This window comes from Mixophyes fleayi, chromosome 3 (genome assembly GCF_038048845.1).
Source record: "Mixophyes fleayi isolate aMixFle1 chromosome 3, aMixFle1.hap1, whole genome shotgun sequence".
NCBI classification, from domain to species: domain Eukaryota; kingdom Metazoa; phylum Chordata; class Amphibia; order Anura; family Limnodynastidae; genus Mixophyes; species Mixophyes fleayi.
Genome location: NC_134404.1, coordinates 170,439,893 through 170,511,981, shown reverse-complemented (window position 1 = coordinate 170,511,981; position 72,089 = coordinate 170,439,893). Strand labels below are relative to the sequence as shown.

General features: G+C 41.8%; 3 protein-coding genes and 1 long non-coding RNA gene across 7 annotated transcripts in view; 2 read left to right on the top strand and 2 right to left on the bottom strand.

Moving 5' to 3' along the window:
• PM20D2 (peptidase M20 domain containing 2) overlaps window positions 1-5,648 on the bottom strand; it is a 66,007-nt gene extending 60,359 nt beyond the window's left edge. Inside the window, exon 1 of the mRNA XM_075202766.1 lies at window positions 4,935-5,648. Coding sequence (XP_075058867.1) covers window positions 4,935-5,369 — 435 coding nt within the window. The 5' untranslated portion in view covers window positions 5,370-5,648. The remainder of the gene's footprint in view (window positions 1-4,934) is intronic.
• Window positions 5,649-32,330: 26,682 nt separating this feature from the next.
• SRSF12 (serine and arginine rich splicing factor 12) lies at window positions 32,331-41,791 on the top strand. 4 transcript variants are annotated; one of them, XM_075202763.1, is made up of 6 exons: window positions 32,331-32,562; window positions 33,102-33,140; window positions 36,284-36,388; window positions 38,874-38,977; window positions 39,497-39,620; window positions 40,740-41,791. In XM_075202763.1, the coding sequence occupies exons 1-6, from the start codon at window positions 32,498-32,500 to the stop codon at window positions 41,050-41,052; spliced, it is 750 nt and encodes a 249-aa protein (XP_075058864.1). In that variant the 5' UTR covers window positions 32,331-32,497; the 3' UTR covers window positions 41,053-41,791. The 4 variants fall into 4 exon arrangements, with proteins under 4 accessions (XP_075058864.1, XP_075058866.1, XP_075058865.1 ...); XM_075202761.1 differs by having other exon boundaries at window positions 32,333-32,562; window positions 39,497-39,638; XM_075202765.1 differs by lacking the exon at window positions 33,102-33,140.
• Window positions 41,792-50,471: 8,680 nt separating this feature from the next.
• Window positions 50,472-56,192, bottom strand: PNRC1 (proline rich nuclear receptor coactivator 1). The gene is made up of 2 exons (XM_075202760.1): window positions 55,756-56,192; window positions 50,472-51,672 (listed from the first exon to the last, which is right to left on the bottom strand). The coding sequence occupies exons 1-2, from the start codon at window positions 55,990-55,992 to the stop codon at window positions 51,217-51,219; spliced, it is 693 nt and encodes a 230-aa protein (XP_075058861.1). The 5' UTR covers window positions 55,993-56,192; the 3' UTR covers window positions 50,472-51,216.
• A 936-nt stretch (window positions 56,193-57,128) lies between these two features.
• On the top strand, window positions 57,129-61,306 carry LOC142142817 (uncharacterized). Its single transcript, XR_012689342.1, has 2 exons — window positions 57,129-58,368; window positions 60,957-61,306. It is a non-coding gene; the product is annotated as an uncharacterized LOC142142817 (long non-coding RNA).
• The last annotated feature ends 10,783 nt before the right edge of the window (window positions 61,307-72,089 follow it).

The window sequence follows — 72,089 nt, the reverse complement described above, 5'->3', positions numbered from 1 at the left end:
CGGTCCTCCAGGACAGTTACCAGTGTAGCGATTGGTCAGAGCGGTCCTGACCGTGCCAGAAGCCAAATAGAGACAGGCGGTACCAATGGGTGATCCACAGAGAAGTCAGACAGACCAGGGTCAAACCGGGAGGACAAAAAGCGGAATCCAGAAGAATAGTCAAACTAGCAAGGTCACAACAGGAACAGAACTCAATCCAGAAGGGATGTCAGGGAAGCCATGTCAGAACGAAATACAGAAGCAGAAATACAAATAGCTGGAGAACAGATGACCTGATACTCTGGCACCATTAGGGTGTCAGAGTCAGCGCCCGAACAGGGAAGCATCCCGTTGCCTAGCAATGGGACGAGCAGAGCGCATACGCCCGGCGGCGTTGAGATGGCCGGGGACGCTGTGTGCCTGTTGCCTAGCAACAGGACGCCCCGGCCGGATCCGTCCCCACTTCGTGGAGAAACCCCTGTAATAAAAAGAGAAATAGCAGGTGGATAATTGGACAAACCGTCTACGTCCATCCATCTGGAATTCTAACATGTAACACAATACTGGATGCTATGCGATCATAGATAATAGCAACTAACAATAGAATGCAATGAAAACAAACAGACAAAAATGTAAAAATATCATGCGTATAAGAGTATACAGCGCTTCTGAAATCTCATAGGCAAACCACAACATGGGAAGATGCAAAACTATCTATCCAAAATACTCCTCCCCAGAACAGAGAGCCAAAAAATACAAATCAAGGATCTTTTAAAAACCATTTTAGTTCAAACTCTAAGTTCAAACTTCCTGGAGACAGGGTATTAAGGTCATAGATCCTTTTTATTTCTCATTTAGCCAGAATGGTGAAGGAATCTGTACATCTCCAATTTTTCTCCACTTTATCAATACCTAAGAATTTTTTTTTAGACCGCTGATAGAGCTATTATGACAATCCTTAAAATGAGAAAAAACAGAATGATTTTCAAATCCCTTTTTAATATTACGGGACAATCTTATTTTCGGGGATCGAAATGTACGTCCAACATAATAGTCCAAACTTGCATTCAAGTAGGTATATCACATTGGAAGTATTACAACTTAAAAATGTTTTAAACACATAACGGCGGCCATTGACTACAAAATGGGTGATTTTACTTTTTTGGCCAGAGAAGGTGGCCCTACAGCCGATACAAAGACCACATCTAAAAAAAATCTTGGAAACAATGCCTGTACTATTGAATCCTTCAGTGCACTCCTCACCAACTTATCATGTAAATTGGGAGCATGTTTATAAATAAATTTGGGTCTATCAGGTTTTTATACTTGTGGCCTTTGTGTCGGCTGTATACTCTTATACGCATGATATTTATTATTTTTTTGTCTGCTTGTTTTCATCGTATTCTATTGTTAGTTGCTATTATCTATGATCGCATAGCATCCAGTGCTCTGTAACATGTTAGAATTCCAGATGGATGGACATAGACGGTTTGTCCGATTATCCACCTGCTCTTTCTCTTTTTATTATAGGTGTTTAAAATTCTTGATGTTTATGTTTAATATTAAGTGTGAAATGTTTTTAATGCCATTCTTATGTATGTGTATTGTATTTTTTATGTTTTTTATTTTTATTACTTAAGTGAATTAATATGCCATTCAGGAAGTTAATTCCAATTTGACCACGTTTGTTTTAAATACCATTCAGCATATTCCCCTACATCGCCTTGAAAAAGACTATCTCAGACAAAACGCTAGACAAAAAGGATATTGTGATATTAACGTTTACATCTGTTTTCCAAGCTTCATAAAGGATTTGTATTATTCCATCGTAACTATATTACACTATATATTTCTTATCCTATTTTATTATATGTGATTATTAACATTTTTGGATCCTGCTGAACTCGGAATTCGTGGCTAATGAGATCCATCATCACGCTATTGGAAAGAAGCATCGGCTGCTATTCAGAAGTTCAGTGGAGACGAGCATCTAGCACTCCTGATCAATTGCTTGGAGTTTCTGATGTGATTTTCATTCCACTTTCTTGTAGGAAGGATATTGTGATATTTCTGTAGTTATTTGCACTTCTATGTGCCTCTTTTTTTATGTGTTTTTTATTTAGTATTTTATAACTGTGTTACACTATATCAGGGGCGGACCTAGATTTAATTTTTAGGGGGGCGATTTTGCAATTTTGGATAATCACGCCCCTCCTTCATTCTGATTGGCTGGCCCCTGAAAACCCCGCCCCCCACCCGTGATTGGTCCGCCCCCTCCATCCCTTATGATCGGCATCTTGGACCCAAATTTAAAGGACTTCTACTGCTAGGTGGGGCGATTGCCCCGATCGCCCCCCCCCCCATGGATCCGCCTCTGCACTATATATTTTTTCCTTTTATTTCATACAGCATTCCATGTTTTTGGGTCTCATGGAACCTTGAGTTCTGGTCGTCAAGATCCGGTGGTGATCATTACGTTAATAAGGAGGATTGGCTGTGGTTATTTTGTAGCCCACCGGAGATTAACCTCGGGCACAATTGACTGTTCGGTCTGGATTATCAGACGCCATCTATAATTTTACCTCTATGTGAGGATTTCCATATGTGGACGGTAAACATTTAACAGGTTGTTTTGAAGGACATTTAAGGATCATATTTTATATTTAATTATTTGTGTATTTTTGGATGACTTTGTTTCACATATTTTGATTAGAGTTTCTCTTTTTCTCTATAGGAAGCGCCTATATTCCATTCCCATTTTTGTTTAGCTTCTCTTCTTCTTTGAGGTTAGTGTGTACCCCATGGGTGGGGATAGGGCAGAATCCTTTAGAAGCGCCTGGCTGTTCTGTTATTTTTATATATTTTTAAATATTTGATCCTTGTTGGATTGATTATATAAAAAAAAGTACAAAAAGTATACAGGAGAACTGTAATGTTTTATTTTGTCACATCTGCTGAAATCACAGTATCATAGCAATATTATATTTTATTAGAAAATTGAGTTAGCTAGGAGGGCAAGTACATTTCTTTATTTTTATTTTATTTTTTTAAATATATTTCCCTTCAACTTTTGTTCACTGTTCCTTGTTATGGCCCATATGGTTTTTTTAAAATTATAAATTCTTCTTCATTTGTTTCTCTTCCTTTTTACTGTGTTCTATTTTCTGACAATAGGGCATATAGTCATCTCTGGGCTCCTATGTGCCATATTTCCTGAGGTGTGCTTTTTTTTGCTACTGGAAATCTGTAAGTTAGAATGCTGGATTTACTACAATTAAATATCCTTGTTTGTTTGAATTAGTATGGTTAAAGTAAATGTACATATATCTTTATCTTCTAATGATTTCGGCACACTAAAATGTACCAGGGGTTGATATACAAAGACATTATTTTCCTTGTTTTCTGCTTCTGAAAAAGGGAGCCCTTGTGTTTCTCTAACAGGAGGAATATAGAGGGTGAGGATTTACTATTTCCTGCCTATGTAGGTTGCTGCTAGAGTGCTGGTTGCTGTCTGACGTGCTTGGAAATATTTGTTTTTACGATCACACACTTCTCTGATCTGAAACAGATGCTGCTGTTTAAAATGTATCCACTGCTGAAACTTATACCTAGGTAGGGGCAAACGCAGGATTTTTACGTCCCCCCCCCCCAAAAAAAAAAATATAGAGAGAGAGCAGCTACGCATGCGGCCACACATGCGCAGCAGCGCCATTTCGGCGATGCTGAATTGTACAGCAGCCGCGGCGCTATCAAAGAAGCATCCGCGGCAGTGCTGCATTGTAGTACAATACAGCACCTCCACGGACGCTTCTTCAACAGTGCCACGGCTGCTGTACAGTACAGTGCTGCTGTGTAGGGGCAATGTTTAGCGCCCGTTCGTTCGCTGAGGGGAACCAGAAACCCCCCCTGCGTGCACCCCTACTAGGGGTATATTTACTAAACTGTGGTTTTGAAAAAGTGGAGATGTTTTATCTATTGGAAGCCCCTATATTCCATTCCCATTTTTGTTTATTTTAAGGATCGAATATTGTTACATTACATATAATATAAACACTGTTACAATATATTTCTTTATAACAAACAAAAGAAAAAACTAAAGGGGGGGGGGCAAGGGAGGTGAAGGAAACTAGGGTGGAGAGGAAGGGGAGCATGTGCTCTTGAGGGAGGTAAAACAATGTGACATGTTAAAACTACTGTCTGAGAGACTACACAATATTTTTTTATTCTAAGAATAAGGAGATCGTGAATGACATTATAATGGCATCTCACAATAGCAATAGGTAAATAAATGATAGACAAAGTGATGAACATTAGTTGTCAAGACAATATTACAAAGAATGTTAATTGTATTTTCAATTTGTTACAAAATGTAATAGCTATAATTTTGCCTAAATGAATTGTTGAATCTCTTCTCATACCCTACACTTCTTAATACCATACTTCTGAATTGTGCTTCTTCTATAAATATATATAACTAAATTGCTCATTTGGTGGCTGCAAAAAGTATTTATTTGGCTCAACTATTTATAGTAAACAAACACAATGTATGCCAGTGCTTCTACTGTCTATCGCTATGTGTACGTGTCATGGCTAAATTGAGCACAAGTATGGGGACATGTATAAAATATTAGGACCATGGTTACCAGCCGTCAGTAAATTTACTAACATTTAATAAAATAATGACTCACATTTTTGCATCTGTGAGAAAATACTCAGAAAACATGACAACTGAGTTGCAAATTTCATTTATCATTCACTACCCCAATTATTATAAGTCTGAATAAGTTTATGGGTCCGCTATTTTCAGTCTTTGCATCTATATTCCTCTATTAATTTTTTTACACATCCTATGTAAATCTATGTGTAAATAAAATAAATGCTTGTGATCAGTACATTTTATACACCTGTAAGTAAAAAATATTTTTAAGTTGGCAAATCTGACTATAAGCCCTCACCTTGACCTGCCTTGGTGGCAACACATTCTCCAGAGCTTTCCTCAGCCCCAGCGCCGCGGCTGCCCCGACCTCAGCAATCAGGTTGTGCCCACAGCCGTGTCCCAGCCCGGGCAGCGCATCATACTCACACAGAAAGCCCACATGTAGGAGCGGGATGCCGGGCTGCCCAGTGTGCCATTCTGCTCGAAAAGCGGTGTCCAGGTGGTAATGGGGCTGCACCTCCCATGACCTGCTGGAGAAGAAGCTGGTAAGCAGATCATGAGCCTTATGCTCCTCATAGGCCAGCTCTGGCTGGCTCCATATGCCATGGCTCAGACTGTGCAGCTGCTTGGACTCCTGGTCAATAACGTCGTTTGCCCGCTGTTTGCATTGCTCCAACAACTGCATGTTGGCACTGCCACTGTCCACTACGCACAGCTCTCTGTCCGGCCCCATAGCAGAGGGACGTTTCTCCTATCTCTACTCAGCAAATGAGAAAAACAGCCCGATGCTGACAGTTATCTTCACCAACACCAACTTGTCACCGTGACATCATTTTACCTGGAAACTGGCTTCAGAACAAAGAGTGTACTCTAAGAATTTAACGTATGACCGTCTGGGAAATGTAGTCGTAGCTACGGCTTCTCCATAATACATCCCTATGAATTAGCGTCCCATGGACTCCACTTCCCAGAGTCACTCGGGGCTTGTTTTTCAATACTCCTTAAGGAGTGCAGGCGAGGATAGAGTTCCCATACTCTGCTATTTTTACTTTATACGTAGTTCCCCTTATTCTGTTCTGAAATATAAGAAATTAAATGTGAGATATATAAAGATAAATAGGCAAAGCCGATTTTCATACTAACGTAATATGCTTCGAAAGCTAACAAGTAAATAATAATATCATGGTACACCGTATCTCCCGACATATTAAATGGACACAGTTTTAGCGTTCTAAAAATAGATGCTTTGGACATTTATCACAAGTTTATATTTATAAAAACGGATACTACATTTATGTAAATTGCATTGAAAAATGTTAGTGTTTTTCAAACATGAACATTGCACTTGTTCTTTGACAAGTTTTACCTGTTAGGACATAAGAGAATGTATTTCACTGAAACAATATTCCCAATTAAACATGACAGCTCAAGGATACAGAGATGTCCACTGCTATCTGGATATGTACAGCTTCAGCAAAGTCACATGTAACTGCAATAAAAACAGGAAAGTGTTTCCCTGTCACACTAAATTAGTTCGACTGTCAAAATACCACACCACACACATTGGCAGCAAAAGTACTTCAGTGATTCCACATTCCAATTCTCTTTCACGTTACTTTGACAGATCTCTGTAGAACGCTGAGCTTTAGTAACTAGGGAACTGCAATGTTCTGTAATGCACTGTCCAAAGTACTCACAACCTATGTTCCATCTTAAAACCTCCTCAGTAAACTACTTCCTTTCATATTAGGGATGTACCAAATCCCCATTTTTAGGGTACTCCAGAATCCTTAAAATGGATTTGGCAGATGATCAAACTGTATCTGAATCACGGGAGGGCTGTCAAATGTTAGACCTGGAGGCAGGACTCGACACAGCAACCCATTTGGAACACTTCAAAGGAAAAAAATGCAGGTGGGGTCAGTGACACAGTCCATGTTAGCCCTCTATGGGTCCAGCCCAGGGGGGACAAATGCCCCGAAGGCCAGCCAGACCCTGATCTGAATCCTAATAAACGTTTGCTGTTACATACCAATATACCAACATTTCTGGTCGCCTTTGGTAATGCATACCCCCCAACTGTCCCAATTTTCGTGTGACAGTCAACGCGTTTGTCCCAACTCCTATGAATTTTAAAAGGTATGTCCCCTCTCACCAACTCAAGGGTGGTTACATAGGGAAGAGAGGAGCTCCAAAGTGTCCTACAGCTTCTGAAGCACTAAGTTTGTCCCCCTTGAAACAACCTCCAACTATTGTGGATGTTGTGTGTATCCACTGCACTCTTTGTCTTGCTCAAAGAAAGCCTCACATTATGGATTATTTGTCTATTCGGCGGTTGGGAAGCATGATCTCCCTCTTAATAGCCAGTAACCTTAGAGATCAGGTCTTTGTGGAGTCAGTGGTCAATCACAGGAAACAGCTCTCTATCTAAAATTCTTACTGTCAGCCCTTGAGAATTTAGAAATAGGCAGTTTGCATGAACACATAATTAGCATATCTGTAAGACAAGATTTGTTTCTTGAAATTTGCAAGAAAAATTTATGAGTTTTGTAATTTTACTGCCAAATGTTACCTTTTGTCTGAGACAGAAGAGTTGCACACAACGACAGAACTAGCGAGTTGGGGACCCAGGTGCAAAAATTTGCTTTGGGCCCCGCCCCACACACGCACAAAACCAAAAAATGTATTGTATGTTTTTGTTTTACTTCAAATTTCAAGAATAAGAAATATAAATATATAACATGTGCCCCTTCTGTATCACACTGTGCCACCCTTTTGTATCACAATGTGCCCCCCCTTCTGTATCACAGTGCCCCCCTTCTGTATCACACTGTGTCCCAGCCCCATCATAATGTGCCCCTTCTCCATCATACTGTGCCCCTTCTCCATCACACTGTGCCCTTTCTCCACAACACTGTGCCTCTGGCCCCATTCTGTATCTCACTGTGCCCCCCTTCTCTACCATACTGTGTCCCCCTTCTGGTATCACACTGTGCCCCTTTTGTATCACATTGTGCCCCCTTCTGTATCACACTGTAGGGCAGCACGATGGCACACTGGCTAGCATTGCTATTTCACAGTGCTGGGGTCATGAGTTAGATTTTGACCAAACCCTATCTGTGTGGAATTTATATTTTCTCTGTGTTTGTGTGTGTTTCTTCTGGTTGCTCCATTTTTCTCCCACACTGCAAAGACACACTAGTAGGTGTCACAAGTCGCCTTGCTATCCGCAACAAATCGGGTAAAATCAGATCTCAACCACATCCCGGTTGTTGCCCTGGTAGCCAGGACATCACTTCCGGCCGTCGCGTCCCGGCTGTTGCCAGGGCAATAGGTACACCATCTCTTCTGCCTCTGCATCCAGACATTTAGTTCAGCTGAGGCGAGAGCATTCTATTAATTATCAGCCTCATGGGGCAATGGGAGGTGTGCCTGCTCTGCCCTTCTGATTGGTCAACTTAAGTAAATAAGTCAGCAAGGGCGTAGCCTCCCTGCCAGTTATAGTCTTGCTGCTAGGCATTTACTGACCTGCCCTGTGTATCTGTGGATGCTCTTCTGACTTCTACTTGACTGTTAACGTAATTCATTTTTTAGTATAATATTTGATAAAATCCAAACTTTTAAAAGACAAATAGAATATTTAACAGTGAATTGAGTATGATGAAACAGTTCTGGAGCAATACTGCTTTATGGGGTGAGTCTTTTTTAAAATGCTGTTACTCTGACCAAGGAAAGCAATCATCTTCATCATCATCAACATTTATTTATATAGCGCCGCAGATTCTGTAGTGCTTTACAATTGGGAACAAACGGTAATAAAACAATACTGGGTAAAACATACATACATAAAGGTAAGCAGGTCCTGCTTGCAAGCTTACAATCTATGGGACAATGGTTTGATACACAAGGATAAGTGCTACATCATATTGAATATTTGTCCAGCTAGAATGCAAAGGTTACAAAGTATTTATTGGGCTGTATGCTCAGTCACACAACTATGTTGGGTAGAAAGTTTTTGTCTTGTGTTAGCTGTGTAAAGGGTGGTAATAGGGTAACCTAGGGAGATTAAGCGGGTGGTAGAGGAACACTATAAGCTTGTCTGAAGTAGTGGGTTTTCAGAGAATGCTTGAAGGTTTGAAGACTAGAGGAAAGTTTTGTGGTGCAAGGGAGTGAATTCCTTAAAGTGGGTTCAGCCCGAAAAAAGTCCTGTAACCGAGAATGGGAGGAGGTGATGAGAGTAGAAGAGAGATGCAGATCTTGTGCAGAACGGAGGTATGGAGTTGGGAGATATTTTGAGACAAGTGAGCAGATGTATGTCGGTGCAATTTTGTTGCTGACCTTGTATGTTAGTAGAAGAATTTTTTATTGGATTGGTTGAAAAACAGGCAACCAATGTAGAGACTGACAGAGTGACTCAGCAGATTTAGAACGACTTGCAAGGAAAATCAATCTAGCCTCTGCATGCAAAATAGATTGTAGGGGCTCGAGTCTGATTCTGGGAAGACCAGTAAGGAGGGAATTACAATAGTCAATGCGGGGGATGATAAGTGCATGAATTAAAGTTTTTGCAGTGTCTTGTGTGAGATATGTACATATTGTGGAAATGTGTTTTAGATGTATGTAACATGATGTAAATATAGAGTTGGTGTGGGGAACAAAGGATAGTTGTGAGTCAAGGATTACACCTAGGCAGTGAGCTTGCAGTGTGGGATTTATGGTCATGTTGTTATGTTATCTGATCTAAAGAGTAAGGCTGCATTTTCTTTGTCATTTTCTATAAAGCATAGTGAAGTTAGATATATGCGTACTTTGCAGCAAGTGAACATTTCATCAGTTTTCAATTTGATTACAGTGTTTATACCCAATAAAAATAAATTACTCCATATTTTTCTCTTCCGATAATATGATATGACAATACCACACCAATCTCTTGAAGTCCATCTTTACATCTGTAAAGAACTTGGTTGTTTACTCTGATGAATAAGGATACCAGACTCCCAGTTGCTTAATGTTGTGAAATAGTAGGCAGAGCTTGATACCAAGAATACCAATGATAGAGAGGGTTATTCTGGAGAAGTAAACAAGAAGGATTGAGTCGCCAAAAACAAGTCAGGCAGATTTCAAAATGCAAGCACTGAAATAGAATCTAGTAAATAAGAAATGATGAAAAACAGCAAGCTGATATCCAAAGCATGTATCTTCCTACAAAGCACAATAGTTGAAGTATTATAATAGTCTTGAAAAATTAGTCACTTATTCAGCTAAATTGAATAATGAATGCTTACCTAAGGTTCGATTTTGCAGAAAAATTGTTTTATATTGCATCCCATGACAAAAAATTTTTTTTTTATATCTAGATATACATCTATATATATAAATATATAAGAAAAGTGATTAAATTTTAAATTTAACTTGCTATTGTGGGTTGACTGCTTAAAAATATTAGACCGCGAGGGATAAATGTATCATCCATTTTTTGTAAAATTGCTGATTTTTTGTGATTTTGCTAATGGGATCTAAAACAGCAATTTTATTAAAGGGAAAACCCCCTGGGAGTGGGAGATGAACTTGAGTACTCAGGGGCTATGGTCCTGTCTGTTTTTTACTTAAGGAAAGATAGCGGACTCTGTACTAGGCATATATAGCAGACTTGGATTCCACAACTCTGGGCTAATATCTTGTAGCAAAATGTGGAGTGGAGCAACTCCATGCCACTTCCTACCAATCTCAACACACGGAAACAGGTGTTACACACAGTGGCGGAACTATCATTGGTGCAGCAGGTGCAGAGCACCGGGACCCATGGAGATAATATGGCCTGCTGCACGGGGAACTAACGAGCTGTGGGCCATGGTTCCCTCCTTCCCGGTTTCCTGCTCAGGGCCCCAGAGCTCGCTAGTTCCACGTCAGGTTACACGCATTTTTAAATATTTAGAGGTAAGTCTGTGAATGTTTCCTGCCACATCTCCAGTTTGCTTATCATGAGGTGGTGCAGGAGTCTACCAGTTTCTTGCCCCCTTGATCTGTTCTAGGAGACTTGGGAAAGGGAGCTAGAACCCAGGATGCACCAAGCAGAAGGCTTGGAATAATCACTGTGTTGTTAGGAACCCCTCCAGCCGGCACAACACAACCCGGAATCTACTCTGCCAATCAGGTGTTCACTGGAGCCCCTGATGGTGGGGACAGACTGGGCCGCAGACTGACAGAGGGTCGTGAAGTGTGTACTGGCTGGGGAGAACCCAGGCAAGCGGAGTGAAGTCCACGCAGAGGTCAAGGGCCGGCAGCAGACAACAGTATCGGAAAACAAGCTGAGGTCAGGGGTCACAAGCGGATAGCAGAAACAGTAAACAGGCCAGAGATCAGGGTCACAGGATGCACAAGCGAAGTCCAATTCAAAGCCAAGGGTCATACACGGGAAATCAGTAGCGGTTTCAGAGGACAGGAACGGGAATAAGCAGGTCAGTAGACTGGAGTACAGACACTATAACCGGCAATGAGGCAGCCCCTTGAATAAACACTTAATGAATTCATTAGCCCACAGGCTGGTGGGCTGGTAGTGCGCACGCGCCCGACACAGCCTCACCGCCGGGACGCGGCGCCAGACAGAAGGCGTCCGACCGTTGCCCTGGCAACGGCTGGGTCCTGGCCGGAAGTGACGTCCCGGTCGTCATAGCGACGGCCGGGACGCAGGTGAGTGAGTCGCGGCGGCTGGGCACCGCCGCGGCTCGTAACAGTACCCCACCCCCCCTTGAGGAGGGGTCGAGGGACCCCGACATCCAGGTTTTCTTGGGAATCTCTTAAAGAACTCTTTCAACTGTTTGGGGGCATGGAGTTGTCTCCGCGGAACCCAAGACCGTTCTTCTAACCCGCGGTTCCTCCACTGCACCAGGAAGTGCACCTGTCCTTGCACTCTTTTAGAATCCAGGATCCTTTGAACCACATATCTTGGTGGTTTGCTTGAATCCCCCCTAAGCACACTTGACGACTGTGTTTGGCTAGGATACAGTACTGGTTTCAACAGTGAACAATAAAATGTGTTGGGGATTCTTAAGGAGCTTTGAATTTTTAGCCTAAACGCAACAGAATTAACCTGCTTAACGATAGAAAATGGCCCGATGAACTTAGGGCCCAACTTCTTGCAAGGCTGTCTAAAGCTGATATTTTTTGTAGACAACCAAACTTTCTGGCCCACCTTGAGGGAGCAGATGGTACGATGGCGGTCCGAATTTTTTTTTTTCTGCAAATGAGGCTTGTCTTAATGATGATTGGACCTTCTTCCAGATAACTCTGAGATCCCTGGCAGTGGAGCGGATCTCCTGGGTACCAACGGACTTGAGTGAGTATAAAGAGTTAGACCTGGGGTGAAAACCATAATTGCAAAAAAACGGGGAGGTTTTGGTGGATGAGTGACAGGAATTATTGTAGGCAAATTCCGCCCAGGGTAACAAGGAGGACCAGTTGTCATGGAACTCTGATGTGTAGCAACGTAAAAACTTCTCCAAGGACTGGTTAACCCTCTCAGTTTGCCCCTTTGATTGAGGGTGATATGCGGATGACAAACTGACCTTGATTCCAAGAAGGGTACAGAAGGATCTCCAAAACAGTGCTATGAACTGAGACCCCCGATCAGAAACGATGTCAGTAGGAAGTCCATGGAGCCGGAAAATGTGCTGAATAAATAAGACGGCCAAATCTCGAGCAGAAGGGAGTCTGGTTAATTGAATGAAATGAGACATCTTACTAAACTGGTCTACCACGACCCAGATGGTATTGTGTCCTGTAGAGATAGGCAGATGCACTATAAAGTCCATGGACAAGTGCGTCCATGGTCTTGCAGGAATGGCCAACGGAACCAACTGGCCTACCGGACGAGTCCTGGGAATTTTGTTTCTGGCACAAACCTCACAAGACCGGACGTGATCCTTGACGTCAGCAGACAAAGATGGCCACCATACCGTACGTGAAATAATTTCCAACGTTTTGAAGACCCCAGGATGTCCAGCGGTCTGATTATTGTGTGCTTCCGCCAGGACTGCCTTCCTAAGATGTACTGGAACAAACAAGCATCCTACTGGAGTATTATCAGGAGCCAATTTCTGAAATCTTAGTAGGGTGCAAATTAGGTCTTGGGTTAACCCAGCATGAATCACGGACATGGGAACAATAGGCTCTGGGCTAAAGACCGGAGTATGATGTGCCAGGAAACTTCTGGACAGGGCGTCTGCTTGGACATTTTTAGATCCAGGACGGTAGGTGGTTATAAAGTTAAACCGAGTGAAAAACAGTGACCAACAAGCCTGACGGGGGTTCAGTCGTTTGGCTGACTGTATATACTGTAGGTTCTTATGATCCGATATAACGGCGATCAGGTGTGCAGCGCCTTCCAACCAATGCCGCCATTCCTCAAAGGCCCATTTAATTGCCAAGAGTTCTCGGTTTCCTACGTCATAGTTGGTTTCTGCTGAAGAGAACTGACGGGAAAAAAAGGCACACGGATGTAAGCGGTGGGTCTGGGTATCTTTTTGTGACAAGATGGCCCCAGCACCGACGTCAGAGGCATCTACTTCAAGAATAAATGGTACCTTAGGATCCGGGTGTCTGAGGACCTGAGCAGACACAAAAGCTTTCTTCAGAGTTTCGAATGCAGTTACTGCCTGTGGTGACCAAACAGCTGGATCACTTCCCTTGCGGGTCAAGGAGACGATAGGAGCCACGATATCCGCAAAACCACCAATAAAACTCCTGTAATAATTGGCGAATCCCAGGAATCTCTGGACCGCCTTGAGGTTATTCGGTTGTACCCAATCTATGATGGCTTGGACCTTGGTTGGATCCATGGAGAAACCTTCTGAGGAGATTATGCAACCTAAGAAGGATACCTTCCGGACCTCTAACTCGCATTTCTCGATTTTAGCATAGAGATGATGTTCCCACAATTTCTGTAGGACTTGTCTGACATGACCCTGGTGCACTGACAACGATTCTGAATAAATGAGGATGTCGTCCAAGTAGACAACAACAAAGAATCCCAGAAACTCACGTAACACCTCATTCATCAAATCCTGGAATACTGCAGGGGCATTACTAAGGCCAAACGGCATGACCAGATATTCGTAGTGGCCCGAGAGCGTGTTGAATGCCGTCTTCCACTCATCACCTGCTCTAATACGTATGAGGTTATAGGCACCACGAAGATCGATTTTTGTGAAGATAGTTGCCCCTCTTAATTGGTCAAAAAGTACGGATATGAGAGGAAGGGGATAGGTATTTTTAACCGTAATAAGATTCAGTCCTCGGTAATTGATACAGGATCTGAGTCCACCGTCCTTCTTGGATACAAAGAAGCACCCTGCTCCTACTGGGGACTCATTCCCTAGGCATGCTCTTTTCCCGGGTTATTTGGGCAGGAACGGGAGAAGTGGCCTTTTGTGCCGCAATAGAGACATAAGCCCTGTGATTGTCTCCTGTCTCTTTCCTCAGGGGAGAGACGATACGCTCCTAATTGCATAGGTTCCTCCCCGTGGAAACAGGAATGAAGGCGGATGGAGGTGAAGATGCCTTCTTCTCGGTTCTCCGTTCTTTAAATCTCCTGTCGATTTTAATGGAGAGGTGCATCAGATACTCCAAAAAGGTAGGAGATGGGTATTGGACTAAAGAGTCTTTAATCTGTTTCGACAGACCGAGACGGAACTGACTACGTAAGGCAGGATCATTCCATCCACTATCAGGTGATCATCTACGGAATTCAGCGCAATATTCCTCTGCCGACCGTCGGCCTTGTTTCAAGGCCCATAGATGAGCTTCTGCGGAGGCCATTCGATCCGGGTCATCATATAGTAGACCTAATGCCTCGAAGAAAGCGTCTACGGACTGCATGGCAGGACTGGTCTGTGGCAAAGAAAAGGCCCAGGAGTGGGGGTCACCTTGTAGGAGGGAAATGATAATCCCGACTCTTTGTTGCTCAGAACTAGGGATGTGCACCGGCGACTTTTGGTGTCTCGTGTTTTGTGTTTTGTATTCCGATTTGCTTGAGGTTTTAAGTTTGGATTTGTTTCGCAAAACACCTGCCGAAAGGTTTTGGTTCGGATCTAAGGTTTTGGATTCTGATTTTTTTTTTAAAAAAAGCATAAAAAGTTCAAAAATCAAGTTTTTGGGCTTATTTTCACTCCTGCGCTATTATTAACATCAATAACAATCATTTCCACTAATTTACAGTGTATTCCGAACACCTCACAATATTGTTATTAGTACAAAACGTTGCAACGAGGTATCTTTCTGGACTGCGTAGTGGAGTGGTCCCCACAATATAATAAGAAAACCATCAACTGCTCTTAATTACAGCAAAAATTGTACCTGGACTGCGTAGAGGAGTGGTCCCCACAATATAATAAGAAAACCATCAACTGGTCTTAATTACAGCAAAAATTGTACCTGGACTGCGTAGAGGAGTGGTCCCCACAATATAATAAGAAAACCGGCATCAACTGGTCTTAATTACACCAAAAATTGTATCTGGACTGCGTAGAGGAGTGGTCCCCACAATATAATAAGAAAACCGGCATCAACTGGTCTTAATTACACCAAAAATTGTATCTGGACTGCGTAGAGGAGTGGTCCCCACAATATAATAAGAAAACCGGCATCAACTGGTCTTAATTACACCAAAAATTGTATCTGGACTGTGTAGAGGAGTGGTCCCTACAATATAATAAGAAAACCATCAACTGGTCTTAATTACACCAAAAATTGTATATGGACTGCGTAGAGGAGTGGTCCCTACAATATGATAAGAAAACCATCAACTGGTCTTAATTACACCAAAAATTGTACCTGGACTGCGTAGAGGAGTGGTCACCACAATATAATTTAAAAACCCTCAAATGGTCTGAATCCCACCAAAAATTGTACCTGGACTGCGTAGAGGAGTGGTCACCACAATATAATTTAAAAACCCTCAAATGGTCTGAATCCCACCACAAATTGTACCTGGACTGCGTAGAGGAGAGGTCCCCACAATATAATAAAAAAAACCCTCAACTGGTCTGAATTCCACCAAACAAGTATCTGGACTGCGTAGTGGAGTGGCCCCAGTACCCAATTTGATACCGGGGCCACAATATAAAAAAACCCTCAACTGGTCTGAATTTCAGGGAACAGATGGCGGACACCGGATGGACGTCTAAAACCAACATAGCAGTTAAGGGCGCAGTTCCTCTTTTTTGTGACTGCACAAACAATTAACGTAATAATAGAAATGACAGGTTTTTTTTTTGTTTTAAATATAGAAAGAAAGAAGGCAGTACTAGAAATGGCAGTTATTTAGTTTCTTTTAAATAGAGAAAGAAAGAAGGTAGTAATAGAAATGGCAGGTTTTTTTTGTTTTAAATATAGAAAGAAAGAAGGTAGTAATAGAAATGGCAGTTATTTAGTATCTTTTAAATAGAGAAAGAAAGAAAGTAGTACTATAAATGTCAGTTATTTTTTTTTTTTTTAAAATAGAGAAAGAAAGAAGGTAGTAATAGAAATGGCAGTTCCTCTTTTTTGGAACTGCACAAACAGTGATGAAAATGAAGGTGGAGCTGGTGGCATGTCACGGTCCTCTTCAGAGGACAATCTCCTGACCAGCAGGTCTTTGCACCGCTGTAGACTTGTGTCCGCCGGAAACGGAGACACATACGCTTTAAACCGAGGATCGAGAACGGTGGGCAGAATGTATTCCTCTGACTTTAAAAGACTGACCACCCTCGGATCCTGGAAAAGCGTACGAAGGGCTTCATCCACAAGAGCTTCATGCTTGGTGGAATCGCAATGGTGTACCAGCTCCTCCCTCACTTTCTCCAGCTGCTTCTGCAAAAGCCTGATCAGGGGAATCACCTGACTCAAGCTGGCAGTGTCGGAACTGACTTCTCGTGTGGCAAGTTCAAATGGCTGCAGAACCTTGCACAACACGGAAATCATTCTCCAGTGCGCTTGACTCAGGCACATCCCCACTCCCTTTCCCATGTCGTAGGTGGCTGTGTAGGCTTGAATGGCCTTTTGATGCTCCTCCATCCTCTGCAGCATATAGAGGGTGGAGTTCTAGCACGTCACTACCTCTAGTTAATTTAGATTGCAAGGCTTGTAAATACTTTGAAGATAAAAAAAGCAGGCTGCACAGACTGTGGAGCTAGAAAGTGAAATTAAATGGACCACGTTACTTTGGTGGCTATCTATGCCCCCCCCCCCCCCCCCCGCCCTACACTTGTAGTTGAATATAAAAAAAGCAGCCTGCGTAGACTGTAGAACTAGAAATTCAAATATACAAAAAAATGGACAAAGGCTGTTTGGTATCTGTCTGCATCAGATCCCCTCTCCACTAGGAGTAAAATAGAAAACTATTTAGCCGTTATATAATCTAGAATATAAATAGAAATTGAGAAGGGCAATTTGGTATCTGTCTGCATCATAATCATCAACATCCTCCTCAGCGCCAGCTACATCAATATCCTCCTCCCGGTGTACAACATTCACACCTTCATTAGCCAAATCTGTAACTGGACTGTGGGTGATCCTTCCAGCATATGCAGAGGGCGTGCTGCAAATGCTGGATGGAGTCACCTCTTCCCGTACAGTGATGGGAAGGTCAGGCTTCACAACCACCAACATCTTTGGACTCGCCTTGGGGATTTGTGATGTTATCTGTTTAGAAGGCAGAGTTCTTTGCTGTTTTGTTGTTGTTGCTGACAGCATAACTCTCTTAAATTTTTTGTAGGGGGGGAGGAGGAGGGCTTAGATCCTTGGGTGAAGCTGGACCACTAGTCATGAACACGGGCCAGGGCCTAAGCCGCTCCTTGCCACTACGTGTCGTAAATGGCATATTGCCAACTTTACGTTTCTCCTTAGATGATTTTAAGTTTCTCTTTTTGCTATTTTTTGAGAACTTGGGCTTTTTGGATTTTACATGCCCTGTACTAGGAGATTGGGCATCGGGCTTGCCAGACGACGTTGATGGCATTTCATCGTCTATGTCATGACTAGTGGCAGCAGCTTCAGCATTAGGAGGAAGTGGGTCTTGATCTTTCTCTACTTTATCCTCCAAATTGTGGTTTTCCATTATATGTAGCACAAGAGAGCGTACCCCTAAGCCACACACACTCGGCAAAGCCTTTAAAAATTATATGCGGCACAGGAGAGTACCACTGGACTTATACTGCTGAATCAGTGAACTTTGTAATATATCAGTACCACTGGACTTATACTGCTGAATCAGTGAACTTTGTATATCAGTACCACTGGACTTATACTGCTGAATCAGTGAACTTTGTAATATATCAGTACCACTGGACTTATACTGCTGAATCAGTGAACTTTGTATATCAGTACCACTGGACTTATACTGCTGAATCAGTGAACTTTGTAATATATCAGTACCACTGGACTTATACTGCTGAATCAGTGAACTTTGTAATAGCAGTACCACTGGACTTATACTGCTGAATCAGTGAACTTTGTAATATATCAGTACCACTGGACTTATACTGCTGAATCAGTGAACTTTGTATATCAGTACAACAGGACTTATACTGCTGAATCAGTAAACTTTGTAATATATCAGTACCACTGGACTTATACTGCTGAATCAGTGAACTTTGTAATAGCAGTACCACTGGACTTATACTGCTGAATCAGTGAACTTTGTAATATATCAGTACCACTGGACTTATACTGCTGAATCAGTGAACTTTGTAATATATCAGTACCACTGGACTTATACTGCTGAATCAGTGAACTTTGTAATATATCAGTACCACTGGACTTATACTGCTGAATCAGTGAACTTTGTAATATATCAGTACCACTGGACTTATACTGCTGAATCAGTGAACTTTGTAATATATCAGTACCACTGGACTTATACTGCTGAATCAGTGAACTTTGTAATATATCAGTACCACTGGACTTATACTGCTGAATCAGTGAACTTTGTAATATATCAGTACCACTGGACTTATACTGCTGAATCAGTGAACTTTGTAATATATCAGTACCACTGGACTTATACTGCTGAATCAGTGCACTTTGTAATATAGCAGTACCACTGGACTTATACTGCAGAATCTATGAACTTTGTAATATAGCAATATACCAATGGACTTATACTGCTGAATCAGTGAACTTTGTAATATATCAGTACCACTGGACTTATACTGCTGAATCAGTGAACTTTGTAATAGCAGTACCACTGGACTTATACTGCTGAATCAGTGAACTTTGTAATATATCAGTACCACTGGACTTATACTGCTGAATCAGTGAACTTTGTAATAGCAGTACCACTGGACTTATACTGCTGAATCAGTGAACTTTGTAATATATCAGTACCACTGGACTTATACTGCTGAATCAGTGAACTTTGTAATATATCAGTACCACTGGACTTATACTGCTGAATCAGTGAACTTTGTAATATATCAGTACCACTGGACTTATACTGCTGAATCAGTGAACTTTGTAATATATCAGTACCACTGGACTTATACTGCTGAATCAGTGAACTTTGTAATATATCAGTACCACTGGACTTATACTGCTGAATCAGTGAACTTTGTAATAGCAGTACCACTGGACTCATACTGCTGAATCAGTGAACTTTGTAATATATCAGTACCACTGGACTTATACTGCTAAATCAGTGAACTTTGTAATATATCAGTACCACTGGACTTATACTGCTGAATCAGTGAACTTTGTAATATATCAGTACCACTGGACTTATACTGCTGAATCAGTGAACTTTGTAATATATTAGTACCACTGGACTTATACTGCTGAATCAGTGAACTTTGTAATATAGCAGTACCACTGGACTTATACTGCAGAATCTATGAACTTTGTAATATAGCAATATACCAATGGACTTATACTGCAGGATTGTTTTGGGATATTTTTTTTTTTTTTTTTATAATTTCTTTTTTTGTAATTTTTTATAATTTGGGAATAATGGGGAAATAACAATGCCCTTAGAAGGACAGAGCACAGGACACAACACCACTGGACTGAACAGGACACAGCACAGGACCCAGCAGCACCACTGAACTCAGAAGGACAGAGCACAGGACACAGCACCACTGGACTGAACAGGACACAGCACAGGACCCAGCAGCACCACTGAACTCAAAAGGACAGAGCACAGGACACAGCACCACTGGACTGAGCAGAACACAGCACAGCACAGCACTGAACAGCACAGCACAGCACGAGATATAGCAGGACAGAGGACCACCTAACACGACCTCCCTCTACCCTGATCAATGCCCGAGTGAAGATGGCGGTGACTAGCGGGGAATTTATAGGATCCGAGTATCGCGAGATCCGACAGCGGGATTATGACTCAGAGCCTCGATTTCAGTTTTGCAATTGGCGGGAATACCCGGATCTGTCTCGGATCCGGCTCGGATCGGCAACGTTCGGGTGGGCTCGGGTTTCAGATATCCGAGCTCGCTCATCTCTACTCAGAACCAGAGGAGCGGGGTCTCAACCGGAAATAAAGTTTGCAGCTCTCCCTGAAATTCCGAAACAGGAATCTATTTCCAGAGAACCGATCCGGCAAGTTCATCTTAGGTTCACAGGTGGAACTCGGAGCGGGTTGTGAAGTTTTTGCGGCTTCCTCTTGAACGGACAGTCGCTCAGCCAATCCCTGGATCATCTGGTACAAGGACTCAACATGGCCTGCTAAGGCTTGTGCCGGAGACGGTGTGGATACGCTTCCATCCATTACAACGTCGTCTCAGTGGGCCGGTTATAATGTTAGGAAACCCTCCAGCCGGCACAACACAACCCGGAATCTACTCTGCCAATCAGGTGTTCACTGGAGCCCCTGATGGTGGGGACAGACTGGGCCGCAGACTGACAGAGGGTCGTGAAGTGGGGAGAACCCAGGCAAGCGGAGTGAGGTCCACGCAGAGGTCAAAGGCCGGCAGCAGACAACAGTATCGGAAAACAAGCTGAGGTCAGGGGTCACAAGCGGATAGCAGAAACAGTAAACAGGCCAGAGATCAGGGTCACAGGATGCACAAGCGAAGTCCAATTCAAAGCCAAGGGTCATACACGGGAAATCAGTAGTGGTTTCAGAGGACAGGAACGGGAACAAGCAGGTCAGCAGACTGGAGTACAGAAGCTATAACCGGCAATGAGGCAGCAGGCCTCATTGCCTTAAATACTGTGAGCAGCCAATCAGAGCCTGGCTCTGAGAATACACAGCCCCTTGAATAAACACTTAATGAATTAATTAGCCCACAGGCTGGTAGTGTGCACGCGCCCGACACAGCCTCACTGCCGGGACGCGGCGCCAGACAGAAGGCGTCCGACCGTTGCCCTGGCAACGGCCGGGTCCTGGTCGGAAGTGACGTCCCGGTCGTCATAGTGACGGCCGGAACGCAGTAAGTGAGTCGCGGCGGCTGGGCACTGCCACGGCTCGTAACATGTGTGCGCTAGATTTTTTTTAAGTAGGCTAGAAGGTGCTTGGTCTGATGGCCACACTTCAGAGATTTCTGCAGGTTGTCTGGACTGGACAGTACATGGGCTCAAAATGACTGAGCAACATCAACTATGTGGCGACGTTTGATAGCAATGGTAGCAGCACATCTACCCTATGTTGAAGGTATAAGACACTGTTTACTGCTTACCTGTTATCTGGGGTGAACAGCTTGATGCCAATTAAATGGAGCTGGAGACAGTGATGTGGTCCCCTGAGAAACAGTTTAGCAATAAGTCAAGCCAAACTTCATTTGTGATTACCAGTTCTTACCAGAGACAAATGAAGGTATATACAAGGAGCTACCTTATCTAGGCATTATCAATGCATCTTACAGTCAGGACAAGGCAATGTGGATTTGTTTAGATTACCACCAATTAAATGATGTAAACATGTCTGTTGCCGACCTCCTGCCCCATATTGATGCTCTGTTAAATGAGTTGGCTGAAGCAAAGTACATTTCTTGTATGAAGAGTTAGCTGAAATATTATAGGTACATGATATGTCTGGGGTGTCTGTCTCCTTGGATAATGTGAAGGCATAACTCTTAGCCTTTGAGAAAACAGCCACAAGACTTAAATGGCCGATCAGCAGTATGGCAGAAAAACTGGCCCTGTTTTTGAGCGGTGAAGCTCAGCAGGCTTATGTTGATTTGTCTGACAAACAGGCTTCTAACTATCAGCAAGTAAAGACTGATATTTTGGCCCGGATAGGACTGACAGGACCGGGGAAAGCTCAGCCCTATAATGACTAAAGTTTTCTCCAGGGTAAAGCAGTTCATTCACAGCTGGCAGAACTTTCTAAAGTATTAAGGAACTGGTTGCAGCCAAGTACCAATTCACCTGGCCGGATGGTGGAGATACTAGCTATTGATCACTGTGTTCACGGGCTTGACCGGAGCTTACAGTAGTAGGTACTACAAGCGGATTTGCAGTCCTACGAGGAGCTTGCTATGGTGATAGACCATAATTCAGCACTGCAACACATGTCTAAAGCACAAGAGGGGAATCCAAAGCTATTATTGCCCAGGCAAAAGTTGACAACACGGTTGGCAAAAAAAAAAAGTTTCTCCACCCAAGTGCTTTCTGTGACGAACCTGGTCATTTCCGTGCTTTATGTCCAAAGCGTCAGGAACCAATGGATTGTTCTTCTGCTCATTGGTCTCCAGTCTTGTGGTTTCAAAAGTGGTGATGGCAAGGTTACCTATGGTGAAGGTGCTATGCATCCCTGCAACTACTGAGGAATATGAACGGACTTGCCTTCAAGTTACTCTAAAAGTCCAGTTTAAATAGTGGCTGCCATAGCCCCAAAACTACCCCCTTATCCTGGGGCAATACTTTCCCCTGTTCCAGGAGATTCTTACTAACTGGATTTGGCAACACAAGTCAGCAACTGATACACCGGTCAACAGTCCAACCTTAAAGGAACCTGTCCAACTCTTACTGGACCCGGGAAAATGGACAACAGAACTGTTGCTTAACGATTAATACAGGTCCATGACCGCTACTCTTCCCAAGTCTCACCCAAGGAGACATAAGGAGCAATTGATGTAGTCATTTCCAGGTGACATTTCGTGGAAACTTTGGAGCCACCAGAGAAAGCTGTGGACTTGTCCCCAATTCCAAGACACATTTCATTACAAGAGTTTGCTAGGGATCAACTTAATGATGCTACCCTAGAAAATTTATTTAAATCTGTTGTGGCAGTTAACGATGTGGTGAAAGCTACCAGGTTGTAAGAACGTGTACAGGGACAGGCTGGGCTGGGAGGGAGGGGGCATCTGACCCCCGGGCCGGACCCATAGTGGGCTACCTTGGGCTGGGTCACTGGGCCATCAGCTTTTTTTTCCCTTTAAAATAGACTGCTGAGTCGAGTCTTGCCACCCCGGGCTGAAGTTTGCCAGCCCTCCCCTGAAGGTGTACCTTACATTTTTGTTAAAGGAGATTTGTTGTATAGAGCTGGGGTTGTTCAGAAGAAAAATGTTGAAAAACTATTAATTTTCACAAAAGCCGAATAATGGGAATGGTCCTGATTGCTGCTGGAGTGACAGCTTACCCCCAGAGAGGTGCGGAGTCTAACTTTGGAGAGGTGTTCACCAGGGATTCCCGACAGGGAATATGACCTTGGCTGCTCTCCACCGCAGGTCGTGGTCCTCTAGGGGGTGCAGAGCAGAGAATACGCAAAACCACCAAGTAGTTAGGCAGAACAGTAGTAGTGGTGAAGAGATGCACGGCAGAGAACTGGAGCGCTGAGGTCCACACAGGCGTGTGTGGACCTCAGGAACTCTGGAACAGAATCGATGAGGAGCGATGATCTGCAGTGAATCTACAGGTGTTGACTGTGAGGGAAGCTGAACCAATATGGCAGTGAAGTGATGAGCTGCAGAGAGCAATAGCACTGAGATCCACACAGGTGTTATAATGCTGGAACAGGACCAATGATGAGTGATGCTCTGCGGTGATAATGCTGGGAAGCAATGAGCTGCACAGGTAACTGCTGAGAAGTGGTGAGCTGCACAGGCGTTGCTGAGTAGTGGTGAGCTGCACAAGTAGTTGCTGAGAAGCAGTGAGCAGCACAGGAATTCTGAGCAGCACAGGTAATGCTGAGAATCAGTGAACAGCACAGGTATTGCTGAGTAGAGATGAGCTGCTCAGGTAATTGCTGGGAAGCAGTAAGCAGCACAGGTAATGCTGAGAAGTGGTAGGCTCCACAGGTGTTGCTGAGTAGTGATGAGCTGCACAGGTAGTTGTTGAGAAACAGTGAGCAGCACAGGAATTCTGAGCTGCACAGGTAATGCTGAGAATCAGTGAACAGCACAGGTATTGCTGAGTAGAGATGAGCTGAACAGGTAATTGCTGGGAAGCAGTAAGCAGCACAGATATTCTGAGTAGCAACAGGGTGCACCATCCACAATATCAGGACCAACAGGAGTCAGAGGAAATGCTTCCTATCTGGTAGAGAGACCTGATGCTCTGACATCCATTAAAGAAAGGAGGGCCCTTATAAAGGGAACTGGCTGCAGATGATCCAATCACTGCGGAGCAGAGGTTTTGAAGGTTCCCAGGGAAACACATGCGCAGACCACTAGGCAAGATGGCATCCGATGATAGAGGAACGCCAGGCTGAACAGCAGATAGCGATAACCAAGGGAAACCAAAGCACACAGTGAACCACACGGGGCGAAACTGGTGAGATGCGTGATGATAATACTACAGGTACATGTATCTTTAATTTTGAAAGCTGTGCACACATATTTCTGGGGTTAATTTGGGAGAATTGGAGATACGGAGAGAAGTGGGAAGTTTCAGTTTAACAAATACAGGGTTAATAACCTGAATAATTTTGAAGGGTCCAATGAATTGGGGTGCAAACTTCATACAAGGTACTCTAAGGTGCCATGCTTTATCGCCAATTTTCAATGGAGGAGCAGCACGACGTCTCTTATCGGCAAAGTACTTATAGCTGGAGGAGGATTTCCTAAGGCACTTGAGAGTTTGTACCCAGATGGAATAAAAATCCCGGTGAAGATTATCCACTGCGGGCACCTGAGTGGGTGGAAGGGCAGCAAATATGGGAAGGTTTGAGTGATGATCATAAACAATAGATAATTTAGTAGAGGAGGTAAACTCATGATAGAGGTTATTATGGGCGCATTCCACCCAGGACAGAAGGTCAGACCCGTTGTCTTGAGAGGCAGGATTGTATATCTGGATAAAGGTTTCAAGATCATTTTGATCAGATTGATAAGTTTAGAAAGAGATCTTCAGAATCTGGCGGTAAACTGAACCCCACAGTCAGACGCGATTTCTAAGGGAAAGCCATTAAGCCAGACAATTTTTTTAATAAACAACTGGGCCAGCAGAGCCGCAGAGGGTAGTCCAATGAGGGGAACAAAATTAGCCATTTTGGAAAACCTATCTTCAATTACCCATACAGTATTAATCTCTTGCTTGGAGGGAGGTCAGTTATAAAATCCATGGACATGTATAATCATGGCTTGGTCGAAAAAGGTAGTAGAATTAGTGGTCCCGTGGGGCTCAAATGAGGAGTCTTGTGTTGTGCACATGTATTGCAGGCTGCTACAAACTGGCTGATATAGGCGCTAAGAGTAGGCCACCAATAATTTCTGGAAGCCAGCTTGGTAGTTTTCAACACTTCTGCATGACCGGTGAAGTGGGAAGCATGATACCATTAAAGTAACTTCTTTGGGAAAGATGGAGAGACAAAGGTTTTGCCTGGTGGAGGAGTGGGAGAAGTGGATACTGAGGTTGTCAGGAGGGTCTTAGGATCCAGAATAGAGCGTGAGGAGGGTTCAGTTGACTCCGGCTCGTGGATGAATGCTTGAAAGAGAGCGTCAGCTTTAATATTTCTTGACCCAGGACTAAAAGTGATGTGCAAGTTAAAACGGGAGATAAAAGGCGACCAGTGTGCCTGCAGTGGGTTTAAGCACTGAGCTGATTGAAGAAAGAGCAGGTTCTTATGGTTGGCGATGATGTTGACAGGATTATGAGAACCTTCCAATAGATACCTCCATATATAGAGTGCTAATTTCATGGCTAGAAGTTCCTTATCGCCTATATCGTAGTTCTCCGCTGGTTGGAATTTAGGGAAGAAAAAAGCACAGCTGTCAGGTTTTTTCAGAGGAAGAATATTGAGAGAGCACCGCCCCTACTCCTACAGCTGAGGCGTTGACTTCCACAAAAAAAGGTAAAGTGGAATGCGGTTGTTTAAGAACTGGAGCTGTGGAAAATGCTGTTTTGAGAAATTCAAAAGCTTCAATAGCCTCTGTAGACCACGTTTTGGTTTCAGCTCCTTTCCAAGTGAGTGCTACAATGGGAGCCACTAAAGTAGAATAACCTTTGATGAACTGTCTATAATAGTTGGTGAAACCAAGAAAACGTTGGATAGCTTTGATTCCAGAAGGAAGGAGTCAATCCAAGATAGCACAGACCTTTTCAGGGTCCATCTGAAGACAGGAGCCGGAGACAATATATTCCAAAAAGGTTGTGTGACGGGCCTCAAAGGTACTCTTCTCGAGCTTACAATATAACTGATTTTTTCGTAGTATGAATAGAACTTCAGCCACGTGATGACGATGAGTGGGCAAGTCCTGAGAGAAAAACAGAATGTTGTCCAGTTATACCAAGACAGAGAAATATAATAGGTCTTTAAAGATCTCATTAACAAAACTCTGGAATACCGCTGGGGCATTACAGAGCCCAAAGGGCATGATAAGGTATTTGTAGTGGCCACCCCTGGTGTTAAAGGCATTTTTTAATTTGTCACCTCTATGAATACGAATGAGGTTGTAAGCTCCAAATTGGTAAATATCTGAGTACACTTAATGTGGTCAAAGAGTTCTGTCACGAGTGAGATGGGACACCGGTTCTTAACTGTAATGACATTTAAACCCATATAATCGATACATGGGCGCAAGGACCCGTCTTTTTTTTCATAAAGAAAAATCTGGCACCGACAGGAGAAGCAGAGAGTAACATCCACGTTGGAGGTTTTCTTGGACATACTCCACCATGCTTTGTGTTTCAGGAATAGAAAATGGGTACATTCGCCCTCTAGGAGGAATTTTGCCTGGCAGTAGATCTATGAGACAGTCCCAAACACAATGAGGAAGCAGGATATCAGAGCGGCCTTTATCAGACACATCTGCGAAGGAGGCGTACTGAGGTGGCAATAACGTCTTGGCCTGTTCACTATTTTAACTGCTTCCTCCTATTTCCCATTGTCAGATCTTCAGGTCTCCTACCTGTATGAATGCAGTTCTCCTTGTTTCCTATTTGTACTCTAACTCCTGATCGCTTTCATGCATACCTACCTGCTGATTCCTGTGACACCTGTAGCATCGTGATCCAAGGCTGTATTGTTGACACATCGCGTCTTACTATCGGTCCTGTTCCTAGGTTATAAGCCTCAAGGGGATCTCAGCACCTCTGTCCTGTGCAGCACATCGGCCTCCTGGTTTTAACCGCAGTCACCCATTACACTGATCAGATCAGTGGATATATCGCAGTGCTTCGTGCCTTACCATTGGTCCTGTCTATAGGCTATCCAGCCCGCAGGGATCTTAGCGATCAGTCACCTACTGCTCATCATGTCCTTGTTGCTCATACATGTTCTGATTCAAGGCCAGTGATTATACTGCTGCTCATCATTGATTCTGCTCCGGGCTTTTCTGCCCACAGGGATCTCAGCACACAGTCCTCTCAGTGTATCACTCTCTCTACTATTCCTGGGTCATCTGTTCCTCAGTATGTTTGTGTTCAGCCAGCATTATATCGCACCTCATCATAGATCCTGTATCAAGCCTTGGCTACCCATCTGGGTCCTCAGTGCTCTTACCTGCTGTAGTGTGTTCCACAGTTTACCTGAAGGGTTACTACAAGGCATTGGGCATCATCATAGATCCTGTCTCTGGGTACCAGCTCATAGGGATCTTAGCTGTCCGGTATATTGCTGCTCAGCACATACACCTCTAACACTTGTGGAAGGTCTGATGACTATTTGTCATCTGCTTCTCTCAGCGTATGGTTCCTGTCGTATTCTCCCGACTCACCTGCCGCTCTCTAAACACTTGTATACTTACCCTCCTGTAGTCTGGCATAGCTACTCTTCTCCATTGTCTCTGGTTCCTTCTTAGTCTGCTCTGCGCCCCCTAGACGACTGCGACCTGTGGTTGTAGAGCAGTCAAGTCCATATCTCCTTGTGGGGATCCCTGGTGAATACCTCTCCTTCCATTTAACTCTGCACTTTTCATGGGGGTAGTCATTGCCTAGCAGGCTTCGAGGTCCATCCTGAACATGAACAACTTGCCTGAACGTGACAGTGCATTTGAGTTCGAACTTTCCCCCATGAGTTTTTTGTCTGAAAGAGCAAAGGTAGCCTATATGATTTCCTTGCTAAATGCCCAAGCTCTCGCTTGGCCATTTCCCCTATGGGAACGCAATGACGCTATTTTACAAAGTTCCACTACTTTTATCGAAACGTTCAGGAGAATCTTCCATGAGCCCGGCAGTCTCCTCAGCCACCTCCAATTTGCTGAAACTCTGACATGGTTTCATGACGGCTGGCCAATAAGTAGTGCAATTCCCTACATTCGCTTCTGAGGAGAGATGGAATACCGATGCCTTAGTGGCGGCCCTTTGGCAAAGATTAATTGATCGGATTAAGGATGAATTGGATCTTGAGGTGTTAATCTCCCTCTGCATCAAAATAGACATTCACTTCAGCGGACCCAGGAGGCACACTTCCGTCGTCCAGATGTCCGATTGACACCCAAATTCCACAACCCCTCTGTAACCTCAGAAGAGCCAATGCAAGTGGGTCATTCCCGTCTTTCACAGGAGGAATGACACAGAAGGTTTAAGAACAACTTATGCCTCTACTGCACAAAACCTGGGCACATTTTTGAGAACTGCCATAAGTCTGGGAAACACCCAATCCTAGCTGGTACTAGGGAGGCTGAGTTAAGAGGCATGCTAAAATGATAGATGACAATCGAATTGTTAACTGCCTTCTATGAGCCATTCCAGGTTCCTCCAGATCAGTCTACAATTCCCAATCCTCCGGTTCTCCTTTGCCACCTGCCTATGCCTCATTTCTACACATCTTCAGTAAGGTTGCAGCTGAGAAGCTTCCTCCTAGCCGTACTTGGAATTGAGAAATAGATTTAATTGCCAGGAAGACTATTTCTCATGACAGGGTCTACCATCTATCTCTACTGAAATCCAGGCCATGTCCAAATATATCTCTGAGAATCTCAAACTTGGATATATTTGCAAGGCTTCCTCTCAGGCAGTACCGTCCTTTTCATTCACTAAAAAGTAGCATGGCTAAATGCTATTACTATAAAGTATTGGTGTGGCGGGATCACATAGGAACAACTTATTGTAGATATTTATTTTAAATAAGGGTGCAGGTCACCGCTGTATATCATTGCAAATGTACTGGTATTTTTTATATTGTGTGTATTCCAGTATAGGAAATGTATCGATTTCTAGGTTAGAGGAAGTCTGTTTTGCTGAAATCAGGAAATGCTAAGTAAGTCTAAGTAAGTCTTTTCATTGCAGAAGTGACAAAAACCTGCTTTAGCCTGAAGGCGAGAAGGAGGTTATTACCTGTTGTCACATCTTACTAGAGAGACAGGAACCTGTTTCAACAATGTAGACTCAGGATACAAGTAATTTAGGATATCACAGATTGCTGTGAATTTTGTAAGTTAAATTGCTTTAACTTCATGTCTAGAGAAATATCACATCCTCATGTTAAATTATCTGATGTGATATCAGATGCTTTGGTGCCTGGTTGGATCAGGGGGTCGGTCTACCCCGTCAAGTTTTATTCCATCTGTTCTCCTGGAGATCACTAGTACCTTAAACTGGTATACCTAACTGTCCTTATTAGGACAGCTAATAAATATCACTGCTTCAAGAACCTGCTTTGACGCCTACTTAACTGCTGTAATTCCTGTGTCCTACATATTAGACCAATCTAATCCGTTAGAACCCTGCATCCAGTACCAACTCTCTGCCCACTAGCTGCAGCTCTGGCCAGTGTGATAGGCCAGGGAAAATCATCCACAGCAACCCTAATCTGAAGGCAAGAGGTCAGGTGTACCACCAGATGCCTAACAAGGGGGAACACTAGCAGCGAGTTACCCAAAAGGATGTGGTTCTAGGTACCGGTAAAGGAGCCTAGTGGTGGCAGCAGGAAAAGCCCCTACGACTGCGGTTAGAGGGGACATTTGGGATAAAGAAAAGTGGACGGTGGCAAGGCAAGCCCAGCCGGGTCCCCAGCAACATAAGGACAGGGTGGCATAGGAGGTCCATCCTGTCATAATTGCCTAAATGCTATTACTATAAATAATCACTATCCCTTGCCGATATCCCCAAACTCTTTGACCGTATTCTTGGGGCCAAGATCTTTACCAGATTTGATTCACGTAGTGCCTATAACTTCATTCGAATTTGTCAAGGGCATAAGTGGAAGACTGTCTTCTAGACGTGTGACGGTCACTGCGAATATCTGGTCACGCCATTTGGTCTTGGTAGCACCTCAGCAGTGTTCCAGTGATATGTAAACAAGATTTTTCAGGACCTCTTGTACCATTCTCTGATCGTATGCTTGGACGACATTTTGTTTTTTTCTAAGGATTTGGATTCCTACAGTAACCAGGTTGGGGAGGTTCTCACTCGCCTCCGGTTCAATCATCTTTATTGTACATTAGAAAAATATCTCTGAGCAAGATAAAGTTCAGTTTTTTGGATACCTTATATCTGGCCAATGTCTTCAAATAGATTTGGACAAAGTGGCGTCAGCCCACAATCTTCTGGTCTCAATATTATTCAGCATTTTCATGGGATTCCATAAGTTGGTAGCAGCATAGGAGAGGTCTTATAGGCGGGAGTGAGAGGTGGTTACCACAGACGAGACAAGGCACAGGTCAGATATAGATCTAAAAGGGTGAGTATTTTGCTGTGAGATTCGAAATGTATGAAGGAGGGAGGTTTTGGTAAGCGCTTTTTAGGTAAGGGTGAGTAATTTGAATTTGATTCTGGAGGAAAATCAGTCAATATAGGGATTTGCTATGTGGTATGACAGATTGAAATGGGGATACCTGGGTGAGGGGAATGCCAGATAGTAGGAGATTGCCATAGTCAAGAAGGGAGATGGTGAGAGAATTGATAAACATTATAGTAAGAAGCTATTGAGTAAAAAAAGGGTGTATTCTGACAAAGTTTCTTAAGTCAAGTGTGACACCAAGGCCACAGGGAAGGGAGACTGAGGAAAATGTTGTGTTATCGACAGTGATAAAGATTTGAGGGTAGATGGTGACTCTAGGAAGAGGGAAGATAACTTCTGTTTTAGACATTTTGAGCTTTAGGTAGCGTTGTGATAGCAATGCGGAAATAGCTGAAAGACAGTTTGTATACGAGATAGTACAGAATGGGAGAGATCAGAAGAAGAAAAACAGATTTTTGTTTTGTCAGTGTATGGATGGTATTGAAGGCCGAATGAGCAAATTAGTTCCCCAGGAGAAGAGGTGTACGGTGAGAAAAGTAAAGGGCCAAGAGCAGAGCCTTGTGTGGGAGTGGAGGGGAGGATGTGCCAGAGATAGAAACACTAAAGGAATGGTTCCATAGGTAGGAATTGAACCAGGAATGAACTGTGTCGTGAAAGTCAATGGAGTGAAAGGTGTGCAGAAGAGTGTGATCAACAGGGTCAAAAGCAGCAGAGAGGTCCAGGAGGGTGAGTATGGAGAAATAACCCTTGGATTCTGCTGTAAGCAGATCACTGACCACTTTTGTGAGATCAGTTTCAGTGGAATTTTGGGGTTGGAAGGCTGACTGTAGAGAGTCGAGAATGGAGTGAGAGGAAAGAAGGTGAGACAGGCAGTTGTACACCAATCGCTCTAGTAGGCAATGACGAGGAGAGAAAAAGGGCAGTACTTGGAGATCGAGATATGGTTTCCTCAGAATTGGTGAGTGCATAATTAAAGGTGGATGGAAATGTTGCAGTGGAGAGAGATTTTTTGAAAATGTGAGCTATAGGTGGGCATGTAGTGGGGAAGATGGAGCAGAGAAGTTGGGAGGAAATTGGGTGGAGAGGGACAGGTTGTAGGGTGAGATGAGGAGACGAGTATACCAATGCTATACTTAGCAAAGAACGACCTCAGCTGTTTTCCGCTTGGTAAATTAGCCCCATAGTTTACACTGCCAGCTACTTAAGACAAGTATTAGAAAGAATAAAGAAAAACTTCACTAGACTGTAAATGTGACTGCAATTTTTTTAGTACAATTATTATTTTACCTTGTTTTTTTTCACTATAATTTGGTAGGTAGTGCTCCTATCCAATGGCTCAATAGTACATTTACTCTATAAATAATTAACGTACTCATTAAGAAAAATATAATTGTATAATTACGTAATTTAAAAACAGAATACATTTTATCAGTGATAAATATATGGAAAATCAACAACGAATTTCCAAAGTTAGTGAAAATATTGAATAAGTTCACCATTCTCCATATCATTGAACACATCGCTGGGAAGCCACATCAGAATGTGCGTCACGCAATTGTGAACCGGGCACAAGACACCATAAGAAATGGACCATTTCCAACTTCAAATATGGAAGCAAAGCTATTTCCGGAACCGCCCCCGGCGTAACACCTTCCGCTCACACCCCTCACAGACGCCGAAGCCCTCCGCCATCCTAGACAATTACGTTAGTGCAAACAGTCTACGTGTTCGCGGTTAGCGTTAGGGGTCCCTGCTCCTCGTTGTTCGGCTCCTCCTCCCCTGTCGGTGTGCGACGCCGGTGCAGCAGTATCATGTCCCGCTACTCCAGGCCGCCCAATACCTCTCTCTTCGTCAGGAACGTGGCTGATGGCACCAGGTACGGACATGACGTGAGAGCACCCCGCCATTGGACAGACACCCCGCCATTGGAGAGACACCCCGGGATATAACGGTGCCGTTAGTGTGGGGATTAGACTGGGAGCACGGCTTGCAGCGGACCGTGTAGCAGTACAGGGAGTATCAGCACGGGCGCCGCAGATTAGCGGAGATTAGAGGCCATATCCCAGGCCGCGCACGCCCAGGCCAGCAGCCATGTCACCAACTACTGTGTATAACTATTGTCGGGATAGTACAATCTGCAATTTAATAATTGTTCCTAAATGTGGTTTGTTCCCTAGTGTTACATATCCTGTGCCCAGTTTATACCTACAGCAAATGCCTTATTCCATCAAAGCACCACAACTATGTGATTTATTTAAGTTCACCAACGTGTTAGGTATGGTTATTAGGTCCTGTCAGCCTACATAAGTGCAGTTGATAGATATATTAATAAGTATCAGTTTGTACAAAGCATTTTACCTGCCTATAAATGTATTTTAACACAACCAAGTGCATTGCATTTTTTCTTTTTCACAGACAATCTGATGATCAAATTGACCCACAGCTACAACTAAGGTGTTTATATTTCCTATTGTAAAGTTGTCTTGGCAGCAGCTTGTTCTTGTGTTATTGAAAACCATTATTAGTGCTGTTAAAGTTAATCATTGGCTTAATTGTGCCATTTGATTACACATACTAATATTTACTTGTTTTTATTTTTTATTTTCATGAATTGGAAGGGATTATTGTCTAAATAAGCACAATTAGCATGTTCTTATAGATCTAAATAAGAGAATGTGGGCGATAGACAGGCAAATATTAACTTCCTTCTTTATTTTTAAATATCTGTTCATAAATTGTTTTGTGTACAGATTATTCAATAATACAAGTTCTGTCAGCTATACCATGTTTTTGTGTGATCAAAATGATCAACCTGGCAACAGTTTTGATCTTTTGAGTTAGAGCAAATAATTTTAGTCTGTGCCACACATGTAATGATGATGATTACATTCTCATTTGGTAGTATCATAAGTTTTATATTGAATGAAAGTGGTTTCCTCCCACCTAACTCGGGCTGTTTTATTGGCTGAAGTACTTCTATTTGTGAAGCCCTGCAATGTCCACTAGTTTGTACTGTGGACCTCTTCTGGACAGTTTATATATTACTGTAGGAGCACCGAAGGAGAAGAGGGATCACAGCCATGAAAATAAAATGATAGCTGACTCCTCATTGGCTGGCTGTGACCTTGTTTAGATCAGACTCTATATTTATTCCTGAGAATTGGATCCTTCCTCTCCTTCTGGTGCTGGAACAGACTTGTCCCCATCAGAGGTCTTCACTGCAAATGAACATGAGGAACAACGTGAACAGGTTGATCGTTCTCTCACCTATGTACTAATGTGGGGTAAGGTTGAAATCTCCAAGTGAGTGTCCCCTAAGATAAACTGTGAAGGGGGAACTTGTGAAATTAATGGTTTTCTCCACCCATAATTATTTAACTATTTTTAATATGTATTGTGGGCATTTTTGTTCTGTCTCCCTTGCGCTTTAAAAAGCATGCAAGAACACTATTTTACATTTATAAAAGCAAAGACTGTATATTATTGAATAATATACATGAAATAACTAGAGTATATCTAACTGAATATCTACCAAGCCTGCTTCTTTAACTAAACATGCAGTGCCTTGCTTTGGAAAAAAATAAGTGGACTGGTTGATTTATACACATGACAGTGATGTTACAGCAACAGAGTCTCAATTTTTAGCTATGTACATGTAATTCTACACATCTGTCAATAGTTTACTTTTTCTAACCTTTTATATAGTTTGAATATATTACACAGCATTCTGTAGATACGCAAAAGGGAAATTATTTTGCAAGAATACTTGGTAAAACTACAAATTGTCCTGTTTTGCTACTAACATTTTTTGCCTTGCAAGTTCCAGCATATTATCGCATAGTATCTTGATATGTTTACACTTGATGACCACAGAACACTCAAAATATCCCAGTTATAAATTCAAACTAGTATATATACATTTTTTTTTGTAAAAGGCATACCATTTTTCCATTAATACGGTTTTTGTAACGTGATATCTGCTTGGGAGAGTATACAAAACAAAGCTTCCGATTTGCAAATGGTGGAACGTGGCTATCTTCTTCCAGATTCTCTGCCTTGCGCAAGGCAGGGGAGCTGTGACTTAAGGCTTCCTGGAAGTGACAGCTGCCACTGATAGTGGGCTCCAATGTTATTTTCTTTATATAGAGCCAGCACATTACTACACTCTGTACATTAAATGTTTATTGATTCACATCACTCCTTTTACATAAGAAATATTTAATTTGAAGCATGTTGCTGTAATTACCTCAATGCAGTATGTGTTATCACCTAAGCTGGTGGCACCATATTGGTGTCTCCTTAAGCAAATGTTTTATCAAACATGCAAGCTGTTATATTATGTAAATTATACCATAAGTTTTGAATGTGCACTTGCCCCCCCAAAACATGTACAATATTGAAGAGCTTGTTGAAACTAAATTTTACTGTGGGCAAACAGCTTTTTTTACCACCATAGTATTGCAGCTGTCCAACAGATTACTCATTTCAATGACAGACATCTTGCTGATTTGCAACCAAAGGCAGATGTATGTCTTACACTAGAGAAATAATAAGCTAATAGAAACCTAACATAAGTTTTCTATTTTGCTGCCTTTCCAACTTGGTGTTAGAAACTGCATTTTTAAAAATTTCATTATGAAGATCTTCATCATCATTTATTTATATAGCGCCACTAATTTCGCAGCGCTGAACAGAGAACTTGCTCACATCAGTCCCTGCCCCATTGGAGCTTACAGTCTAAATTCCCTAATATACACATAGACAGACAGACAGACAGAGAGAGACTAGGGTCAATTTTGATAGCAGCCAATTAACCTACTAGTATGTTTTTGGAGTATGGGAGGAAACCGGAGCACCCGGAGGAAACCCACGCAAACACAGGGAGGACATACAAACTCCACACAGATAAGGACATGGTCGGGAATCGAACTCATGACCACTAGGCCACTGTGCTGCCCAAGATCTTTCCACAAAATGTAAAAAATTTTAATCTCAATGCAGCGATGATCCCGTGCTTTCACCAAGCCCACGGTTCATATTTCTGCATTTGCAGTTGACCATGTATAAGGTTCAGTGAATATCCAGCTGTTTTGTAGAGTCGGTATAAGCTTCATGCCACATGGCCATGGACACAATAAATCAGCTCTTCACCTCTCTAAGTATTGTCTTATGATGGTGCTCAGTGACAACATTGATTGTATACTGCAGTACTCTTGTGTATACTGTGTTCAAACACCAGTATGGCAGTATGTACTGTTACCCAAAATGAGAAATGCTGGACAGAACAGCAAGGTCAGCAGCACCAGCAAATGCTCAGTTCTTTATAAGGTTTAGTGCTACTTTGTCATGTTGTGGCTGAATTAGGGTTATTAGAATTGTAGCTGAGAAATTAGCATTAAAAATGTTTGTCTCTAGAACAAACATGTCTGTCTCTTCTTGTATACAAGGTTACTATAGCTCAAGCTACAAATGTAAATTGTTTTGTACCTAAATTATTCTATCTGATGCATATCAGAGTACAAAGTAGTAGAATTGTTGATGTGCCAAAACAATGAAATTACACCATCTACCTTGTTTCTCTGCCTTACACACTTCAGGCCGGAGGATTTGCGGCGTGAATTTGGTCGGTACGGCCCAATAGTAGACGTTTACATTCCTCTTGACTTCTACAATCGTCGCCCCAGAGGATTTGCATATATTCAATATCCTTTATTTGCTTGTCTTAATGTTCAGGAAGCATGGACATGCCTGCATCCTAACTGTATATGTGTTTATTTCTCTGTCTCAGAAAATGTAAAGCAGTCCACAGTAGCTGGCAAGCACCCCAAGGTTTGAATGAGCCTGGTTAGATAGGACCAAGCATAAAGCCCACAGACACCTTTGAAGTTGCAGCTTCAAGGAATAAAGAGGGAGGGTGGAAAGATAAGAAAGCTGGAAGAGGGAAAGTTCTTGCCAAGCACAAAAGACACAGCCTGCACCAAGCTGAGGGTTCAAATTTCCTACCTTTAAATCCAAAGCCAAGTTCGATTTGGTTGATCCTTGTCAAAGTTCACCTTGCAAGCCCCAAAGAGTAAAGGTCAAGGTTCAAGATCAAGTCAAATGAGGTAATCGGAAAAGTTTCCTTTTGTATCCTACTTCTCAAATATGTCTGATCACTAAAAAGCTATTTCAAATTGTGACCTAATGGAAATATTTGTGGAAGTTCTAGTTAAAGCAGCAGTCATGACAAGTTCTTGGGGTTGGCTTTGCCTTGATCATACTTGCAGACATACTAGCCTTAATCTTCAGCAGCGGTAAAAATAAAATGCTGGTTCATCGTAGCGTCTAATTTTCTAGCATGCTACAAGTGTATGCTTTGTACTCATGGTATTGCTGTCTGATGTTGTCCGAGTGTGGCTGATGTTGTTCCTACCATCTTTAGTGGTTATCTTCAGCTGCGTCCATTGGGGCTCCCAATTGGACAGTCATGATAGCAATGCTGTGCAGGTTGCCACGCAGTAGTTTGCATGTCAACATGACAGTCTGGAAGGGGAATTTCAAAACATCCACAGTCTGAGTAAGGATGTCCCATCATTCTGTCCATTGTTTGATTCAGGCTCTAACAGTCTGAACTCAACATAGAATGCTGTGACATCTTTATGCAGAGGACGCGTCCCAGAACTCCCCTTCCAGCTACTTTACGGCAACTCCCGAGTGTGTCTGCCATGAGAAGGACTCCTGAATGAGGCAATCCAACAGCTTGTGAAAAGGGCCGATAAGGACAGTACGGAAACAAAAGTATGGAAATACCCCTTAAAAGCTTTGCTGCATGTTTTTTTTTTTTTCTTTTATAACCTGTTGTGCACATTGGTTGTAAAAAGTGGTTAAATCAATATTCCTTAGATAATTATAGCTGCTGAAGGGCTTCTCAAAAATGTTTGTTTGCATTTATCCTATACTGTCCACAGTGACAAGCTTGCCACTTGGACAAAGTGCAGTGCAAATGGGTTACTTTCCAGGTTATTCACATGTAAGAAACTGAATTGGACATATCCAACGATTCACTTTCATGGATAGAGCTGCCAGGTGACACACGGCTTATCAATGTAGTTCACAGGTGACAGCACACAGGAAGACTGCGGTCACCTACAAACTGGATTTTTGAGCTTGCCTGAAAATGATCTGATCAATTTTGATTGAATTATCTGGCATGCTGATCCATTTAGTGACAAATGTTGATATTGAGATAATTTGCCAATATCTGTGTGTATGCCTAATCTATATTCTCACACCTGTGAACTGCAGAGTTTTATTCATTATTGCTAATATAACATCGGCATGATTGGAAAAAAATCTGTCTAACTTGAAAACGTAGATTTATAGCCTAGTGAGTGCAAACCTGCAAGCATTACAAAAAGTTATAGTTTTGAGTGTCATTCCTTATTTCATACAAAAATGTCCAAACTGTGAGTGGGGGACTTCCTTTGCACACTATTTTTTGGTCCAGAGCCACTGACGTTCAACTCAAGTTGAAGTTTACTTGTGTGTTCCCTCCTGGCTTTCTGTTGAAGGCAGTAGGTAAAAGCATATTTAGCGTAACGTGAAGTATTCGTGTTCATGTGGTCTGCCATAAAATCCACTGTCCTGTCTATCCAAACTTGCAAAGTCCATGGCTATCATTTTGCTACATGTACATAGTATTACAAAGCCGGTTTCACCTATTTTTTGCTGTCGTTCTATATCCTATAACGTGTTTTTCTAATCTGTACGCAAATATATTAGGTATTCAGCTAAACATTGCCATTAGTTTATTATTTGAGTGACAGTGAACTTAAAAATATTAACTCCGTCGAAAGATGTCTCTACAAAAGAAATATATACATCTGAAACCTATTAAACTTGGTAAGCTATACTGGCTTCTTTAGCATTCTTACAAGTGTTTTTTGGGTGAATGTGCACCAAAATATAGCTGAAAGTATGATGTTTATAGTAAGCCTTTTAGATTTTAGTCAGTGTTGTCCTTTTTTAACTTGAGTGATTGAGAGTGTATTTTCCTTGTGGTCACTGCTGCTTTAAATAAGCTTTTCTAACTGGTAAAACTACTGTGAGCTGTAAAATCTTGCAGTCTTAGTCTGGGTTTTCTTTTCAAACTTCTGGTTTATATAGCGCCATATACAGTATACCACAGTCTCCTTAACAGACAGTCAGGTTTGAAGATGTCCGGGATGCTGAAGATGCCCTTTATAATCTCAACAGAAAATGGGTTTGTGGACGTCAAATTGAGATTCAGTTTGCTCAAGGTGATCGAAAAAGTAAGTACTTGGGATTTCTAACCTAGTGTTAGTTCTCGTAATAGTGATTGTACAAACGCTGCAAAAACAAATGTTTTAATGTTCAATATCTGAGGTGCATCAATCCCCATTATTGTTTCTGATATTTTCCATCAGTGTCCTTGTGACATGCTGCTACATATTTATTTATATAAATTGTCGCACAATTGGTTTCACTGTTTTCTTTCACAAACTACTATAAAATGTAAACTGATCAATTATAATAAATCCTCTGTGCCCCAGCTTCTAAAGTACAGTCACTACTATTTTGGCCTGTGAATGCAAACGTAAGGCAACAATGAAACATGCGAAAAAGCTTCCCATTCTGATTGAAAGTACTACATATATGCAGAGACTACTTTTCCCTTTGGAATCTGTACAATTGGACCATATTTTAGTTCCTGCTGCAAATACCTTAAATAAGTTATAATACCAAACCATTTCTTTCATTTTGTTAATAACTTACTATTTTCTGCTACTTTCATACCCTCCCTATTATAGCTCCTGGACAAATGAAATCCAAGGAGAGACATGCCAGTTCCCCAGTTGACCGCAGGAGGTCCAGAAGCCACAGCAGAAGGCGAACGCACAGCCGAAGCTCCTCGTGGGACCGTGGCAGAAGGAGGTCAGCCAGCAGCAAAGTGTAAGGCCACTACGCACATGTGCCACATATATTTTAGACTAAAGAATGTTCATAAAGCTCATCTGCTCTTGTATAAGTAACATGTTCCTTGCCTCTATGTGCAGAAACACAGTGCATATGTTACCTATGCTAAGATACACACATGCAGAAATAATTATCTTTATTTATATGGTGCCACAGAATCTGCAATGCCACACAATCAACAAAAACAGAAAAAATATAGATAAGGGATAAAAATAAAACAAATAGATTCAGCAAAAATCAATACAAGCGACTATAGAGAAGGCAACTACATAAGACAACTAGAACAAAGGAAACATTACAAAGCAGATGACGAGATAGGAAGTAAAGGGCTAAACTTGTGAGTATTAACATAAGAGAATTAGGGTAGTAATTGCAGACAATAGAGCTGTAGAGTGATGTGGGAATTGTCTTGGGATGGGGCAGAAGAGGTTTGAAAGATTAGAGGTTGGGGGTGAGTCTGATTGGGCGGGGCATGGAGTTCCAAATATGGGGAACAGTGCGGGCAAAGTCCTGAAGGCGGGAGTGTGAGGTGGTGATGAGGAGAGGCGAGGGTCTTTGACAAAATGTAGTGGGTAAGTCAGGGATGTCGGAGGGGGAGGCATTTAAAGAGGGCTTTGAGTGAAGGAATGGGAAGCCAACAGAGGGTTTTGGAAGAGAGGCATAGCAGAAGGCGAACTTTGGGAGAGGAAGATTAGTGCGACGCTGCATTCGGCCCAGATTTCTGGGGGGACAGACATTTGTCTGTTCTGTTGGCTCTTAAAAAGCATATATGCTTTAGTTAGAATCGACCGACCCTGCAATGCCCTGTAAATGACTTTTATGTATGTCGTTTGTTTTTGTTACCAACCACCCAAGACCCCTCTTTTTATGCGTAGTGGCCTTTATAGCACTGCTTTCACATTTACAATACATAAAAAGCAAGTAAATACGGAGGTTGAAAGCTGCATAAAATGTCGGCACAAGGGAAATCGTTTGTGCTCATGGAAATAGTGAGATATGGTTCAAATGACTTTTTCTTTTTTTCTTTAAAAATGCTTACTGTATGTCTAAAATGTATTTTTCTTTGCCATCCTGCAGGTCAAAGCACAGAAGGCATTCCTATAGTCATTCAAAATCACGCTCAAAGTCACCATTAAGGCATTCTTTTTCTAGGGGACGATCTAAGTCGATGGAAAATTCTCCATCTGGTTCACCACCAAAGCAGTCTGGATCAAAGTCACGACCTGGCCAGAGGCGTTCTGGCTCTGCAAGATCCCACTCAAAGTCTCCCCATCATAGAAACACCAACTCTACTTCACAAAAGGATATAGTCCGACACTCTCGTTCAAGGTCTAGATCACGAGGCTACAGGGGTAGAAACAGCCGACAATCTGGTTCTGATGAAGACTAGTGTCTACTCATAACCAGTTACAGGCCACAGGAACATGCAGCTCATTTAACCAGAATGCTTTGCAAGTTCCTCATCTATTTTGAGGTGTTGCTCACATCACTTAGGCTCCCTGGGGAGTACAGAAACTCAATACTGTAGATAAATTACAAACTCATCTAGTAATGTAAGTGGAGGCAATATTCTGACTTTTTTCTTTTTTTAACTTAAAAATCAGTATTCTAAAGGCCTCATTTTTTCTTTTTCTTTTTTTTTTCCTTGTATTAAAATTTCCTTTTGTTTGATGTGTGGAGCATTTTAAAGGCTAATGATGGAAAAACATTTCATTGGGTATGAACTTTGTATGTGTTTAAATGCAATGTTTTGCAAATTTATCTATTGTTATAGTGTCTTCATCATTTTTTAACTAAATACCCTTTTGATAAACTGAAAATAAGATCCATAAGGCTATCATTTTAACCTTTTCGTCTTTAAATGGTCTGTAAACCATTTTAGTTTTTGCATTTACATTTATGCTAAATTCTTAGTTTATAACTAAGGATGATATATGCATGACATTTTTGTTCTTAGGCTTGCTGTGTAGCAGAAACCATTATATTGCAATTCTTGTTTGTATTTGAAACGCCGTAGTCGGATTTTCGTAGTGCTTTAAATTTTGTCCTCTGAAACTGTCTTTTGAAATGGTATTGTTGGCATAGTTGCATATTTTTCTCTAGCGGTTTTAATAAATAAAAAGTGCACACGTTTCGTTTCAAGACCTTATTAGGCTATCTGAATAACTTGGAAACTGGTAAAAAAAAAATATATGGGATTACGGTAATCCACTTGTGATGGCAGAGTTGATGATCATTATCATATTGTCTAAGGTAATACACACAGTATTTGAAACAAAACCCTAATATTTCTCTTCCGTTTTCAGTTTATTACAGATCTTTCTTCTACAATTCCTAATTACTTAGTGCAATCCTAGAAAGCTTTTAATTAGCAGCATACCATTTAGCTATTAAGCACAGATATTTGAAATGTTATATGTAGCATTGCTCATGTAATTCTTGTAACAAAATATAGATTAGTAAGGGTAGTTATTCTTGGGGAAACTTGAGGCGATCCAGAACTTCCAGTTATCTTGACATAAATGCTGCTGGGTTCTAACTTGGCTATCATTAACCCTATCTCATCTTAATGTTTTTATAAATGTAATGAGATTAGATATTGTACATTTTTGTTTCCAGACCTCTTTGTGTGCATTCTGAGCATGATGCAAATGTTTGCAAGAGCTCTCCATGAGGAATAATCATATTTTTTTTCTTCCAATGGGCCAGATCAATTGGGATTCTTTTGGTAACCTCTTTAAAAAGCAGAGAACTACAAATTTGGTACTGAATGAGGCCATATAAAGTCTAAAATAATCCATTCTTTACATATGTAATTGTGGCTGGCAGCAGTTAAATATTGGCCACAAACTTTGTTAAATGAGTTAGCGATATTCAGGATTGTAAACTGTAATTGATCCTAAAAAATTAACACTATTCTAAAATACCATGGATGAGACATGTTTAATAGATGCTAATCAATATGGAATATATCAGTTGTCCAGTTTACTTTTGGAGGTACAGAGTTGTAGCAATAGGGTCTGAAAAGTGGCAGGTGATGTACAGGTTGTGAGCAAACCCAATTGAAACAGCAAATAAGCAACACCAAGGATTCTGGAAATTTGCGGCTCATGCGTAAATTAAGCTAATAATCCAGCATGGTCAAGGTCCTTTATAAAAAGACTGCCCTGATTGCCTATAATTATGGGTAGCATGGCTGCAAGAGGAGACTTTAGTAACTTTGAAAGTGGGGTGCTGGGGCATGGCTGGCAGGGATTCCCTGTGCCCAAGACAGCTCAACTTGCTAATGTTTCACAAAAATCACCTTAGACAATGGTATTTAATTCCAAGAGAAAAACTTCGGCAAAGGTAAATAGTGTGTGGGTGATGCTTCAAGAATCTAATATCTGCATAATTGAAAGTGCAAGGCAAAACAGCTGAGCAACTGCAGATCAATTGACTGCAAACTTCAAATTGACATGAGTGGGATTGATGTGTGTAAGTTTTCTACAGCGCTGTGGAATTGGTGCCACTATATAAATAGAGATACTATAGTCCTGCAAGCCTGCAGGAGGGAAAAATTGGACTCCTTTCTACACGTTCTCATCTTACTGGTACTCCGACTGCAAGAAGTGGGCAGTTGCCATTATAATATATAATAGTCTCTGCATTCTGCAACTTTCTCAGACCCAGACACTGGTTTTTTTTTTTGGTTTTTTTTTGAATAGTGGTCAGCACACTCTGCTCTGTAGCCTTCACCCTTGCTCCAAATCAGTGATGCATTGAGTGGCTGGCACAGAGACATGTTATTGTGGGAGGCGATTTCAATTGATAAATCTTCCCCCCCCCCCCTCTCCTCTCCCAAAAAAATAGATGCCACACACTCCAAAGATTCTCTGACCCAAATGTTCCTAGTCTAATAACATGGGGGCAAGACTACTCTGCAGCCTATTAGGATCATTTTAAACGGGTAAAAAAATAAAGGTGACAGCCCATGGTAGCCTACTATGAGATTGGCCTGGGGGGCAGGTGTCCGCCCTGCCCCTGCTTACTTACGTTTCTTGGATGGGTCATGCAGGTCTATATCCTTCTTGACCTAATCTGACAGTTTACTTGTCCGCGCAGATAGTGATTAGAAGGCTTGTTTTCCCTTGAACCCTGATTATTTTAGAGAATTTGTCATCAGATGTAGCATGAGGGATTGTATGGGAAGCCCATGAAGCCACTATCCATGGCCAACTCATTAGTGTAGCCTCAGCAGCTAAGAAACTAGCTGCTGCAGAGATGACCTCCCTTAAACAACAAATTTTAGCATTATTGAACCAACACAAACATAACCCTGATACTAACCTTCTCTCACAGATCGAGACTCTTAAAGGCCAGTTAGATACTGTCTTGTAGAGCAGCCTCTATCATGCAGAAGTGCTTTTATGATAAGGCTGACCATGCAGACTGTTGGATCAAAAGCTACAACAAAAACGAGCCCTTGGCCTGATTGACAAAATCTAGACAAAAAAAACCCACTCTAAATCCATCACTTATAAATTGAACTTGAACTTGCGAATCTATTGAAATTGTAAATGAATTTCGGGAGTTTTTTGTCTGCCTTTATAACCTGTCTGGGCCACCTCCATGGAAGGACTTGACCGCAGAGGATTTAGAGGTGTATCTAGCTGGCACTTCACTTTCTCAACTTATCCAGCCCCAAATCTCCTCCTTAAATTCTGACATCATGCAAGACAAGACCCTAGTAGCTATAAAATCTATTGAGCTCTTCTGCCCCTGGTCCTGATGGTTTCACAGCCCAATATTATAAGAAATTTGCATGGATCCTAATTCCTCGGGTGACAGATTTATTTAACAAAGCATTAGAGGGGGCCTCCTTCAGCCAGCTATCACTTTAGCAACTAGAACGATTATCATGAAATCTGGGAAATACCATACGCATTGCTCTAGTTATAGACCGATTTCTTTTCTCAATGTGGACGCTATGCCAACAGATTGAATCCGCTCCTAGAGACTGTCACTGACCAGCTGGGATTTATCTCAGGGACACAGGCCCCAGATAATAGCAGGAGGACTATTAATCTTGTTCACTCCATTCATGACAGTAAAATTCCTTCCTTGATTATGGCGTTGAGCACAGAAAAAGCATTTTGGCTGTTCATGTATGGGGTGCTTGGGTTGATGGGTTTCTCTGGCAAATTTTGGCCTGATACACCTCCTTTTCTACTACTGTATCAGCAAATGGTCTAACCTCGCCACCATTTGGAACCACCAATGGTATGTGCCAAGGATGTCTTTTTTTCTCTGCTTATTTTTGCTCATGTCATGGAACCAATGGCAGCCAAGGTACGAGCTAACAGAGATATCTGGTATTCGTGTGGGCACCAGTGAGCATAAATTGGCTCTATACGTGTGTGATATTTTATAAAGTATAGCAAATCCGCTCCCTGGGATTGCTCTCTCCTGCCTCCCTCCTCTGGCTCACACAGGCTCTTCTACCTAGGAAAGCTCAATCTCACCCCATTGTTTCGCACAATCTGACAGTATGGGACTAGGTTTCCCGAACATATGGCTTGTCCACTCAACCTTCCCCAATGATTCCACTATTCAACTCCGGAATTTCCCCCTGGCTTGGTTCCATCTGAGTTCTGCCAATGGCAGATGAGTGGTATCAGATACCTGAATGATTCGACCCGTGATAATACTTTCCCCCTATTCGCTGATATTCAATCTAAACTTCATATTTCCACAATTTTTTTTTACCAACCCATATTTACAATTGCGAAATTTCCACAGCAAAGTTAGATGCAGTCTTAACTTACGTCCCCTAACTACTGTTTAAACGCTGTATCCTTCATGAGACATCCATAGCTGGCCTGATTTCCACTTTATATTCAGAGCGCACAGTCTCTAACATGGCTACTCGAGATCCCCATGAATTGGCCTGGGACGATGACTGAGCTGAGATCTGGGAGAATGCCACCTCCAGTTCAATGTGTGTGAGGATAAAAGAGAATGTGTACAAAATTGTGCTTCAATGGTATTACATCCCTACAAGGCTTAAAAGGATGTTCTCTGACTCCTCTGATAGATGTCGGCGGGGTTGTTCTTTAGAAGGAACGTTCCTCCATATATGATGGGGTTGTCCGAAACACACACGTTTCTGGCTAAACATCATGCATTTGATCTTTGCAGTCCTCCAACTCATAATTCCCCCAGAGTCTACATTTTTCCTCCTCCCTCTGGCTGTCCCTTCCGCTATTCCATCACAAAAATAAAGTTATCGGTCAAATAGTTTGAACTTGCTTCTGACTGGAAACATTCTACCCCTCCTACCCTCCAGTCCATCATTAGCAGGGTTTGGCATGTCCAACGTATGGAATTCATGACTAGAATCCTCAAGAAGTCCTCCAAGTCCTTTTTTTCTCTTTCTGCTTTAATGGTCTTAGCCACTTTGCCCCCACCCGACTACTCTTTCTTATACCCAAAAATTGGTGATAACATACCTGATGATTGTTTATTGCTTACTTTAAAAATTGTACTCCTGTTAACTGTGTCTGTAAATTAGACTTATTGACGTGGTATTATTATTCTTATCGTTTATTTGAAAGGTGCCATAAGGTTTCCGCAGCGCCGTACACAGTACAAACAATAGACGTTACAGGGTAAGCCAAGACTCCAGACATAGCAATTAGAGAAGCTGGAGCAGAAGAAATGGTGTAAAGACAGGAGGCAGGAGGACCCTGTTCGTAAGAGCTTACATCCTAAAGGGAGGGCAATCAGACAGCAGATACAGAGGGCGTCAGAAGAGGGGAGCGAGGTGAAGAGAATGAGCATGGAGAGAGGATTAGGTGGAAGGCTGGTAGGCTTTGAGGAAGTGGCGAGTTTTAAGTGCCCGTTTGCAGGATCACAAGTTAGGGGACAGTCGGATGGATTGTGGGAGGTCATTCCAGTGGAGAGGGGTAGCTCGGTACTACTGATAATTGGCTTGTACTGTTTTGTCCTACTTTTTTTTTTTTTGTAGAACATTTATCTCCCCACCTTCTTCTCATGCATCAGAGATAACACAATGAAAATGGATCTGCTGTGCATTGCTTTTCACAGTCAAGCTTCCTTTTGGTCCCATCCCCCATTTGCATTTTGTGTGCTTCAGTCTACCAAGGTAATAACATTTGAAAGTCATTCCTGTCCCGATGCTTTTATACTACTGTTGTCATAATGGTGTGTGGTGGCTCCAACAAGACACTCCCGTGTAGAACACACTGCACATTACATTCTCCTTTGTGGAGGCCTAATTTCAAGAGGTTGAATTTGGTGCAGATAACGGAGAAATACCTTTTTCTTTTAATTTCATAAAAAAAATGAATTCTCATATAATCCACAAACATTTTTAATGTGGGATGGATATTTTAGATAGCAGATTTTGGTACACTACAATGGGGTAATCTGCCAGACATCAATATATAATTCTAAGACTAAATTATACAATATTCCTACAATACTCAACATAATATGATAGATGTCTGTTAAACATCAAGGGTAAAGGTATGTGTTTAAAAAAAGATATATGAAACCACTGTGTTAGGAAATTAGGATGTCCCTCTCCATCCTAGATTGAAGTTCTTAGCCTCCTCTGATTTTTTTTTTGTCTTAATATTTTATTGAAGGCTTCATTTTAATACTATCAAAGAAAAATGCATAACGTAGAATATAAAACACTGCCTAAATTCATTCAAACTTCACTAGCCCCTTTTGTTAAGTGTTTATTATATTCTGGAATTCCTTTGTTTTGCTATAAAGATTACTCAAACATTGTCTAACATACTTAACCATTATCTTTCTATAATTTTCAAAGGAAATTCAGGTTCCACATTTGTTTTAGAGCATGTTTTAATATTAAGCAATGGAGTTAGCAGTACTTATGTATTCTGGACGGTTTATTTAAATAAAGGTTGAAAATACACCAGATTTTGCTCATCTAAATGTAATTAATTCTGGAGTAAATTAATCTCTTTTAAAGGTACACTACATGGTCAAAAGCATGTGCACACCCAAATATCCATATGTGCTTGTTGAACATCTAATTCCAAAACCATCAGCATTAATATGGAGCTGGTCCCCCCTTTGCTGCTATAACAGCCTCCATTCTTCTGGGAAGGCTTTACACTAAATTTTTGAACATGGGTGCAGGGATTCACATCCATTTAGCCACAGGAGCATTAATGAGGTCAGGCAGTGATGTTGGGAGATCAGGCCTGGCTAACAGTCAGCGTTCCAATATATCCCAAACGTGCTCAATGAGGTTGAGATCAGGGCTCTGTGCAGGCCAGTCAGATTCTTCCACACCAAGCTTGTGAAATGATTTTCTGACTAACCTTGCTTTGTGTCCTGGGTCATTGTCATGCCGAAAGAGGAATGGGTCTTCCCCAAACTTTTGCCACGAAGTTGTAAGCAAACAATTCTTTAGAATGTCATTTTATGTTGTAGCGTTAAGATTTCCCTTTACTGGAACTAAGGCGCTTAGGCCTTTATTCCTTCTCCACCAAACTTTACAGTTGGCAATACACGTTTGTGTAAGAAGCGTTCTGGCATCAGTTCCAGAATCCAATGGTGGTGTGCTTTACACCACTCCAGCCAATGTTTTGCATGGCACATGGTGATCTGAAGCTTGTGTGCGTCTGCTCAGCCACGGAAACCTAATCCATCAAGCTCCCGACGAACAGTTCTTGTGCCGACATTAGTTCCAGATGCAGTTTGGAACTTGGTAGTGAATGTTGCAACTGATTTTTATGCATTACTTGCTTCAGCACTCTATGGTCCCATTGTGTATGCTTTTGTGGCCTACCGCTTCATTGCTGAGCTGTTATTGCTCCTAGACATTTCCACTTCACAATAACAGCACATATAGTTGACTGGGGCAGCTCTAGGGCAGAAATTTGACAAATTGACTTGTTGGAAAGGTGGCATCCTCTTGACAGTGGCACGTTGAGTCACTGAGCTTTTTAATATGACCCATTCTACTGGCAATATAGACTATAGAGCAGGGGTAGGGAACCTGTGGCTCTCCAGGTGTTGTGAAACTACAAATCCCAGCATGCCTTGCCACCTCTCTGCTGGTTATCTACTGGCAAAGCATGCTGGGACTTGTAGTTTCACAACACCTGGAGAGCCGCAGGTTGCCTACCCCTGCTATAGAGGTTACATGGCTGTATGTTTGATTGTATGCACCTGTTAATGTGTGTGGCCAAAATGGCTAAACACACAATTAGGAGTGTCCACATACTTTTGGCCATGTAGTGTATCTTGTTCCCTCTAAATTAGCTCACATTAGTCTAATCCAATCCTAGTTTTTTTGTTTCTATAACTTGAAATAAAAAACTTATTATTTTAGTTTATGGGCATTTTTTCCCCTAAATTCTTCCTATAGTTATATTTAAACAATTAGTTAAACTAAAAATCTCATAAAAAGTTTACTGCCTACTCCTCTGAGTAAGTTGGTGTGGTCAATGGTTATTTTTCTCAAGATTTGAGGAGAAGCTTGTCAATTTTTTTTGTGGAGCACTTAACTGTCACCTGACACTGCAATAGGTTTTTTTTCTATCTTCAGCACTTCTAGTTCAAATGCAGATTAGATATTATAGGGTGTAGTACTGCACTTACTATTGCCATGTTCACCATGTATTTAACATTTAAAAATCTACCCTGCATGAAAATGTGACGAGATTTCCTTCTATACAAATACAGAAGTTGATAGTAGATTGACATTGTACATATTGCATCCACTTTGAAAGCTATGTGCAATGACTGAGGGTTCACAAGCCACTCTCTATGATTCCTGGACCATTGTCTTGTTTATTAAACAAAAAAAACCTACTAGGGAATAAAGTCCTTGTGAGAAAGTCTTAATTTAGCAAGAAACATCAGACATATATATTTTCGCCATAACCCCCCATCAAAGTGATCTCTTGCCTGTGACACCTTTGTTTCAGAAATTAGCTATTCTGGATACTGTAACAGGCAATTCTTAACAAATGACACCCTAGAGGATCTACTATATAAATGCCTAGTGGCGTGTGTGTGAAAAAAACAAAAAAAAAACAAGCTGCAGCGCCACCTGCTGGGCAGAGTTATACACTGACCTATATATTTCTTGAAGGAGAAGTGACAGTTGGGAGTGGTTGGTGGTTGCCGGGGGTGACAGTGGGGAGTTTTTAACACCTTAAGTAGGTTGATGAAGGATGTGGCGATGAAGGATGAGGTAATGGAGAAAAATGATGAGGTGGTGACACGTGGACAAAACCACGTTAAAAAAGGGCGCTTGCGTCGGGAAGTAACGCTCTTCCCCTGAGGAGGCCTGGGCTAGGCCCAAATGCATGACAAGAACCTTTTTAACACCTTAAGTAGCTTGATTTGACTAGAATGCATGCGTATCATGCACAGGTTAACTTGTTTTGAATACAAACTGAAAGTATCAGACAGCAACTGATAGGCCAAATCGTGTCTCATGTCAGCTTGTGTCTGATAACCTGACATGTCCTTCTTCATCATTCTTATGGTTTGTGACTAGAACATCTCTACAATTATTTCAGATTTTTTTTTTGGGGACGGATGACTTTCCCCAAAGATACATATCAAACTCATATCCTTATAGTAAAGATAAATGGATGGATGGGACTCGTATTAAAAGTTGTTTCAAGAGTGGTGTTCACTCTTAATAAGTCTTCTTTTCAGTGACCAGGAATCCTGCTCTTCTGGTAAAACAAAATCAGCGAAAATACAAATAATTCTAAAAGAAAACAAAAACATATAAAACATTTAGGGATATGCACTGTAAATAAAATAGTTTTATCACATACAAAATCCCTTGCATACAAAGTATGTTTTACTAAAAATGGTTTAAACCCTACACCAAAGATGCACTCAAAGACATATTGGGGGAGGGCCAAATTAAATTTATTTATTTTTAACATAAGCCAATTTATTCATGGGGATATTTCATTTTCTCACATGTTCATAAAAATAAAAAGAATCAATTTAAAAATTGTAATGGGAATACATTTGTTTCCCATTGTAATTTTTGAAGTACTTTAAAAATGTAACAGTTTTATTAACTTCCAAACATATTTTGGTAGACAGGAGAATTTACACGACTTCTGAATCTGAGATGTCAGCATTTGTACTGAAGATGTTACAAAACTGTCCACATAAATGCTTGCCATCTCAATCAAGGATCCAAATTCTAAAAATGTCCTAAATAGTTTTCAAACGGGTCTTTTGTATTTCCTTTAACTACACAGAAGCATTGTCATCTTACATATAAAACACCTAGTTTTGTCAGGTCAAAATACATACTTTTATAACAAAACTAAAAATTTACTTGGAGTATAAATGAGGATATACACATATTACATATTTACATAACCATACAAAATATAATACTAGACTCCTGTACAGAAATGTAAAATGCAAGTTCTTTTTACTTTCTTGCACAAAACACAAAAAAAAAAAAAAAAGTTTAGAGCTTCCGGCCAAACATATATTAAAGGAGGCATCAAACAAGCTCAGATGACTACAACTGGACTTTCAGTAGGGTTTTCAGGTGATATGTCATTAGCTCCTTGCTTTGATCAGAATGTTGACCATTTATTTCCATCCAGTGACTTGGAGGCTTTGGAAGGACACTCGGGGATGGTGGATCACTAAACTTTGCTCCTGCATAATTTATTTCTTTTTCAATTTCTTCAGTGGTATAGATCTTTTCTTTCAGTTTTATATGTTGGATATTTTCTGCACTTGTTAATGGTTTCTTATCAGGTTTCCGAACAGAACCGTTGGCGAGCTCCGATTCTGTTTGCAACTTTTCAATTTTTCTTGGGGAATTGGTCTTTATATGCTGAATGTTACATTTACATTTCTGTTTGTGGAGATTCCACTGTTCACAACGATGAGCTGTTGGGCTGTGAGAAGCACTGCTCTTCTCTGGCTTTACATTCTTCCTTTCAGATTTCACCTTTGTCTTTAATGCCTAAATATAAAAGAAAGGTCACAGTATATGTGAGATAGATATAATATATATATATATAAAAATATTGATAATAAATATATTTTTATTGATACCTATCCTAGATTTGTGTTTAGTGAACTCAATCTGTGTCATTTTTATTCCACAAGTATCCTATTTGTACATGTATGGGATGTCAGGCTTCATTCAAATATCATTAGAAGTTTTTTGATTGAGGTCAAGCCATACTTAATCCAGCTGCAAAACAGAGCAGTCACAGGGAGTACATTAAAGGCACATGGTACTTGTTAATTATACTATATGGACTTTGGTCACCTGCCATTTTGGCTATTACTGTGGTCCCACCATCTATCTCTATCTCGGACCCGTGCTGGTCCTGCAAACAGACTGTAAGCCTCCACAGTGTCTCCAGCCTCAGGCATCTGTTCAAAATATCCACTTAGGTCTCTCGACACACACTCCTTGGTAGTGTCTACACATATTGACAGAGAGTACGGTGGTGGGAAACAGAGTCTTGAAGATAGGACATGTCAATAAAACATGTAGAAGTGAATCAACTTCACTCCCTGCTACCTCATCTGTTCGTGGGTCATTCCACATCAGATCAACACAGGGTTTCAAACTGACCGTTTCAGATTGTAATGAAATTTGGTATAATAAATGTGCACTGTTTTTGAAGTTATATGCCTTTAAATTTGCACTTTAACGAAAAATTTGCTTTTAACGGTTTTTTTTTTTTTTTTTAAGTTGCATTTGCAGCTCACCTGATTGAGCTACAGAGTTAGGCAAGGTATCATTTTAAACCTCGTGTTATGGGCTTTCATATGATATAACACAGCAGTAGGTTTCAATAAAAATTAAAAATGTTACATTTTCAAAATCAAAATTTTGATTTTATCAAAAAGCCATATTTTTAAATGTTTGAATAACATCTCAAAAATTGTTCATACTGTTGTCCATAAATCCCCAAAGTTTTATTTTGGGATTATGATGGGATCATCTGCTACAGGAGCTTTCACTTTGGACCGTTTGTTAAAATAATGAAAATGGGAAACATCCAGGCCTGTTCATTATTTTTAATTTATCTCCTTAAACAATCCCTTTGACGTATATAATGTACAATGACACAGTATGTTAATACTAAAATATTTCAAACATTTGTGATAATTTTATATCTTTCACATATTATAAGAAAGCTTCCTACATATCACTACCATTTGTGCTGCTGCTCTGGATGGATGGTGCTACTTGATGGTTGGAACTGGCCAAAGGCTTCATTTGTTTTTAGTATTTCCATTTCAGAAAGGGTGTATATTCGATCTGTTGGAGTTAAGTCACCTTACACAGAACATATTACTATAGTAATCCATAACACATCCGGCTTTCTTGGGTATGAAAAAGGTGGTGATGGATCAGCTGGATGGAGGAATGTCACTTTCACTTCATCTATGTTTTCATCTTTCTCCAAAATAAGTGCGAGCCACCGTTTGTTGTCATAGACAGCATTTACATAACCTCTAGTGTCAGCAAGTGGGAGCTGATACTACATTATCTTGAGGAAATGAACAATGACCCTATTGTTATTTTCGAAGTGTCCCAAGTTGTTTTCTGAAGCTGACACAAACTTTTGGCATCTTAGAAAATAATTTACACATCCATTCTGAAATAGTTCTCAACCAATTCTTATTAGAAGTATGATTAGCCTTTCTAAATGGGTTGACACAAAAAGACCTGTCACTTTCATCCATCTTTATTCTTCTTTACTTCTCTAAACCAATTTAAATTGGTTTAGAGCCAAGAGTGGTTGGTGGTTAAACACCACAGCAGGCTTGGACTGGGCTACCAGGAAGTCTGGGAAATAATTCCCATGAGACTCTGCTGAGGGGTGAGAGGAGCATGTGCTGAGCTCTGATTGAAAGAGCCCATCACATACTCCTGTGACCCGTGGAGATCAGCAGCAGCCACATGGGATGTGACTTCTCTTCTCTGCCTGGCCGGGTCACTAAGGCTTCTTCTTGCGAGTACAGTGTTGCTCCCAGTCTGCTTGCGCTCTTCCTTCCAGCACCTCTTCTCCAAGTTGCCGTTCCTTCCTGCTCCCAGCACACATTATCCCAGTCTGATACTCCACTGTAATTAAACACTCAGCTTTTTCAAATGTGACACTAATGGTCCAGGGCCAGGTCAGGGTGGGCTTAAGTTAGTGAAGGGGCTTTTCTAAACTAATTAAAACCCAAACAAACCTAACCTGTCCCTGTAAAAGGTCGGCCTATTCAACACAACTAAAGTGTATTTTGACGAAGAGTATCTTTTCACTTAAGTTTGCATGCCTGTTCAGAAGTGGGAGCAGGCGCTGTCTGTAAAATCTCATCCACAAATACACCTGAAGAGGAACGTGTATTCCTCTAATGAAGTGAACTGGGGAAAAAAATATTGCTTGATTTTCTCAGATGTGTAGTGCCTCAATAAATACAATTTTCATGAATCACTCAAAACTTTTCTCAAAAATAAGGCTTTTTGAGAAAATCTAAATTTTGACCATTTTATATATTTTTACTGAAACATAATGCTACGATATATATCATATGAAAGCCCATAAAAAGAGGTTTAAAATTATATATTACCCAACTCTCTAGCTCAATCAGATGAGCTACAAATGCAATAAAAAACCCTCCAGTTTAAAGCAAGTTTACGTTAAAAAATTGCAGCTTTAAAGGTATATAACTTCAAAACCAGTGCACATATCAGCCTAAGATTTGGAGGTTTTCTTTACAGCAATGGCAGCATTTATTATACCAAATTTAAATGAAATTAAAGAATGTAAGGTAGAATTTTTTTTTTTTAAATGGTGTCGATTTCATGTGGAATGACCCTTATAATTTTCAACAATGTCCTCTCACCACACAGTTCATGTTGTGGACAGCAATGGGGCTCTTGGGAAATATTTTGGTCAGCTGCGCAAGCTCCCCAAACACACTCAAGGTAAATGAATCCTCCCTGAAATAATTGGTGGAGTAAAGTGGCACCTCTATAATTAACAAGTACTGAGCATACTCCGAAGTTTAGCACATTATGCTGGGTACATACTACAGGTTTTCAGCTGATTATTGGGCTAATCACCCGATAAACGACTGTTTGGCCCGATATTGCATTAGTGTGTACACTGCAACAATTAACTATTATTGTTCTAAAACACATTGTAAATTTTCATTTGATTTTAAAACCGGACTAAAAATCTTGTTCAAATATAAAACGATGTTGTTCCAGTTCTGCCCTAACGATCAGGAGCTCCATGGAGTTTAGAGTCACGATATTTTAAACCGATGGTTATGACAGATGAAGAACACAGATTTCTGAAGGTAAATCTTGTAAAAGGTGTATAGTGTGTACACACGAATCAGCATACTGATCATGACTTTCTGTAGTGTGTACCCAGCCTTACAGTGATAACAACCAAGAGTTTCACATACAGAAGGATGCTACCTGTGGATGCTCTATTTTCAGAAATGGAAATAAAGTATAACATTCAAAAACATCAATGGGGCTACAGAAAAATATTTTACTTGCACTTAATCCACTGGTTGGAGAGCACAAATGTGGCTTCAAATCCAAATATGTAAACAACCTAAAACTAAGATAGAGGTCAAGACACTACATACAAAGTAATTAGCCCAATATTGCCGTTTCACCTGAAAACTACCTCAAACGCCAGAAACATAAGAAAAAGAAGCAAGATTATCAGGCATATTGGCAATTGGATCTTATTTAATTGGGCCACTACAAAGGGCTGCACTGATACTAAATGATCTGCTCCCGAACCTCCCACTTATTTTCCTGTTACCTGGGATAATTGTTGTTTAACAGAAACCTTCTCAATTTAGTCAACCCAAATAAAAGCACTAATAATAATAATAATACTACATAAGTGGGACATTCTGCCCCGGATATAAGGTGTCATGTTGGAGGACCTGTGATAGAGGTATTTGTGGATACACAGTGCAGTAGTTATATTCAGCGGAGAGCCTACATCGGTGTTATGTCATCCTGGTCCATGATGAGAGATAACAATGACAACACTGCCGTACACACCTCTCTCCGGAGCTGTCTATACTGAGCCGCCCTGGCGGGTGTGGGCTCCCCGGGGCCCGGGCTGGAGGTCCTGGCCGCATTCTCTCCCGACCTGCCCTGCAGCGGGTGAAGGTGGAGTCGGGTGGGGAAAGGGGTTGCTCGTACTTTATTCTTTCTCCCCTTTCTCCGGCCGCTGTGGCGAGTTCTGCTTACACCGCCCCCGGGCCTCCGTCCACCTCTTCCCCCGGGATCGGACATGAAGGCTCCGTATCACCGTGTGCCTGGAACCGCGCTGCGCCAGAGCAACGATGTGCCCGAATTTGGGCGTTCACCTTTCAAGTGTTGATGAGCTGCCAGTGTCCAGGTTGTCACAAAGATGGACCAGCTTCCTACATCCCGCAATTTCCAAGTTCAATTGTCACAACACAAGATGGCGGCGCTAAGGTGCCGCCCCCCCGACTGTTGTGTTTACGTTTAGGAAACCGCCCATCATCCCGCCTGCTGTCTATTCGCGCCCCACTCTGCAATACATAGCTGACATGTTATCGTACATTGCATCCTTGTTATAGACTCATATCTGCATGTGATGTGCACGTCTCCAGCCATTCACAGGTTAATACTTCCTGCTTTATATGACATGAGTAATACTGATGCTTCTTATCTAGCCCTCTGACACACGCCAAGCAATATAGTCAATTATTTACTAAATCATTTGTTTTAGAACTACTTTCTAAGCACCCTGTACTATTTCTGTAACTAAGAGTATTCTAATTTATTGGGTGCTTGTTACTTATGTCTGCGCTACTTGTTATTCCTTGTGATACTCTGTTCACTTGAGCAAGAGATTGTCTTGTCTCAAGATAACCAGAATGACGGGGCGAAGTAGCAGACTATATAGGGAGGTCTCCATTATTATTAATTCCCTCCTCCTAAGGACGTAAGAACATACTTGCCAACTCTCCCGCATTGTCCGGGAGACTCCCGCATTTTGCGAGAGTCTCCCGGACGAGTGTGGCAACCTCCCTGATAGGAAGGGGGAAAAATTTAGTTTAAACGCCGCGATTCACCCGGAATCGCGGCGTTTAGCCCCGCCCCCACTGTAAAATGACGCGATTTGCGTCATTCCGTCACGGGGCGGGGCCAAAATGACGCGATTTCGCAGCCCCGCCCCCTGCACGCCCACGTCCCAGCCGGCATCTCCCGGAAGAAAAAAAAAAAACATTGGCAAGTATGCGTAAGAACCTTGGGCCTGATTCATTAAGGGGCATATTCAATTGTTTGAATTCCCCGCCGCGTTAAAACTACTACCGTTATTACGGTAATAGCTGGATTTCAGCTTGCGGCTCAGGGAGCTGCGAGAAAACTACCGCAATAACGTTTTTGTTACAGTAATAGTGCGCGGAGCGCAAGATTTTCGGTGTTTCCGCCGACAATTGAATATGCCCCTAAGAATCTTAACTTGATAACATGACAAAACAGGCAGTATTTAACTTATGTGCAAAACAGAATACTAATTTGCACTCCTTGCATTGTAACATGGTTTTGTCCAGGAGACTGAAATAAGAAGTTTCTCAAGTAAAGGTCCTTAATGAATCAAGCCCCTTATGTGAATCCCACATAAGGGTTGCTGTCCCTGTCAAAGCTCCATATAGATGCAAGTTTTTCACTATTGGGCAACTCTTACCAAATATTTGCAATGGGGACCACAGATGTGTAGTTATGCCCCTGTGCTCCACCTCCACGTTACCAGATACTTCATCATGATACTTCCAGGTACAGCATCTTTGCAAAATGTAGCTTAAGCACAGTTATGTGACCCTTTCCCAGCTGTTGTGGAGAACTGTTTGGTCCAGCAGGTTGCTGACAGGACTTGCTGGGAGGTACTCCCAGTCACACAATAGCAAACCTTCCAAGTTTCCTGATTTAGGCAGTAAAGTTTCGATTTCAGGGGAATAAGGACATTGTCAACTGTAATGGCGTCTGAGGCTGAGGCCTAGAATGACATATATTATTAGTAGCGCCCTGTATGAGAAGAATGCTAGAAGTTATTGCTCACAAATATTTGCTAGATTGACAGCTGGGTAAAGACCAAGTAAACCGAAGAAGGGTTACACTTATGTGTGTCTTGATGAGCATTGATATTATAGAGATGCTAGGATGCAATTCAAGTAGTTCTTGCCAAGATTATTGAGTCTACAGGATCAGAGTCCAGCTACCCTGCTATCTCCTTTGCCAAGTGGAAGCTGAACTTGTTTTGATTACTTGGGCACCTGCTGTTACACGATATACTTGGTGTTGCTAACTTATGTTATGATTTATTGTTGACAAATAACTTTGTTGCTGCTTGTCTTTTTTGAGTAGTGAAGGCTTTATTAGCTTCCATTCTGTGGCCACCTGCTGTTTGCACCACTGATGTGTTGGCACTGTACTCCTTTACAGACTTAGCAACATTGCATCTGTGTCTAGACTCGTTGTCATCCCAGGTTCTATGACTAACCAGTTCTCATAGACTATTGTTTATATGTGAGGTGGGACCTCCAACAGCATTGGAGGTTCCCAGCGAGACTGCTGACCTGAGCGAAGGACAGACAACTGGAGGTCGCCCTAGACACGGGACTCTGACTTTAATCCGCGGTGAGTAGAAATTTCTACATGTTAGACTCTGTTTAGAGCTTCCTCATGTCCGTCTAAGGTATCAGGCACTCGGATCTGTAATTCTCAGATTTATACAGTAATTACTAACCCATTTGTCTTATCCTAGATGTAGTATGTCTGTGTGTATGAATGTTTCTGTATCTGTCATATGATGTATAAAGGAAAAATGACTGAATAAGATACCCAATCAAAGACTGCACTTCTCGCTTTCAACCAGAGGCTTGTCCTCGTCTCTCGAGAACTGTGACCGCTGGGTTGTGGTTATCTTGGAGTCTCCTAGCTCATATGAGGATTGAAAAAAGTGACTGTGTTTGGTCAGGGTCCCCTGCGTTTTCAAGTTGGTACCCATGTGAGGCGCCAGAGGCCAGGGGGTTGTCGGTGTTTATCTTATAAATCTTGCTACTTTAGTTTGCTTTTTTACACCATAATTGCATGGATATTAAAATTGAAATTTGCATGAAAGCATTCATTGTATTGGGGTTCTGTACATATTTTGGAAAGCACACACGGGTATTTGAAGGCATAAGGGACTTACTCTTTTAAGAAACCCATATGTCCCTTTATTCATGTAAATGGGGTAAATGCCTGCTGAATTTACAGAAAGGGACTACCTTCTTTAGTCCTGATTTGATAGCAGTTACAGATAGTAGCCTTAGAGGGGGCATATACTTAAATTTTACCCGGAACACAACTGCAGAGAATTTACTGCCATAATAGGTTGTCACATTGAATGGAGATGCATTGAGACACGTGTTGGAGAACATTGGGTGAACACTTTAGACATCATCCCCAGAAATATATCTAAGAAGGTAAATTCTGTAATCTGAATGCAAGAAATTCCTAAGGCGCCTGATAGTGGGGTCCTAAATGATTTAATAAAACTGAGAAAGTATAAAACCTCATAAATCAACATACTATATCTGCCAATAAACAAATTGTTCCTACAGGTGCATCAATATATGTACCTTTATGCATGCTGTTTAGGAATACTATAATTATTTTTCTGGTGCATTTAGGCTTATGCATTTTACTTGTATACATCAGCATCTTTCTGAAATATTTAAAGTATGCATGGGTGCACCAAACATTACAACTTCTTGCTTTAAATGCACCTCTGGTACCTATCAGTATGGGACAGAGTTAATCCAGGGTGCCTTTTCTGTTACCCAATGGAACATTTCTATTACTAAGAGGGGCACATTCACTCTCCTCTCTGATTTAGATGTAATTAGTGCAGCTATGATACACTGATAAGCTAAATGCTTCACAGCTGCTCTGCTCTGAAGGACCTATCACAAATCAAAAAGATCCCTATCTATATCTTTAAAAGGAACCCTGCTACACATTTCAACCATCCCTGAGGAAGCCAGTTTAACTGGCGAAATGCATTGGATTGGACTACTTACATTGTTTCTCTCATCACCATTGATTATTTCTAACATCGGAGGATTCTAGCCGGCAGCAGAGTCTATCTGCTACTGAACATCAAACGCATGCACATGCGCGACTAAAGGACCGCAAGTGCAGAGATTGCACTACACATCTTGGAGGCAGAAACTAATGCGAAGTACACCAGGAAAGGACGATTGGAACCGGAGACGCTGTATCTGTAAGTAGGGCGATCATTCTCACCCGCAGTTTGTTTGTGTTTTTTCCATCCGCCTCTGCTTTTTTGTTAGCAATCTGTATGAACACTTCTCGGACTTTACAAGAATTATTTTTATTGACTCACTACATGGACATATTTGTACCATGCTTAAGGAACTTTTCGCTATAGGAATGGTATCTACATTCTATCAGAAATAGACTTTATTATTTTGTCTTTTTGCTTATTAGAGAGTGTGTATAGGTATTTTGTGTCAGGACTTGTTTATTGTATACCAGCTTACCGGTTACAGAAAGATTTTGCAATGATCTCAGGACTTTGTTTACACCCAGCATCCAGTGACACCTACTGTCTACTATGGTGTGATATGTTTATTGGCAGATATGGTATTCTGATTTATGAGGTTTTACACTTTGTCAGGTTTATTAAACCATTTAGGACCCCACTATCAGGTGCCTTGGGAATTTCCTGCATTCTGTCTCACCTAGGAGGGTTGGAACCCCCCTCCTCCCATCCCATAATTCGGCTGCCGCCATACACGCTGTCTCAGGAAGCGCAGACACCTTTTATCTTTTTTAAATTCTGTAATCTGCCCAAAGTTTAAAAGAATTTTGCAGACCGTTGGCCCAGATACTGTCATAGAAGCTATTTTGCATGGACATTGTGTGCGTGCTTGTCCCCTGCCTGTAGTACCACTGTTTCTCCAAAGGGCCCACTGTGGTATTCCTCAGACTGCTCTCTTCCTTGCCAGAGCTCCCTCGTTACTCCAGGATAATTAGCACCTGCCTCTGGCCTCTAAAAGCCTGCTTGTACCAGCAGCCTTTGCCAGATCTTCTGTTGCCATTATCTGTGTTGTTGTTCCTGTGTCCTATCCTGATTGACCTTTGCTTGTCCTTCCGTTTTTGCACCTCTTCCTGTGACCCCTGACTCGGCTTATCTGTGACTCTGTACCTGCTTTCAGGTCTCCAGTGTTTCTGGATTATCATGCTGCAGAGTATTACCACCAATACCTGCTTTCAGCTCTCCAGTGTTACAGAGGACTAACCTGTTGCAGATTGTTACTAGCAAATTTACTACTTTGTGGTAAATTCCTGTAGATCATCGCATCCTGTGTCTGTTATCTTCAGTGCCTTGCTTCAGAGACGGTCACACCTTGTGTGTCATCTCCACTACTTTGTGGTAAAGTCCTGCAGACCATTGCATTCTGCATCTGTTGTTTACTGAGTTCTTTTGCTATTTTTGCCATACCTTACCGTACTGCATCCTGAAACCTGTGTAACTGGTGTTTATTAAAAACCACTTTGTACACTACACTCTCTGTGGTTTTATATTGGGAACCCTGACAGGGGTATTGAGACCAAACCCCAAGAGATTGTTTGAGGCAGCAGAGGAAAATTAAGAGCCCTGGAAAGTCGCAATATATGTGGATATACTAAATGCAGCAGAAGCTGAATGATGAATCACCTGTTCAATAACTGATTAAAATGATATGACAAAAATAATGAATCAGGTATCACCTAATGTGTGGGCAAGTAGGTTGTGTACTGTAAATGTATGAGTGGTGCTGCGTAGTTCAAAGAATGGAATGCCCCCCCACACACACACTTTTTCTGTGTAAAAGACTTCAGTGTGAAAGAAATCTTGTAGGACTTATGTTTTTTTTATCTGACAATGTATGTAAAATTGCTAAAAAGTTTCTTTGCGTATGCTTCAATAATTTAAGAGTAAGTAAAATGTCTCCGGAGTGGTAACAACACATTGAACTGACTAGATTAGTTTAATGTTGGGACTTGCAGTTCCACAACAGTAGGCTGGAAGATATCAGTTAATTTTTCTTCCTCTATAAGTCAGTTTTTTCTGTTTTTGTTTTAAGGTCAAAAAAGTTGTACATTTGTAAATGTAATGCCTTCATTGGTTAACTGGACAAGATACGCCTTTATTCCAGAGACCAAATGTTGGCGAAATATTAAAAACAAAGAGTAATGTGCATACAGAAAAGAAAATAGTGAATTAAAAACTAAATCAGACCCTTCAGTCTACATCAAAATACGTTAAGTGGATTTATAGCTATTACTATTGTTGGGATTCTAATGCACCATATTATTTTATATTTATTGGGCACATTGAAATCCATCCAAATATAGGCATTTCAGTGCTAATGCATAATCCCAGTGAATCTATGACCCATTAATATTACTCTTCCTGACCTCATATCAGAGTATAACTTTTATTCCTCAAATGAAATGTAGATGGCTTCTGAGATAAATATAACAAGTGCTGTTACTATCGTTCTATCTGGACCTAACAGTCTAAGAAATACTTAGAGCACAGATCAGAATGAAAAGTGTATTATACATTGCCCCATGTATTCAGCATCTTCTACGGCAAACCAATATTTTGGTTATCATAGAAACAAAATGGCCCTCATGAGCGGTGCGTAATTGATACAATAGTAATTAGAGGGACTTCTCACATAAATGAAGCAAAAACACTCCTATTAAACCATTATTCTTCACACTATTCTTTGTTTTGAATATTTCGCCAACATTTGATTTCTGGAAAAAAGGCGTTTCTTGCCAAGTAATGAGAATACTAGTGTTGATCATTCATATGAAATTTTATTTGTATAAAATAGATTAATGCACTGGAGTGCCTTCTCTTTATATACTTAGACCTCACTCTGGTCTTTTTGTCCATATGATTAATTTATATTGGAAGAGCACCCCCTCAAGGATATATTTGACACAATATCGTGACCTATTTCTGAATGAGGTCAGTCCCTCTCCTTGTGCGATGACTACTTCCTCTCTTATGCATTGGTTAATTGTAAGCCTTTGAAGAGATGCAAAACAAGTTTTAAAATCTTTGGTCTGTCACTGTACGAATCAGTGAACGGACAAGACTGTAAATAATATACAGATAGTCTCAGGAGAAAACACTGACCTCCAGCTGGCTGGGGTCCAAGAAGCTATTTCTGTATTTGAACAAAATAATTTTGTCTGTAAATTTGATAAAAATAGCTTTCTCTTTAGGTTAAAAGAGAAAGGTTGAAGTGAGCTTTTACATGCAGATATTACAAGCGGTTTTAATCTGTGTGAAAATGGCGCTGATGAATGTTTCTCAGAAATAAGGGGGTTTGTTATGCCCATAACAAAATGTTACGAGATAACATACCGTCTGTGAGCGAGACTTGTTCAAGTGAATATATTTGTACTTTCGACATGGAAATCACAGAATCTGAAAATATGTGTGAATATTTGGTGATGGGAGATTCTGTTGAGAAAATGCTGAGTGATTTGTAGACACAATGTGAGGTGTCTAACGAGAGTACTCTGATTTGTAAGAGAGATAGTGTTTCCTTTAAAATGGCTGAATGCCTGGAACCTTTCGAGAGGGTGGTGCGCGTGTTATGAGTCGCGGCTACCCGAAGGGCCGCTGCGACTCCCTTCCGGTGGTCCCAGGCATCTCGGCTGTTTCCATGACGACCGGGACGTCACTTCCGCCTCCTACGTCCCGGTTGCCTGGGCAACAATCGGGACACTAACTCTACTGCCGCAGCGCCCGGCCAGCGGTCTTGCAGCCGGGCGCATGCGCGCAGAAAAAGATAACACTCATAGTTTGTGTGTATGATCTTGAACATATTGTGCCAGAAGATGTCAGTGTTGCACACGATGTAGTAGTGAGTACAGTTGATAATTTTTGTGGTCACTATTTCTGCATTGCCAATTCTTGGGGATTAGTGCAGTAGGAAGGGGTCTCGCTGGCACTCTACTCCTATTGGCTCCCCTCACTACTTAAGGCAGTGAGGACAGAGCCTCACTGCCAGTTATAGCTCTCAGTGTAGCTAGGCTGCCTGTTCCGTTTCCTGCTCCTTTCCGGTGTTCTAGATCTGATTTTCCGTGTATGACCCCTGGCTTGTTTCTGGACCTTGTTGTATTGCCTGTGACCTCTGACCTCGGCTTGTTCTCTGGATACGGTCTGCTGCCGGCCCTCGACCCTTGCCTGGATCTCACTCTGATGTCTGCTTTTACACTCTATTCCTGGGTTCTCCCTAGTCAGTGCACATTTCACTACCCTCTGTTTGTCTGCAGCCAAGTCTGTCCCCACCACTAGGGGCTCCAGTGAACACCAGACTTTCGGAGCAGACTCCGGGTTTTGTTGTACTGGCTGGAGGGGTTCCTAACGTGATTAACCAATTGAAAGCTGAAGTAACTTCAGCGCCAGCACTGGCTTTGCCAGATTATGACAAGCCCGTCACATTATTTGGTCAAAAGTCACTCGCATATTACTCTACACAGTTGAACCCTGTTATACGGGCAGCACCCACCTGCGTAAAAGCAATAGATTCAGCTGCTCTAGTGCTCGAAAAGAGTACAGATATTGTGTTAGGACACCCAGTACCCCTAATGGTGCATATGCAGTAATAGAAATTCTCAACCAAGCACAAACAAATCGCCTCTCAGCAGCCAGACTTACCAAATATGAAGTAGCACTACTAACTCCCTGTAATGTTACACTTAAACAGTGCATAATGTTGAATCTGGCTACATTATTTCTGCATGTTTCAAAAGATGGGAGGATACACCAGGATTCCCCAAGGGATCTGGAGGAATCCCAGTTTGAACAAGAATAAAAAATACACACACACACAATTTTTCTGAACATTGATTGTGTAGAACTAATGAGACAAGAATCTCTACATACATTATTACCAGATGCAGAAATCACTGTTTTTGTAGATGGTTAATGCTATTACATAGATGGTGTTCCTCATACAGGATGTGCTGTAGCCACATATACAGAAATAGTAATTCAACAGACTCTACAAACTCACATGTCGGCACAAGAAGCTGAACTAAAAGCCCTGACACTTGCATGCATATATGTTGAAGGACAGAAAGCAAACATTTACACTGATTCAAGATATGCATTTGGAATTACGCATGACTATGGTCCCATATGGAAGAGTAGGGATTTTATGGGATCAGAAGGCAAACCAATGAAACATGCTAAACATATCAGGGCACTGTTCACCGCATTCCAGCTGCCCTCCAAACTGTCAGTGATGAAGGTGAAGCCACATACAAGAGACACTACCCCCGAAGCTGAGGGAAATAGACTGGTAAACCAGGCCGCATGAGAAGCCACCACAGCCCCAGTACCCCAAGGGAATCTATTTACATGGAGACCCCTGACCCCAAGTTTAACCATACCATACTCCAAATTATGCAGAAACAAGCAACAGAGAATGAGAAAAAGGCTTGGGCAAAACACAGAGTACTGAAAGTCTTAGGAGAGTGGTGTAAGGTCAGCGTTGTGTCTACCAAAAGCACTTTATCCCATTATGGCCAATATAGCACACGGGAAAGTGCATCTGGGGAAAAAGGCAATAACAGGTTATGGATAGCACCAGCGTTTGCTCAAGCAGCACAGGCGTTAGTGGCAGAATGCCTAATCTGTGCACAGAATAACCCGAGTAAGTCTGTCCCACCTTCACAGAAAAGCAAACCCCAGACATGGTATCCCTTTCAGAGGATATAGATAGATTTTATACAACTTCCCAAATGCTCAGACTTTTAGAATTTGCTTGTCTGGGTCGATCTCTTTAGTCACTGGCTGGAGGCGTTGCCATTGTTTTAACCTTAATAAATCACCATTTGTTTTCAAACTTTTGCACTCCTACAAATTGTTGAACATACATAAGGTACATTAATCCATAGATATATCTTTTTGCTTTTTGAAAATACAGAGTAGGTATATTAAAATAAACATTTGTCAAGCGACGTATGCCTAATCCGATATTAGTGGGGGGCCACCAGTAATATCGGATTGGGCATATGTCGCTTGACAAATGGAGACCTCACTGTACCCCTAGCCCAGGGGCCTACAGTGTCCTAATCCGGCCCTGAAAGCAGGGTATTTACAGAAAAAAACTGCACTTTGGAAATGCAGGGTACTTGCAGAGAGATGATCACTTGGCCATGCAGGGTATTCAGCAACAGTGCTGGAAACAGCTGGAGCCAAGAACTATCCTCAGGAGAAAATGTGTATTGTTTTGGCAATGAAAATATCACAGGAGCAGGTTTAAATAGGGTGTTCCTAATGCCTATTGGTTGCATAGAACATGTGATCACAGCTGCTGAAATCTGATTTGGCTGGAAAGATCACCTGACTAAATCCCATATGGCAGTGTCCATGCAGCAGAACAAACAGTAGGGGGTAAATGTATCAAGCTGAGAGTTTTCCGGCGGGTTTGAAAAACCAATCCGATTGTAGCTATCATTTATTTAGTACATTCTACATAATGATAGCTAGAATCTGATTGGTTGCTATAGGCAACATCTCCACTTTTCAAACCCGCCGGAAAATCTCAGCTTGATACATTTACCACTAGGTGTTTGTTTACAGATTAAAAAGTGGAGCTCAAGACTGCTGCTGGAGGCCAAGAGAAATACGGTTAGCCATGATATGACAGCGGCGGACATGGTAAGTGTGACTACGACCCCTATGTGTGACAGTAGCCATCTATGGACTGTTGTTACACAATTTATGGTATTCTGCAAAATCTGAAACCTTGATGCAGAGTTATGGCCAAGTATACCCATAGGCGTGGGTTTAAAGATTATCATCATCATCATCATTTATTTATATAGCGCCAGCAGATTCCGTAGCGCTTTACAATTGGGAACAAACATTAATAAGACAATACTGGGTAATACATACACACAGAGAGGTAAGAGAACCCTGCTCGCAAGCTTACAATCTATAGGACAATGGGAGTTTGAAACACAAGGGCATGTGCTACATCATATTGCACAATGGACCAGCTAGAATGCAAAGGTAAAAGTATTGAGTGGGCTGTGTGTGTGGCAATGTTGGTCAGAGGGTTGTTGTCTTGCGTTAGCTGTGTAGAGGATGGTAATACGGTAATCTAGGGAATTAAGATGGTTGAGGAATATCATTACCTTGTCTGAAGAGGTGGGTTTTCAGTGAACGCTTGAAGTTTGAAGACTAGAGGAAAGTCTTGCTGTGCGAGGGAGGGAATTCCACAAAGTGGGTGCAGCCCGGAAAAAATCCTGTAACCGAGAATGGGAGGATGTGATCAGAGTGGAAGAGAGACGTAGATCTTGTGCAGAACGGAGGTGTCGAGTAGGGAGATATTTTGAGACAAGTGAGGAAATGTATGTCGGTGCAATTTTGTTGATGGCCTTATATGTTAGTAGAAGAATTTTATATTGTATTAGTTGAAATACAGGCAGCCAATGTAGAGACTCACAGAGTGGCTCAGCAGAGGAATAACGGTGTTAGGGCCTGATGCTTTTCTGCACTAAGTCCCTACAGGTGCAGTTCTGAGTTTTACCCACTAGTGGCCGCTATATGGATTGTGTGTCCTCACTCAGCTGTTAAGTGTTTTGCTGATCACCAGACCATAAAGACTGACCTGTGGCAATCATTCCCTGCTGGTTCATTGTTTGTGTTTCAGCTCTGGAACCCTGTTTGTGTTTCAGCTCTGGAACCCTGTTTGTGTTTCAGCTCTGGAACCCTGTTTATATTTCAACTCTGGATTTTGCTATTTATAATTACCTGGACTTTGGACTCTGATTTCACTCTGACTTCACTCTGCATCTCTGGAGCCTGGCAAGTTTAAAAGACTTTTGTTTTGCATATTATTTCTGGACATTTTGTTGCATCCCTTGCCTGGCCCTTAAGCCACTGAGATCCACCCCTGCCTGTATTCACAATAAATATTTAAGTTTACCAGCATCATTGTTTCTGTACATTAATATTGTGGAATATACCTGAGAGCCGTGACAAACGGTTTGCAAGGAAAATCAATCTAGCCGCTGCGTGCAAAATAGATTGTAGGGTTTCAAGTCTGACTTTGGGAAGACCAGTAAGGAGGGAATTGCAATAGTCGATGCGGTAGATGATGAGTGCATGAATTAATGTTTTTGCGGTGTCTTGTGTCAGATATGTGCGTATTCTGGAAATGTTCTTTAGGTGTATGTAACAGGATTTAGATATAGAGTTGATGTGGGGAATAAACGACAGTTGTGAGTCAAGGATTACACCTAGGCAATGAGCTTGCGGGGTGGGATTTATGGTCATGTTATCAATAGAAATGTCAGACAGGAAACTTCTGTTTTTGGGTGTGAATATTATTAATTCAGTTTTTGAAAGATTGAGTCTGAGTTGGCGAGACGACATCCAAGATGAAATGGCAGAGAGAGTTAGTAACGCGAAACAACACAGATGGTGAAAGATCAGGAGAGGATAGATAGATTTGTGTATCATCCGCATAGAGATGATATTGAAATCCAAAGGAGCTTATTAGTTTTCCAAGAGAAGTGGTGTAGATAGAGAATAGCAGAGGACCTAGGACTGAGCCTTGTGGTACTCCAACTGATAAAGTAAGTGGAGCAGAGGTGGATCCAGAGAAATTAACACTGAAAGAGCGATTAGATAGGTAGGATGAGAACCAGGATAGGACAGTGCCTTCAAGACCTAGGGATTGTAGAGTTTGTATGAGGAGAGTGTGATCAACCGTGTCAAATGCAGCAAAGAGATCCAGGAGAATTAGAAGAGAGTAATGATTATTATTTTTTGCTGTAATCAAGTCATTGACAACCTTGGTCAGCGCAGTCTCTGGAGTGTTGAGAGTGAAAGCCTGACTGAAGAGGATCCAATAGGTTTTTTTGTGTAAGAAAGTGTGCAAGGCGAGTGTAGGCAATTCTCTCGAGGAGCTTGGAGAGGCATGGGAGATGGGGCGGTAATTTACGAGAGAGTTAGGGTCAGAATCTTGTTATTTTAAAATGGGAGTAATCACTGCATCCTTGAATAGTGATGGAAAAATACTAGTAGAAAGAGATAGATTACAGATTTTAGTTAGAGGGGGAATGAGCACAGGAGACAGGGACATACCAATTTGTGAGGGAATGGGATCAAGAGGACAGGAGGTAGAGTAGGAATATGAGAAGAGAGTAGAAACTTCCTCTTCATTTGTGGGATCAAATGAAGAGAGAGTGTCAGAGGGTGCTACAAAGGAATTGAGCTGATTGCTTGTCACGCTGATTATGTTATGTTCAATTTACACTGGGGTGCTATCTGGATACAGTGCACTATGGACCAGGAGCCCGCCCCAAAAAAAGCTGGACACCCCTAGCTTAGCCCTTAGAAGTGTACTTTAGAATAGCAACGATTTGGGTTTGATCTTGCCTGTTCCTTTTTTAAATCCTGACAGGATAATCTGGCCCTACAATATGGACCCTGCTGGGATCTATGTCTCCCTTAAAGAGCTGACATTTGTGCAAGCTTTCCAAACCCTGCAGGCTTAAATGTCTATAATGCAAAATTGCCTTGTGGGGCTACTGCTCCTGTTCACTCACATGCAGATACTTCATCTTGGATTAAACTCCCTGAAAATTGTGGGGGAGACCACATGCAACACCGCTAATTTCTGCCTTACTCTCAGTTGGTTTTTCAGATTTGTTAAAGAACTTACAGTACTGAGCCATTGAAGGTGAGCATAATTTTGACATTGCTAAGAGAAGCTTTGGCCTGGACTACTCCATTAATAGAACGACAGGACCCGATACTGATTTCCTTTTCGGGTTTTATTTAAGCACTTGAGAAAGTCTTTGAATCCAATCCCGCTGATTATGTTATGTTCAATTTACACTGGGGTGCTATCTGGATACAGTGCACTATGGACCAGGAGCCCGCCCCAAAAAAGCTGGACACTCCAAGCTAAGCCCTTAGAAGTGTACTTTAGAATAGCTTACTTAGTATATTTTGTTCTATTGTTTACAGTACCTCTGTGGAGCTTGTGCAGGGGAAAAGAAAATGTAAAGTTAAGAATCGAGTGTGTGCAGCCTGTGATGGCCGATTGCAGAAAGATTGCATTGATCCATTATATGTGTCATGTACCCCTGAAACGATAGAAGAGCCTGGCCCCCCAGAACAATTCAAATTGTTCTTTTCATGGATGGTGAAGGCCATGCAGGATTTTTAGGCCCCACAACAGGGGCAAAGAGCGTCAGGACTCCAATAGTAGAAGAGATGGAGGATGTAAGGCCAGGGACATCCTCTGAAATATTCAGTTCCCTTCAGGACTGGGATTCCGAATCAGATAGGGAGGCTGAGGTGAAAGAAGATACCAGAATGTTTAATTTGGATACCGTAAATGTTATACTCAAGCATATTAACAAATCTCTAGGCATTAAGGAACCTACAGATCCGGTCAAACCACAGGATGCACTGTTTTCAGAAAGCCAAGTGAAAACTAGAGTCTTTCATACCCATAAGGGTATGAGAAGGGCGACAAAATTGATAAAGGGTATGGAGTCATTAAGTTGTGAGGAAAGGTTAGCCACTTTAGGCATGTTTACTTTAGAAAAGAGGCGTCCAAGAGGAGATATGATTACTATGTACAAATACATTAAGGGTCAATACAGAGAACTTTCATGGGAACTTTTTACCCCAAGGACTATATACAGGACACGCGGTCACCCCCTAAGGTTAGAGGAGAGGAAATTTCACAACCAGCAAAGGAAGGGGTTCTTTACAGTAGGGACAGTCAAAATATGGAATTCATTGCCAGGGAAGGTTGTAATGGCAAATTCAATAGATATGTTTAAGAAATGGTTAGACAAATTAAATGAAGGATCGTACTGTATATAGGGTATATAGGACTACAATATTGGGTCTGGGGGGATTTTCACAATTGAAACAGATTGGCGGTTGATTACTCTGGATCAATTTCAACCGAACCGAATGTATGTCTTTCAAGATGAGGACAGTGGCGGATCCAGGGGGGGGGGGGGGATCGGGGCAATCGCCCCCCCCCCTAGCTTGGGCTTGCTGCCAACGGCTGCACACTATGTGCAGGTCCGCTCGGCAGTGACAGAGCAGCTGGGCAGCACATTGTCACTGCCGAGCGGACCTGCACATAGTGTGCAGCCTAAGAAGTCAGAAAGGGGGCGGGGCCTAAATACCCCCCGCCCCCCCAAATCGCCCGGGGTACAACCATTGTCTAGATCCGCCCCTGGATGAGGATATGCTAAGATGGTTTTCAGTACCTAAGGTGGATTCAGCCATAGCTGGCTTATCCTGAAGGACCACTCTCCCATGGGATGATGGGGGACCATTGAAAGACGCCATGGATAGGAGAATGGAGACTTCCTTCAGAAATTTACACATCTCTTCAGGCATAACTCTAAAGTCTGGGATAGCCATGGCTTCGGTAGCTAGATTGTGGTCCAGCACATTGCATACAGAAATTGAAGATATAATAAATAGATTGTACCTTCTAAAGTCCTTAGAGGTTATGCAGAAAAGCATTGATTTCTTGTGTGAAACTTCATTGGATACGATTGTTTTCTCTTCCAAAAGCATGGCTTCGGCAGTTGTTGCTTTGGTTATGTCCATGGGCAGCAGATCATCAATCCAAAAGGCGCCTGACAACGCTTCCCTATGAAGGTACCGTATTTTTCGCTCCATAAGACGCGCTTTTCCCCCCCAAAAAAGTGGGGGAAAAAGTGTGTGCGTCTTATGGAGCGAATACTGCAAGCCAGGAAGGAAGAAAAGAAAACTTACCGTTCCAGCGTGGAGAAGCAGGTCCCGGCCAGGCTGCAGATCCTCCTGATCATCCGTCCCCCTGCCTATCTGTGAGGACCTAGCTATCACATGGGATGGCACCTGTCATGTGATAGCTAGGTCCTCACAGATAGGCGGGGGGGGGGACGATCAGGAGGATCCGCAGCACTGAAGACATCGCGCGCGGAGGGAATAAGGTAAGGCTATATACTGTTTGTGTGTGTGCGCTGGAGGCTATACTATTTGTGTGTGTGTGTGTGTGTGTGTCTGGAGGCTATACTGTTTGTGTTTGTGCGCTGGAGGCTATACTGTTTGTGTGTGTGTGCGCTGGAGGCTATACTGTTTGTGTGTGTGTGTGCGCTGGAGGCTATACTGTTTGTGTGTGTGTGCGCTGGAGGCTATACTGTTTGTGTGTGTGTGCGCTGGAGGCTATACTGTTTGTGTGTGTGCGCTGGAGGCTATACTGTTTGTGTGTGTGTGTGTGTGCGCTGGAGGCTAT

What these genes read in the sequence shown, in the direction of transcription:
- PNRC1 (XM_075202760.1), bottom strand. Translation starts at nt 55,992, where the DNA reads ATGTCCGATCCCGGGGGAAGAGGTGGACGGAGGCCCGGGGGCGGTGTA. An exon ending in ATAGACAGCTCCGGAGAGAG is followed by an intron (nt 51,673 to 55,755) that starts GTGTGTACGGCA and finishes TTTTATATTTAG; the next exon opens with GCATTAAAGACAAAGGTGAA.
- SRSF12 (XM_075202761.1), top strand. Translation starts at nt 32,498, where the DNA reads ATGTCCCGCTACTCCAGGCCGCCCAATACCTCTCTCTTCGTCAGGAAC. An exon ending in AACGTGGCTGATGGCACCAG is followed by an intron (nt 32,563 to 33,101) that starts GTACGGACATGA and finishes TCTTTTTCACAG; the next exon opens with ACAATCTGATGATCAAATTG. An exon ending in AGGTCAGCCAGCAGCAAAGT is followed by an intron (nt 39,639 to 40,739) that starts GTAAGGCCACTA and finishes GCCATCCTGCAG; the next exon opens with GTCAAAGCACAGAAGGCATT.